The sequence below is a fragment of the Manacus candei genome, unplaced genomic scaffold (genome assembly GCF_025592945.1).
Source record: "Manacus candei isolate 608988 ecotype Guabito, Panama unplaced genomic scaffold, ASM2559294v1 h1tg000126l, whole genome shotgun sequence".
Taxonomy (NCBI): domain Eukaryota; kingdom Metazoa; phylum Chordata; class Aves; order Passeriformes; family Pipridae; genus Manacus; species Manacus candei.
In genome coordinates, this window is record NW_026138174.1 from 1948436 (window position 1) to 2020524 (window position 72089).

Here is a 72089-nt window from a genome sequence, read left to right on the forward strand (position 1 = left end):
ATATGTATATATATAAAGTTGTTGGTGATTGCAGTCCATTGGTGTTTGGATAAGGCCATGGATTGTGTTTTAAGTGATGTTTGAACATTATACTGATACTTGAAGCTGCCACATGCACCAGTGTACATCTTAATACCTGTGACTAAATCATAAAGGAAAATATAACAGTACAGAAGTCAACAATAAGTTACAAGACTGCTTTTATTAAGGCATGAAAATTCTTCTGAACAGGCTCAGTCACAACAGCAGTTTCTGCTGAGCATCCAAAGCATGGGGGACAAGCTATTGGTTTGCATTTTCTCTAAAGGTTAGTGCTCAGCCCTTGTAAATGGCATAGCTCCACCAAAATCAACAGGCAGATCTCTAGTCCTGTCACCTCCAAGGAGTCCAGGATTGTAAATACTAAAAACTAGAAAAATATTTGTAACAAAATAGCTTATTCTTTCACTGCGTGCAGAAGGCAAACACATTACATATTTGAGAGAAAACTGAGCAAAAGTTGAGAGACTCCTACATAACAAAAGCTAAGGGTTATTTTGAGAAGTTGTGGCCCCCCCCATCTCTGGAGGTTTTCAAGGCCAGGCTGGACAGGGCTCTGAGCAACCTGGTCTGGTCTTTAAGGCTTTAAGGTCCCTTCCAACCCAAACCATTCTATGATTCTACGTTCATCAGACTCTAAGACTGCAAAGATAATTTAGTTTCACCAATGACAACTAAATTTTACATATATATATATATATATATATATATATATATATAAAGATCTGGTATGGTAGCAAGGACAAGTCAAGTCAAAGTGTTTTAATCCTTACACAGTCACCTGAATCTGAAGCCCAATGCAAATGACTAACTCTGAAACGTGAAATGTATTTATATATTTAAAGGGTGTATATAAAACCTCTAAGATCCATTAGTATCACCTTTTGCAAAATGTGGAAGTCTTTTACCCCGTTAATCTTATTACCTAACAGAAATTGGAGTAGGGGGATAGAAAAGCAACTTTCCTATTCTGTTCTGTACCAAAAAATCAGCACCTAAGTGGTATGGCTACTAAAAGTGTTCATGCCTTCGAGTTAAGGACCAATTTCCACTAAGAATTGTTTATAATGTTGTCCATTGGTATTGAGGAGGAATTAGTTTGTTCACTATAAATTGATGTGACCCAGACAGAGCAGACTGTCACTGTGTGGGAGGAGCACACGCAGCAAACAGAATAAAGGGGAGGTGGGACAAATTACACCACCATTTCACTCTCCATCTTCCAACACACTCCCTGAAGTGGAGTTTTGGGGCAGCAGAGAAGAGCACTCCAGGAAAAAATCCTGCAGGAGATGCTTACTGTGTGGAAGTGGTTTTTGCTCCAGTTTAATCCATGTGAACAAACTGTTGTTGTACCCAATGGAGTGTGTAAACTGAGCCTTTGCTGCAGCAATAATGGTCTTGCAGCCAGGCAAAACTCAGCTCAAATATATAAACTACTCAGTTATAATTGGAGTGCTCTCACTTGTGGTTTGACTGTACAATCATTATGGTCTAATTAACAGAATATACAGGTACCAATTGACTTATCTGGGCTGCCAGCAGGAAAAATCGTTTTTTTTTTTTCTCTTCTCTTTTTCCACTGAGTCCTTGTCGATTACAAAATTTACAACCAAACCTCAAAATCAGAGTGCTGAAGAACACTCTGAGCAGGTTAAGCCCCAGATTCACAGTGCCTTCTTCTTGCTTGGTGGCAAATCCGATGCTTGTTCTCCAGGTTCTCAGTATACTTAAGGGGTTGCACAATTAGGTCTTCAACGTTGTTGCAGCTCCAGGTTTCCACCTCACCTTAAGTAAACAGTGAATTACAAAGCGAAAAAGAGATTTCTCTGCAGGTTTGATGATTCACTTCCTGGAATATTTATAAAAACATGCAGCTTGTCAATAGTAAGGGCACAAGTGATGCTGAGATGGGCACATTGTGATGTGGCAGAGTGGGAGAGCCAGATCTTGGAATTTTAGTAATGAGGTCTTTGGTTTTTTCCTTCTGTTTTATCCACGGAAAAAACTGCCAAAATTCACTCGAAGCTGGAGCTGTAGTCATTAATAGTTCTTAGGACACCAGGGAAGAGCCAGATTGCTAAGAAAAAAAGAGGAGGGGGGGGGAAACAGAGTGTTTAGAAGCCCTTTATGTAGGATAATAATTTGGAAGGGTCAGTGTTGCAACCCATCCAGTCCACTACTGAGAAGAGCAATGAAAGCCAAATGTTGAGTGAAGACAAGCTTCAGTTGTCCACGTGATGAGACATGATCCCACTAGGAAAAAGAATTAAAACAAATTAATCATGATTGAGAAATCAAAGAAAGTAACTTTCAAAGAAAGTTAATATATAGGAAAGAAGAGCTGAGTAGCTCCAGCTTCTAAAAGGAGCCATTAGCTGAGACTCCAACGTGGTGTGTAAGCATTATGAGCCTGACAATATCCTTTATGCTGCACTCTGTTTGCACAACTCCAGAATTCCCATTACTATCAGGTGTTGTAAACACCCATGACCACTCAGGAGAGCAGGGTGATGAATACAAGGCAAGCCATTCTTCTCTCTGTGGAGAGACTCAGAGGCTTCATATTCTGGTTTTATTTTAATGAACCTCAAAATGCCCTTTATGGCTCCATGGTGGGACTTGTGTCACTGATGGAACTGTACAGCTGCTGGAGTTAGTCCAAGGAGTCCTGGGTATCATCCCTTTGGAATCCCAACAGGTAGCCCTGCCCAGCCTTTGGGAAGCCATCAGAGCATCACCCTCACCTGCAGCCATCTCCTGGGAGCTGCCCACAGATGGGTGACTACAGAGTGTGATCAATGTGACTGTAAAACTGGCAGACAATGAGCTACTGGTGACTACTATTCAAGATTCCCAAGCTGATAGCCGGGGTACAGTGTTCCCTGCCCTTTCTCTGTGATTTATATCAAGCATTATTGGCCAGGGTGAATTGAACTAAATTATCTGCAAATACCATCATGATGAGTCCAGTAAAATCAGTGTAGTCACTGCCAGCTGCACTGTCATGCAGGAGCCCTCCCTCCAGGAAAGGGTTGCTGACTAACTCTGGTAACAATGTCAAACAAGCCTGTTTCCAGGAACAGAATCTGATCCACGGTAAACATCCTTGAGTTGTGAAGTAGTAATAATCATGGGCTGCCAGCAGCAAAAATTGTTTCTTTTTTCTCTTCTCTTTTTCCACTGAGCGAGGTGTTCTTTTTCAGCCTGCCAGCTTTCTCACCTCTCTCTCCTCCTCTTAAAGAGGCAAGCAAGCCAAATGGTGGTGAGCTGCTAGAACACACTAATTTTTACAGAAAAAGTGCTGAACCCTATGGTATTCTGGGAAAGTGTTAAATTCCCAAGTTGCAGAGACAGAATGTGTTACAGTGGTTAAGTCTCCTCAGAGCTATCTTTTCAGACTCTGTGCAGGCACTTGTGTGCAGTATTCATGCATCATCAACATTTCCAGCTCTTTATGTTTAACATCCCACTATTTTCTTGAAAAATATTTCTTAAAAACAAACAAACAAAAAAAATCCCACCAAAAATCCCCAAGCTATTGCAGAAAGGGAAAATTTCTGAAGCAAGTTTATAAAGAGAGTGCTAAAGTTCGTCTCCTTTATTATGCCAATCCATGGTCCAAAACCAAAAGTGATGTGCTTCTTTTAGGGAAATGGTTATTGGTGTTCTTTTCAAGTGGTGTGTCATTTACTCTGCCTGAGATGGAAGCCATGAAGGAAGATGAAGAACACAGTGCTGTCTTCCTCCTCTGTAGTCCTGCAGCATTGGAAAACAGGCAAGAACAGTTTCTTTCTTCCTTCTGTGGCCTTCACCCACAGCCAAAAGGAGAGCAGGTTCAAATACTCTCAAATAGAGGATGGTCACCTACAAGTATTTCACCATTCCAGGAAGGAGATAAATAGCTAAAAAAAAGCAACTGGTCATAATTCAGTACTTACACAAGGTAACCTGAGGATCTCTAATCGTAGAACACTTGGTAGCTGACGTTGTCAGACTTGATTCTGAAGTTGTATCTTCCCATCTTTCGCTGGTACTGGAAAATGAGAAGGCTCACAACTCCCAGCACAAACCCAACCACAGTAAGGGCAATGAGGATGATGTATCCAACTCCCATTCCAGCCTCCTTTTCTCTCTTCAAATCAGATGCTAAAAGAAAAAAAAAAAAAAGAAAAACCAAGAGGTGCAAGAAAAAAAGCTTTGAAATCCTTGAGTATTTTACTGGGGTAAAAAACAAGCCTTTCCTACAAATTAGCCAGCAGAATCTGCCAGCACAGAACTGTGATGCAGTAGTGTATCAGCCTCCTGGGGAGGGTGATTCTCATGGAAAGGTCATGAGGACAGTCCATGTTCTCCCTTTTGCACACAAGTGTAGAGTCCCTGCAGACATAAGTGTGATTTTCAGTAAAATAAGAATTAAAGAGTCAACACTGGAGACTTTTTGAAAGAAGAACCTTAAAGGCGAAGCATTCTCCCATCTCAATCCTGCCTCTGTTCATCTGTGATTCTTAAAACCCACTTGACTTGCTTTTATCACATATGTAACTCTTCTTCAACCACAAAGTATCTAGGAAAGGATTCTCCATGTGTACTGTGTCAAGGTTTGTGTTGCCAACTGTCTCCTGAGGCACCACCAACCATCAACAGAATGTGTTCTCCTGGTTTACGTTTAGACACTTCCATACATTTGTCCAAATCTGCCAAAAGATACCCCTCTCCCTTTAACGTTGTGCCTCTCTTCGTGTTTGTACATGTACTTATAATTCATTCTTGTAAAGGCTTGATGCACCTACAAAAAAACATCTATTTGTGTGCTTACATTTTCAGGACAGCACTTATTTAGCCAAGCACTTATGTGGTACCTGAGGTGCACAGAAGGCAAATACCACTGCATTCATTCCTGCAATTACAGGCAAGATTTTTGGCCAAAGGGCACTGTTGGCAGCCACAGAGGTGTGTAATAGCTGTGTCCAAGCCACATAACATCCAGGGCATCATTCCTACAGGTCAAAGCAGTGCTGTATAGCATATTCAGTATTATTTCTGAATTTCAACATGAAACAGAGGAACGAAGAAGAACATGCACAGTGGAAGTGGCAGCCTGTATCCAGATACAGACAGAACAGGCCTTCCTAAGAACATGTAGCAGTGGCCTTTGCTATGGAATGTGGCCAAGTGTAGGCAGAGCAGTGAGAGCTTTTTTTGTGTCTCTTTTGTTATTACCTGACATCGTAATTCATGTTTTCTCCTTCAACACAGAGATGCAGATCACTGTCTGGGTCTGTCCTCACACTTAAAATGAGTTGTGAGTGCCCAAACTGGAAATAGGAGACAACCTTTAGTGGTGCCACCTTTGCCTAGGACTCAGTGCAGTACAACCCAAATAAAACTCCCCTCACCAGAGGTCATTTGGAGGAAATGGCCATTTTTCGGTATTAGAAAAGCACTGGAGTCTCCTGTGAAAAGGATTGTGAGAGCTGCTTGTCATAAGAGTTGAAGAACAAAACAAGCTGCATTAATAGCTAAGTTTTTTTTAAAAAGAACTAGTTCAGAAATGAACACTGAAGGCCTATTTGAACAGACTGATATTTGCATGTAATGGAAGAAAAATACAATATGCTAAGTCAGAGTCCATTTCTAGGTCCAAAAGAACATTGTGAACTCTCTATTCACAGCAGCCACATGTTAAAACTCTGATGCTGGCGAGCCCAAATACTCTCAGAGAGTGTTTTAGATTAATAAGTTATGAATGCAAGTGACTGGAGGAGGCCTGATGACAGAAAACATCACAGATCACAGGTGCCCTTGAAAACACCACTCAGAATGCAGAAGGGGCAGGTGCATAACAAGTCAGACCTTGCTTGAACATAATGCTGGTGTTTGCTCTCTATTAACCTGTACTGCACCTCTCCTCCAACGTGCTGTGCATCAGCTGTGCTCTCTGCCACTTCCCCTCGTGGCAGTAAAGGAACCAGTGCCAGGGAGTCAAAGGAAACACAACAACAAAATCTCTTGCATCCTCAGACATTGGACTTCAGAGCTCAATACAATTGCAGACCAACAGCAGGGTAAACACTTGGAAAACCGATTGCAATCTGAAAGATTGGAGCTGCTTTCACACTTCACAATTGAAATTGCTGTTTGATTTTGTGGTTGCTGCACTTGCTGCCCTGTGCAAACAGCCACACAAAGCACTTTATCTTCCTTTCTACATTCCCTTGACAACCTGACAGTCACTTCACCCAGGAGGGCACAGGGTTCTCCACATTGCCACGTGGCTTCAGCAAGAACCCTTGATCCTCAGGAATATTTGCAGAGGGGCATGAAAACCTGGCATCACAGGTCTTCAGCTTCCTTTGCCAGTAAAAGATGATCCTGAAATGACTGTTATGTGGTGTCCCTTTTTTGCAAGCATCTGTTCAGAACTCACCAGCTGCTTTACACAGGGGTCCCCAGGATGTTCTGTGTGTAGCAATGACTTCTCCAGCCTTCAGGAACCGAACCATGGGGTGGCATCTCTGCAACAATCAATTCAAACTCCAACAAGTAATGTGGCTTACTTAATCAAAAATACAAAGCCTTCTGATGAGCATGTGAAAGCCCAGTGCTATTCTCACTCATTGGGGTTTTTGTTTCTTAATGCTGTGCTTTGTTCAACTGAAATTAGCACCAAAAGGAAGTTCAAAGGAAAAGGTATCAGTATGAAATCTGTAATTGGTCACGCTGGAAAACACTGCTGTGAACAGACATTTCACACAGACAATCCCTTTCTTTTTGTTAACTTTCTGTTTGTTTTAAAGAAGCCTTGTGGGAGAATAAACTTATCACTATTTCTACATGCCAGGGTTTTGCAAACATTTTTGTTAGGGTGTTTCTACTGCCCATGGCGGGCACGGCAGATGCTAAAACCAGCACCACCAAAAGCAGCAGCAGCTTTCAGTCCCTGCCAAGCCACGTGTCATTTTGGAGCTACACACAACTTCAGTGACATGTGAATTAATAATCTGGGAACTACTAGTTTGAAAGCCCTGCCCTGTGAAATGCTGGGGATCAGCTGCTTCAGCTCTGTGTGAGCAGCACTTTCAGAACATGCAGCACACTCATCCTCTGCACACTGCCTCGACAGCACTATTCACTTTGTTTGCCCTAAGGGTCTCTGATGGGAACTGCAGCCTACTGGAATTATTAAAAAAATACTGTGGCTCTCCTGGAAGTGCACATAAAACAGAGATACTGCAGCATGATACTTATAATCAGCAAAAGAAAGCAGGGAATTGCAAGGGTGTCCTACCAGTTTATATACACAAGAATATGTTACCACTGGTTACACCAAAAATTCTCTACAATCCAATGCCAGAAACAGTGTCTTTAGCTGGGTCAGTCCCCAGAAAAACACCCATGTGTCTATGACTTTGGCCTACCCTCAAATAGCTTTCCCAGCTGGGTGGATCCATTAGAGAATGTGCTCATATAGCTGCTCCCTGATGGCAATGATTTTGTGGTTCCACATAGCCACGGAGCAGCCACGTTCCACCAGACACCACTCCTCATTCAAAGTCATGTTTCTTACTCATTTCTTGCTACATGGCTCCCCAGCCTATTTCTTTTTACCCCAAACTCTAGAGCACCTTACTCTCTTCCACTGAGAAAACAAGGGGGAAAAAAAAGACAGAGTAAGAAGAGATAATACAACATGCAACTCTCAATTTTGGGGGTAAAGAGCTGAAGCAAACCTGACCTCAAGCAAGTCAACACTGCCTGAAGTAACAGATCAGAGGATCAGACCCCAGACCCTGGGCCCTTTCCCAGCCATCTTACACTATTTCCAAATATACCCTCTTGCTCCAGTTTTCCTTGATCTTTGCACCTTCTGCAGCTCCCACCACCTTCTGTGTAAAAGAAAAAGGTCATCCTTATGTAGAGGTGCCTAATGCTTGTCTTCTCCACATCACAGTTTGGTCTCAATGTAAGATAATGAATTCATTGACTTTTCATGGGGGTAAATTTTGCATAGGAAAAAGAAAAATTAAAAATGTACATATACATATGGATATATGTGTATAGATAGAGATATAGATATATTCCTCCTCAGCTGTGCAGGGCACAGTGAATTCAGGGAGGGCAGCACCTCCTGCAAAGAAAGGCATAGACTGGCAGTTGCTGAACCACTGATTTTTAACATGTATATTCATATTGAACTGCAAAAATGGGAGCCATGTTACCACTGTCAGTCTTGTTTCCTGTCCCTACTTTATTTCTTTATTATTTATTTATTTATTTATTTATTTATTTATTTACTAAATCTGGAGGAAGCTTTATACTTAGAGAAAGGAAACAGGTATCTTCTGGTAGCCACTTCTAATCTTTCAGGAAGAGATTGTTTGCTTTATAATGGGCTGAAACTGTGTTATTTAGAGCTAGAGGAAAGTGGTAAACAATGGAGGAACACCAAACTGGTAATGAAAACATCCTTGATAGAAAAAGAGCCAGGAAGGTTGGCAGAAGAAGAGAATTCCCAACTGTCTGCTATTAAAAAAAAAAATCAGCAAAACATATTTTTTCTTATTTCTATAGTAGCAACACATTTTTAGATAAAGTTATGTATCACTTACTTGGAAGTAAAAAGAAACAAAGAATTTTTTTGCAGCACAGACAATTAGAGACTGCAGTTCTGATAAGAACTGCTTTGTTTATTGCTTTAAAAAGCAATCAGGCTTTAAAAAGCCCTAATAAACTCTATTAGAGCCACAGACCTAGAAACTTAATGCCACTGAGCTTCCTGTCCTGGAACCTAAAGTATCAGCTGAAGCACCAAATCTCTAGAGGAAAAGAAAAAAAAAAAAAAAAAGACAGAAAAACATCCTGAACCAATTTAATCTGATTTTTCCTGCTGACACTGCAAGTATGGGTGCTCACTTTTTTGTGTCATGTCCATCTGAGCTGATATTTTTCTGAACAGTCTAATTTCCAGCCACCCCTATGCAGAAGAGGAAGGTCCAATTCTCAGGTTCCCCAGTTCTGTGAAAGCTCCATGATTTTGACTATGAGCATGAGGAACAAGAAGAAAGGCAGACACTTCCACATGGCTGTAGTCCTTCCCCACTCCCCTCTGCTCCTGGCAGAGAATGAAGGAAACTTCAAGAGCTATTTAAACCCAGTTTGGAAACATTACCCCTTCCATTCCACTGAAAGACAGCATAAGGCACTGAGAAAAATACATATTTTTGGGAAGAAAAATAGCAAAACACTTACTATCCTGCAGGTTCTTCCCGGTGTCTCCATACAGATACGAATTCTGCAGTGTAAGTAAACCACAGAATTGTTGACAAAGGAAAAAATTTTCATCTTAAACTGGGCTTTGCTTGAGTTCCCATTCTCTAGCAGTGTGGTGTACGTATTTGGGATGGGACAGCTGAAAAGGAAGAGAAAAACCAGACAGATAGGGCTAGAGAAGGCAAGCTGTGGCTATAGCACATAAATTGGGTTCTAAGGCCTTTCCTTCCTTTAGGAAGTCACAGCCAGACCCTTCATGAAGCAACTCTGGCAGTGCAGTGATGATAAGGGGGTGTTTGCTGCTTATTGTCACAGTAACCAAACAGAAGAAGAGATTTGAGAAGTGGTCAGAGGGTTGGAAAACAAGGGAGAGAGTAGCAGAAAGAAGGATTTAAACTTGGCTTCACCAAACAGAGGTTGAAAAACCATCACATTAAAAGGAATAGGTTTTGTTACTGAGCAAAAGGATTATTCTGTATTTTAAGGTGGCAGGTGAGCCCAAGGAGTATGACATTGGGGTGACATTAGTGACCCAGACAGGAACAAAGCTCCTCTTTTACCAGAGGCTGCATTAATATCATGTGTGAGGGATTAGCTAACCTATTTATTCATTGATGAGAGGCATATAAGCTCTTGGTAAAGCTGAAACCACAAGAGAAACCTCTGAACCACAGAGAAATAGATAAAGCACACATTTTTTCCAGTGCTCTCTCACTGCTGACTGCCAAAATCACCTTCAGGTAAAAAGTACAATGCCTTGACAAAACTGTAGGGAAGACAAGGAAGCTCAAACAATTATGACTTGGCCCTTTGAAAACCCTTTTCACACCTACTATTGTTGTTCAAAGGTGTGACCAGTCCAAATGGAAAGGGAACATGTACATGAATGACAAGAACACACATAAAAGGCATTTAAAATGTAACACATTAGCAGTCAGTGCCACTGGAAGATCTAAGGCATGGCAGATGCTATTTGTAAGTGGTATTGCTGTACCTGTTGCTGATAAAAACAAATGAGAGGGGATTCATTGAATTATTAGTTGGAGTTGCCCAGCAGTCAGTGAGAACCACCTTGAGCTTGCTGTCCCCTCTCTGGATCCCCACTTCGATCAGCACATCATCACTGGCAGAGACACTGAAGTTTTTTGGTACTGGGGAGTTCCCAATAAACAGCTGCATTTGTGTTCTGAAGTGTCCAGATCCATGCAAGTCCTCAAAGATGGTGTAAAGTCTGAAAAATCAATTAGCCTCCTTTAAAGATCACAGATTTTACTGTATGCTTCTGTAAGTCATAAATCAGTGGCTGTTTCTCCACCTCTTGAGCATATAAATAGTGAAGAGTTTTCTGCAGTCCAGGGTGTCAGGACACTGTTCAAAAGGAAAGGAGGAAAATGCATCCAGTTGGGAAGGCAGAGAGCATGGAAACACGAGTGGGAAAATCCAAAGGGTGGAATGTCTCTGCAATACAAGCAGGGCAGAGAGAGAGATTTGAGTGCAGCAGAAGGGGAACAAGACCACGAGGTCCCTGAAAGTTCAAAATAAGGACAGTAAAAGCTTAGTGCAGAAGAGAAGAGCCAAAAGAAATTATAATGGACAAATCTGAACTCAGTAATCAAAATCTGAATCCCAGAAAGTGAGGGGCATGAGAAAATTATAGAGCTCAGAGAGAAGGGGGCTGACAAAGATTTTGCAGGGGAACAGAAAGAAAAATGTGATGTCTGGACAGGGTTAGGAAGCAGAAGGTGGATTTGGTGCCAGTAGGTTAAGCATGGTCCTAGAGGAGGTGCATTTGTATGAAGGGAGGACATTCCCCATCAGATTAAAGCTTGTGCTGCCACAGTTTCTGTGAGCATGAGCTTGATTTTCTGTGAAGTGTAGATTTGATTGCATCTAACTTGAAGATGGGGCCTTCCATAAAAACCCCTGTGATTTGCATTATGTGTCTTCTCTTTTTCCAAGTTGACCAAATCAGGATTTGTGGGGGTTAATAATTGCCATTCTCAGAACCCACAGAGGAGTCTGCAGTCCCACATCAGGTAAAAAGATACATTATTCATATGTTCCAAAAGCAGGAAAATGCTGTTATTGCTACATGGGATTGCCCAGGAAGGCAAAGGAATTCTGAATTCCTGAGCCTGCACCAGTGGCTCCCAAAGGTTTATTTCCCTCTCAAGCTTGTTGGCTGCTGGATCTAATGGCACAATAGGTGGAGTGGGAGAGAAGCACATAGCAGGAATCTCCTGAGCACTGGACTCCCAGGATGGCAGACTATTCAGCATTGCAAGTACTTTCACTGGATACAGCTACAGCCCCTGGGGATCTTCCCAATGCAGCAGCACTCATCCACACAGGAGCATTTCAAAGCAGAGAGTTGTTACTTACCCTTCTGCAGCGTACCCAGAGGAAGCCAAGGCATCATTTTGAAACACACAGTGAATGGGACTGGCAACTTTTAAGTGGTGGATTATTCCCTGAGCAGGAACGTCGTTCCGAAGGATGGTTTTCACTACAGTATTAGTCATGTTCTGCAACGCAGAAGGAAAAAAGCACAGCTTGTGAACATCAGTGTTTATAGGGATACAGCAGAGCTACAGGCTTACCAGTGTCAAATGCTCAGGTATTCTCCATTCTTTTGGCTACAAAAATCACATTAAACCTCTAATATCTTTGTTGCTGTACAGTGAGACAATGAAAATCCTCGATTCTCCCTCACTTTCCTTCGTATCATGTCATAGAATCATAAAATCACAGAATTACTTGGGTTGGAAGGGACCTTAAAGATCATCCCATTCCAGCCCCCTGCCATGGGCAGGGACACCTCCACTAGCCCAGGTTGCTCAGAACCCGATCCAACTTCACCTTAAACACTTCCAGGGGTGGGACAATGATCCTTCCTTAGCAATGATCATTGCTCCAGAAGGGAATTTCTGTACTTTGGTCTGGTCTGAGCATAGCCTTTGGTTTGGGATCCAAGGAGATAGCCATCACTCTCTGTCCCCACTACTGGTACCAACTGAAGTATTTGTCAAAATGAGACGATGAAATTGCTTCTAAGAAAAGAGGAAGTTCTGACAGCTGCAAAGGGAACCCAGAGGGAAGTGACTCTCAGTTTGGAGAGACTCTTGGAGAGCATTTGAAGGAGGACAAGGACGATGGTGAAGGGCCTTGAGGGGAAGCCGTGTGAGGAGCGGGTGAGGGCACTTGGTGTGTTCAGCTGGAGGAGACTGAGGGGAGACCTCACTGCAGTTACAACTTCCTCAGGAGGGGCAGAGGAGGGGCAGGCACTGAGCTCTGCTCTGTGGAGACCAGAGACAGGACCCGAGGGAATGGCCTGGAGGTGTGTCAGGGGAGGTTTAACTTGGATATCAGGAAAAGGTTCTTTACCCAGGGGGTGGTTGGGCACTGAACAGGCTCCCCAGGGCAGTGGGCACAGCACCAAGGCTGCCAGAGCACAAGAAGTGGTTGGATGATATTCTCAGGCACATGGTGTGACCCTTGGGGATGGTCCTGTGCAGGGCCAGGGGTTGGACTCAGTGATCCTTGTGGTCCCTTCCAACTCAGTACATTCTGTGATTCTGTGAGTTTTGCTGCCTGACCTCAAAGACTCCCCTTCTCTTTTGTGCTTGGCCCCCATCCCAAACAGAGGTAACTTTCCATCACAGGAAGGAGGTTTCTATCTCCAAAGGAGTTTCAACAACTGATAGACTGTGCACCTAACTAAGGGTCTGCCATTGCCTCTCCCCTCACCACCCCCAGAGATAAAAGTGCTCCAGAGTTTCTTTGCACTCCCTGGCTCAGAGGACTTACAGTCTCCACCTCAGTGCCACAGTCTCTCCATCCTGCCTGCAGTACAACGTGGGTGCTGTTGCTCCTGCTCACGTTGCAGTGAGGCTCCCCCAGGTACAGGGAGGCTTCTGGGATGGACTCCTGCTGTAAAAACCTCTTCTGGATGGCCAGGACGATCTTCCCAATTTCACAGAACACGCTCACTGCGTCTTTAATGGAAGCCTCCTGGGCAGGTTTGGCAAGGGGGGCTGGAGATGCTTGAGGAGAAACATCAGGAGTTGACATGGGATCCTTGGTGAGAGGAGGCAGCACCGTGCTGGAGAATGTGGTGTCCTCCAGAGCTTTGTGCTCAGCAGCAGAGAAGTCCAGTGAAGCAGGGGAAGAAGTTGGCAAAGATGTCACAGATAAAACTGTGTTGTGCACGGGTTTCTTATCTGTCACTGTTGTCTTCTGGCTGATAGGAAGTGCTGAGGAGTGTCAAAAAAATAAAGGTACGGTTGTAATTTACAGGTTGATTTCATAAGTCAAAAGCAAGATCCAAGGAGGAAACTCACAGTTACTGGCAGGAAACTAGCTTCTTTTGTTTTTTTTTTAACCTGCTCCACTTGCTGCCAAAGCTGTGGCTTTTTTTAAGAGCCCCAGAGACACACACAGTGCCTGTCAGTAAAGCTCAAGTGCTTTATTTCCTGACAGCTGCAATAGTTAGTGTGTAAAACATGTATATACAGCTTTTGGAAGATCAGTGCCTGCGAGAGATCCCCACCTGCAAGTGGCTCAACAAGTGTTCATATGTTTTTGCTTAGTACTGCAGGAGACTCCACAGTTCTGGGTGAGGTTATAAACAGGAGCAGAGTTTGTTAAAAAAAAACTGGGCCCATTTGTGACCAGTTGCTACCCAAAAAAATATGACCTTGAGCACTTGGAAAACCCATTTTGGGGGAAGTGTGGGACAAACCTCATGTAGCAGACCCACATTGCACATTTGTGTCCTGAGAGAGAGTGGGGAGCTGAACAGATGTGTTGGTAGCAATCTCTAATGGTTTCAGGAAGAAAGCAAGTGGAGAAAAGGAAGGGAAAAAGAAGGACAGGTTGAGATCAGTGTGCCTGTTGAACACCAAACATCCAGCATAGGCTCTGGGGTTACCCTGTGGCTCTTTGCTGGTAGAACCATCCTAATTATTCATCCACCACTGACTTAGAGACCGTGAAGATAATAAACTCCATTTGCACTGAAACACAGAGGATGTGTCTCATTGCACAAAATTTCTCTTAAATACTTTTAGTGGCTTGAACATAAAAATAGCATCTATCTCCCAAGCAACATGTAAAATCTGCACACAAAAACAAACACACACAAAAACAAACACACACACACATATATCTCCTTCTGAAACTCCCCACCTTTCAGAAATGCCCCAAATGAAAAAGTTACTGATTTGAGTAACAGAGGAAGAAAAAATAAAAGCCTGAGCTCTTTCAGAGCTGGATTTCACAAAAGCTTAATATAACATTATTATCTTAGTTAAAGAAAACTGAACTGGTTGGTATCAGTTGACAAATCGATGTGACTTCAGTGAAAGAGTTCCTTATCAATGTGGTTACAAAAGCAAATATAAATTGTTGAAGAAGCCTAAGAGAAGGAGCTTAAAGACCCATCAGACACCAGCTAACAAATGACTTGGGGAAAGAGAGAGGCCAGATGAATCAATTCGTACCAAAAGGAAGTTTGTAATACCAACATTTCCTTCCTCCTGCCATACAGAGGTCAAGCCACCTATCTAGTACTTTCTGTTACCTTCTCTGTTATGTTTTCTGTCCCCTCCTTGCTTGTGCATTCATCATAATCTGTTGAGTGGTACATTTAAGCAGAAGACAATGCTGGAGAGCGTAAAAATGAAAATCTGATAGTTCTGAAACTGGAGAATAGTCAAATCACCGGGGTGTCACGATGAGATCACACCTCTTAGGTGTCATACCCTACTCTGTGTGTCAGGCAGCTGCTGGGTCTAGGAGAGGTGGGATACTGGAAGCACAGTCTAGAGGGAAAATTGCAAGGCACTGACAAACCCCTCCAAGAGCTGGGCTGCCAGTGATGCTCAGTTGATGTTTAAATATAGGCACATTGCTCCTGTCCTCCTAAACTGATCAGCAGCCCAAGGGGATGCTCCTAACCCAGAGGCTTCCTCGGTTATTCCCCCATTTCACACTCCTAAGGAGGTTGTTGGGAAATTCCCAGCATGAGTGAAGCAGAAGAGTTGTGTGATTGGTCCAAATCACCATCTGGTTGCTTTCTTAATTTTTACCTGGCCAAAATTTTCACTTTTGAAAGGCAAAATATGCTTCTACTTCCCTTTCTCTTCCCAAGAGAAAAATAAGACCAGGTAAGGACATACCAACTTAGGTGGGACTCAGAAAGCAGCACCTGCTCTATGGGGACCTGTCCCTGCAATAAACCATTTGTTTTAGCACAGGTTCAAGGGGGACAGGTACTCTACAAGCCCCACCATGAGATAGTTGTGATCCTACTAATTAACAGAACGTTCCAGATTTACAGCTGTGAGTGCAACAAGCAAAAAGGATGCACAGGGCGGAGCATAAACATGTTTCTGAAGTAATTTTGCCTTAGATTCTAATTGACAGTTTTAACAATATTCTTGGGACAAATGCACTACGTCAAGGATATTGTATTTGGTATTTTTTTCAGAGCTAACTTGTGAGCAGAATTCAGCAGCTGTTAGTCAAGAGACTAATATTTCTTGTTACTTATTTAAATTATATATAAAGGAAAAGAAGTTGTACAATCAGCCATTGTGTTGGTCTTGGCAACATGTGGGTTTTCACCAGAACTCCCAATCCACAGATGAGTGAGGAAAACATGTGCTCCCAGTGAAGAAGAATTCACATGTTCATTTCTTTCTTTCTCAGGGTTTCTATCACATGCAAAATTACCAGTGCAAAGCAGAGGGCAATGTGTTTTTCAATCCTTTTAGACAGAGCTAGTTATGGCTGTGTACAGGGACCCATTTCCACTGGTAGTTTATGGACCCTAAAATTTGTGACCAGTGTATCTAACATCCCCTTACATTCTTCTCTATAAAATTGTTTCTAGATATAGACAAAAAGACCAGTTGGTTTTGTCCTTTTGGATCAGTGGTACCTCATTTCCTATGTCATCTATTGATGTTATGTGAAAAAACTTCTTGGATGAATAAGCAGGAGCAATATAAGGAGAGAGAAAGGCTTTCCATCCATCTGTTTTACATACACTTTCACTTCAAAAGATACAGATTAATAATCATCTTTCTAGTTCTGAAGAACTCTTGGGATACAAGCTGCTCCTTACCCTTTATGGAGAGGCTGCTCTTGTCAATGGTGAAGTAGGAGCTGTGTTCCAAGGCATCCCGAAAAGTGGTGATGACACAGTGGATATCCACATCTTCTGCAACCACTAAATTGAAACCTACCACCGTGCTGCCATTGGTAATACCTGTTATCAGCACTTTAATCACACCAGCATCCACCTGCTGAAGAACATCGAGGGGCAGAGATTTATGTATCTGGAATAAAAACAAAAGGCATGTGGAGATGGATACATAGGGGCAATTAAATTTTAGGCTCCCAGAAGAGTATTATGCATTTCAACTGTGCTCCATACTCTAGAGGGAAGCAGCAGAAAAGTGACCTTTTGCTTTATAACGTTTTCATTCTACAGCAGCTGAAGGATGTGGTGTATATTTAACCACGAATATTAAACAAGCCAAGCAATTAAAATATCTCATCTGTCATTTGGCACTGGTCCTTGCCCCTGGTAACAGAAAGGGAGGGAGGAGGCTGCAGGGGAGTTGCCATGTTCTGCCTCTCAAAATGCCTCCAGGGAGAGGGGGAAATCCAAAATGAGGAAGAGCTGCCAATGGAAGTGGAGATGCTCTTGACACTCCACACTGCATATATCTCTCAGAGGGGTCCCACAGCCCAGGTATGTTACAACTTACAGCAGACCACCCTCAAGCCTCTCTTCACATCTGATTTCTCACCAGAGCCAAGCCAATAACACTTCTTTTTAAGTGGCCAGAAGCAGGGTAAAGAAAACAGAAGGGTGTTTCTTTTCATCTGCTCTGCCGAACAGTTCAACCTCCCAGTCTTCAATTTGATTTCAGAAATATTTCATTAAAGTCTTCTGTGAGGAGTGTCATATTTTTTTTGCAACTTCTGACTGTCATCAGGGCACACAGCCCCGACTCTTGATCCTCCTGGAGAGCCCAAGAGCTGGGCTAGGAAATGGCTCTGCACTATTTTAAATAGGAACAGTCAGCCTCAAAATATAGCAGCACCAAGTCACCACTGAATTTAGGTCAGTCTAGAGAAATCAATAAAATAGGTGCTTGCAGTGTGCACAGTCACCTTGGACTTCACTGGTGGCCCAGAAAAGAAAATGCCACCTTTTTCAAAGTGCAGTGAGCCTCAGTCATGACTTGTCTGGGCAGCTCCAAAAGCTGCCTCCTTCACCATGCTGGAGAGGAAGATGGAATGCTTTCTGTGGGATGGGAAAGCACAGCCCTGTGTGAGGGTTTGCATCAGCTTGGCTGCCCAGCCTTGCCACTGCCCAGCTCAGATGGAGCCACCAACCCCTCTCAAAGGCTGCAGCTTATGCTCAACCTCTCCCCTTCCCACCCTCCGAGGCTGGATACCTCTGGAGGGCAGCCAACCAAGGGAACATCTCATCCTCTTCACACAGGAGAGCACTCCATGGGATAGGGCAGCTGGCCTTATGCAGGAGCCCAAGGAGGATGTACAACAGCATTTGCACTTCCAGCATCATTCCCCTTCATCTCTAACCCCAGCACCAGCCACAGGAGAAGCAGACATAGGTCAGATGGCATCATCTCATGGGAGCAACACCAGACCAGACCAAGGCTAATAAATATTAATTCAGCTTTAAAGGACATTTTGAGAAAACATCATACACAGAAATACAGACTGTTTCTGAGAAACTCACTATGAAAAGAGACTGGTAAACATCCACACATTCTCACCCCAGTCTTTTTCCTTCAGTTGCCCCGAAAAGGGGCCTGATGAGACAGCACTGGACTTCCCAAAGGAAAGCAGGGAACACACACAGAGGTTTGCATGCCATCTAACCACAGGCAGAGCACATACCTGAAGACCAGGTGCCTGGGTAAGCCCAGACTGTGTGATACCATCCATCAATGTCCTGAATTTTTCCATTAGAACTGTATATTTTCTTCTCTCCCTCTCTCCAGAAGATGCTCACAGATCTGTGTTTCTTAATCTCCTTCACATGTGTCTAGGAAGTCTTTTTAGATTCTTTCACACTTACAGGTAGAAAGTGCAGCATAATTGGGACATAACTTTCGAGCCTGCATCAGGCAGGCAGGACAGGCTGTTCTGAGCTATGAGTATTAAAATTGCACTTAGAAACTGCCATCAAGAGTGCAAGGGGACACTGTCCACAGCAAGACAGCAGCTCCCAGTAGCACAGGAAAGACAAATCCTGTGCTGACCCCATCAACCCTCCCGAGCCTGGGGTACACACAGCAGCCACCAGCCTCAATGCAGGACACAGAGAGATGGAAACAGCCAAAGAAACACCTACATTTTTTGTGATTTCTCAGCATATTTGCTCTTTGCCTTCCCCCTCCAGTGGCTGTCAGGCTCCCAGGAGAGGAAGGCACAGAGCAGCAGGGCAACCTCATCATAAGGGCCAGACGAGCAGCACTTGGCCCAGGTGAGAGCTGTGCAGGAGAGTCACCTCTTCCCCACACCTCACTTCGCTTTAGACCCTCTCTTTAGGGTACATCACTCACTTCCCTTCCCGTGCTCAGATTTCCAGGGAATTAAGGGGCTGGGTGGGGGCTACACTGCAGACACCTCTTCTTCCTCCACTTAACTTCTGCAGGAAATATCTGGAGCAGGAAGGGTGGACTTCAGCCATGAGTTTAAGGCAGAGGTCGTGCCAGTGGTGTAATGATCAGAGCTGCCAGCAGTGACTCCTGCCTTGCCTCTTCTCAGGGCTTTCCCTGGCAGGAGTCAGTGCTGGGAGCCAGCAGGAGAAGCAGCCTTGTTTCTCTTGCACCCACACGCAGAGCTGGTGCATTTTCTTCTGGATTATCCCAGGTGATCACAGCTTTTGCACACCTGTGTGCCCTGCCTGTTGTGCATTACCCAGCCCTGACTTGCCCGTTATCCATTATCCAGCCCCAGGATTTGCAGGCACACTCATTTGCAGCCCTTCCCTGAGTCATCAGGGCTGTTGTGTGTTGCGTGTGCTGGGTGGCAAAGTAACATTGCACAGAACAAACCCCCTGCATGCACCTAGAAAGGGCTCCCATGTGCCTGCAAATCCCACGTAGCAAACCTTGCAGTGCCCCATGGGGATGGAAACAGCTCTTCCCTATAAAAGCCTGGGCAGACCGTAGGTTGTCCTTGTCAGACCCAAAATCTCCCATTTCACCAAGCTGGGGGCTTTGGGCCCCTTCTCCTCTCTCTTTCTGCTGTTTCACAAGCAGGTACTGAAAAGTTGGAGGTCAGCCCTAAGCTTTCATCTTTCACAGTTTTTGTCTGAACTTCTGGACATTGAATACAAACACCTGTGACATCCTCTTAGCCCACCCTGATTTCATCCTCTTTCCTTATCTATCCTGAAAAATGTATTTTTTCAATTCTTCCTTTTCACAGAATCACAGAATCATTTAGGTTGGAAAAGAGCTCCAAGATTGAGTCCAACCTCTGATCAATCCCCACCTTGTCAACTAGACCAGAGCACTGAGTGCCATGTCCAGTTTCTTGAACATCTCCAGGAACGGGGACTCCTCCTTCTCCCTGGGCAGCCCCTTCCAACGCTTAACAAGCCTTTCAGTGAACAAATTCTTCCTGATGTCCAACTTGAACCTCCCCTGGCACAGCCTGAGGTCATTTCCACTTGTCCTATCAGTGTTTCCTGGGAGCAGAGCCTCACTTCCACCAGGCTCCAACCTCTCTTCAGGGAGTTGTAGAGAGGGAGAAGATCCTCCCTGAGCTTCCTTTTCACCAGGCTAAACACCTCCAGCTGCCTCAGCCTCTCCTCATGTGACTGACTCTCTAGAGTTTGCTTTGTTTCTGTCCTTATTCGTATTTTTCCTCCCAAAGTAGATCTCGCAGCTTTAAGTGTCAGGGGACATTCACTGTACTTGTGTTTAGCCACTAGGTGACACTACAAAACCCTTTATGCAAAAGGCTTCAGGATTTCACAACAGGTACCACACCCCGGGTTATCAAAACAATGCTTGATGAAGGAGGGCTAGAAGAAAAGGGGAAAAAAGAGAACTTTTTGGAAAGAAATATTCAGTACCCTTGGGCATGCGGTTTTCTTATAAGACAAATTATCTTTGAGTCTGTCATTGTATTTACAATTTCTGTAGCACATAAAGGAAACCTGAGCAGAGTAGGAGAAATCAGAATGCCAGAGGAGTCACAGAAAAGGGAGAGAACATGAGCAAAATTAACACCAGCTCCCTTTCTCAGGCAAGAAGAACAGGAGGCAGGTAAAGTCCGTTTTCAGGGCCAGCTGGAAGCCACACTAAACTCAATTTAACAGGATGGAAAAGGCCAATTTTTATATTTTTTTTTTTAGGAAAAGGGAAGTGGCAAACCCAGGCAGCCAGGCTTACCCCAGGGATGGCTGTGGCATGTTTGGTGGGTTTTCTGGGAGCACCTATCCATGGGTCCAGGGGAAATGTCAGCAGCCACTGAGGAATTTAATGCACCTCAGTGAATGTATTTTCAATTCAAACCTTTTGTCTTTACTGATCCATTTTCTCGAGGACAAGCCCTAGTGTCATGATATTCTTCTTGGCTGTTTTCAAAGACAGGATAAGCACACCCCAAGAAGATTAAAACACTCCCTCACCCTCAGCTATGTTGTTTTTCAGTTGCATTGCAAGGAGAATGGTGAAACTACCCTGGACAATGACAGTGCAAGCTGTCCCATCAAGTTTTTACCTCCTTCTGATCTACACATTATTTAAAGGATGATATTTCCATTTGCTGTACTGCCAATTTAACCACATGGCACTTAAGTGCTGGGGCTAAAGAACATTATACGCATTAGGATTTATAAATCCTCTGAATTGTAGATAGTGATTCCAAAGAGGTTTTAAAACATGTCTCAGGCAAAGTGTATTTAACTGGAACCTGATAGTGCTTTTAAAACCCATAGAACTTTCCTAACTCACTTTAAAGGATCCATTTCTGGTCCTCATAACCTGAAAAGAAAATCTGCAGATCTTTCTGGTCTCCTAAACTTCATTTCCTTTGGCTTCTAAAAATGCAACATTTGTAATATTATTTTGCTGTAATATTATTTTGCTGTAATATTATTTTGCTATAGTATTTTTTGTCATATCCAGTAGCTATGCAACTACAGACTATATAGAGTGGCTTAGAGGTGGGAAGGAATCAGCACTAGCACATCTCACCAGCTGATCCACAAAGCTGGAGCGCTGGAAAAAGGAATTAGTTATTTACAATCACAAGTGGTCATTTTCTGCCTGAGTACTTGAGAACCAGGTAAAACTGACACAAAACTTACTTTTGTTCCTTTATGCCATCATTTTACAATTTTTCCAAGCATACTTGTAGCTGTGATTTTCTGGATTAAAATATCTGACTGAATGAAGAAAATATATTAATTTTAGTCCGTTTCAACACTATGCTGTTCTGAAATAGCCCCAGGGCAGAATGTGATGCTGAATGAGAGTGAGGTCAGTGGAGAATTGCTCCCTTTTCACTTTGCTAATCACGTCACTCTGCTTTTTTCACCGTTTTCCTGATGTGACAGCTCGGGGCCGGAGCAGCTCCATGAAAGCTGTGCTGGGCTAACACATCCAGAAAGGTGCAAACCAGCAGCGGCCACTGGGAAGCTGATTTGATATCCAAGAAGACAACATCATGCACAGATCAATGGACCACCCTTTTCCCTCCTTGCAGTTGTCTCTGACCCCACGCTGGCCTGACCTCTGCCCCAACACGCGCTGCCGTCGGGGCACCCGCTGGGTTCAGCTGGGTCTCAGTGCCAGGCTGTGACTCTGCACACACTGAGTTTAGGGAGGCCTCAGCAGGGTTTGAAATTCATACAATTATCAGCAGTGGATTTGTCACCGCAGTTATCAAGGCCTCTGGATAAACAGACAGTAAAGGGGAGATAAGGAAGACAATAAAGCACAACCGGAGGTTTTTTCAGGCGCGGGTGTGTCTGAGTGAGCACCAAAGGAGCAAAACAAATTCCCTACAAAATTAGAAGAGTTATACTGTCAAAGCCAATGCCTGAGAATTCTGAGAGTGTTAAATGTGCAGAGGATATCACTGTGTGCTTTGATATCCTGCACTCTAATCAGAACTGAGAGCAGAGGTGACATGACAAGAAACCTTTCCCTTTCCAGATACGGGGCTACAAAAACAAGGATGATTATAAGAACTGTCAGCCTTGAGGTACTATAACAAAGGATAATAGCAATCATACAGTTAATTAATCTAGTGCTGTGCAGGGCAAAGGTAGCAGAGCTCTTTGCAAGTTCCATTAACTTTTCACCACACCCCTGGAGGAAATCAATAATCCAGTACAACTGGGTGTGAAAAGCAGAGGATATGGAGGCACCAGAGAACCCCCAAACCCTTATCTTCCTCTAAAACACAGCTGTACACTCATCCTGCAGTCTCAGACAGTTGGGGGAACTCAGACTTTACAGAGCTGTGCCAAGGGACACACATGAGCCTTCATGGGAGAAAGACCATACACATGGTTTCTTTGAGGCAGGTAACAGGTCATATCCTTATAAACCACTTACTTCATCAACAAAGAGCTGTGCAAAGGTTTGATATTCCTCACTGCTGGTATTGCTAAAGCCTGGGGAGTATTTCACATTTGTTATCCGAACTGTGCCACTGAGCTTTTGGACAGCTGCAAAGTAAGAAAAAAAAAGACAGTTTAAATTCATGTTCTAGGGATTGTAGCCCATGGACAAGGGTGTGACAGTCTCCAGCATGCCTGGCCACCTGGATATCTGTATGCATCAACTCATAACAGCAGAAAGCTTGAATGGTATCCAAAAGTCATCCAGCACCTTAGTCTGCCCTGTCTGAGCCCCAGATGACTCTCAAGAGGGGCACTGACCTTCTGTAAATCTTATATCTGCCAGCTCTGTCTGGGTTGCTCAGTTAGCTGTCCCACCAGTCCCTCCAGAGGGCAAACCACTGCAGCACCAGAGGAAGGCTGGGCAGCTGCCTGAGGTTGGACATCTACACTTTAGACAGCTGTGGTGGGATAAGATGAATCCCAACAGGCTGTATTCTTTCCCCCTGAAGTCACATCACGTTAAGGCAGTCTCAAACATTTTAGCTTATTTCCTGATATTGCTGGTTTTCCCAGTTTCTCTGGGTTTGGTATTGTTACCACAGATACTGGAGGTGATCAGAGGTCAGATAAAAGGGCTCCTCAAGACATGGTTTGTACCCTTGGCATCCTTTTAGTGGCTTGCCTGGCAAGTTGACTGCCATCACTCAACACTGTGACCACTGCCAGCAACTCATCTTCCCTCTGCCTCCCAGCTGCTGACAGGTCATCACCCCTGGCATACCAAGACCTAATGTTACAATGGTTTATAAAAATATGGGATAGTCTTCACGAAAACCCTCAGGGATTCTGTTATCTGATTCAGTTTAAAGTTGTTTGTGAATCAAGTTACAAGTCTTTGCTCCCTGGTGCAGCAGCTTGCTTCGCTCCCTACACACTCCCATCTGCATTTCTACAGTGTGTAAGGCACCAGGTTACAGCTCTGAGACTGTCAGACTCCTGTTCTGAGTTTTAGTCTCCCATATTTCTGAAACCTTGCTTTACAAGAATTGTAAAGCAGGGTTCTGCATAAACTCTGTGGGCCACTTTACAGCAAAGTTGGTTCTAGTCACATTGGGATAATAATCATTTGAACTGGGACAGGATCTGGAAAAAAAGAAATAGTAATCAAGTAAAGCTTTGCAGGGGGAGAGGAGAAATGCCTGCTTGAAGCAAGTCACTGAAGGAGGCTTCCTTTATCCCAGCATACTTCTGATCCTGAAGGAAACCCCTCCACTACCAGTCCAATCCCAGATTTTGGGCTTGCTTTTTTGCTATGCCTTGTGTCCTGTCAGGTGAACATAGGGATCTGAGGGGTGAATCACATTCAGTTATCTCAGGTGAGAGGGGGAAATGTTCTGAACAATTCTCAAATGAAAAAAAACAACAACAATATTTAAAAGACATGACAGACTATGAAGAGTTGGCTGAGGTTGAGCCTCCAGGTCAGAGATGATGCCACAAGGAGGAGCTACATATTAAACTCCACCAAATATGGATTTTTGCCTTCTAAATTCCTGCCCCAGGCTAGTGAGATGCCACCATGGTGGTTCTTGCTCTTGTTCCTCAGGCATAATCCCTTCACAAGCTTCATTCCCAGCAAAGGCCCTTGGCTGAATATTTGATTCAGGGAAAAGAAAACAGTTTTTTTATAAACTGAACTTGTGTAGAATTCTTCAATTTTTTTTCCAGTTGAAAAAAAATTACCTCTATTTTTTGGTCGGTTAAAATTAGATATTTTGATATTAAAAAAAAAAATTGTTTTCATTAAAAACAAACAAAACCCCCCATTTTTTTACTCATCCCTACACTGAAAGGGGGCAGGGGAAGACAAAGCAAAGCTGTAAGTGAAGGTTTTCAGTTCAGCATAACAGGCTTTTCAGCCCAAAATTATCTGTTTCCTCTCTTTGACCACTGAGGTCCCAAATCAAGTATTTGTCCATCTCTCTTCCAGGTTTCATCCATGCCAAGCAAAGCCAAGGAAGAGAGAAGACAGAAGCTGAGCAGGGCATTGGCAGGGCTGCCCAGAGCGTGTCAGGGTGGCAGGAATGGTCACCCTGGCACTGGTGAGTAGGGCTGGGGGTAGGAGAGGCTGGAGGAGCAGCAGAACTGGCCTTACACGGCTGAAAAAATGATTTTCCAGGGAGAAAGGAATGAGGGAGAACTAGAAGCAGAGCTGGATAAGGGGAGACCACCATAAACAGGAGATCATAGGGGAGGGAGAGAGGAAAGAGCAGAGGTGAGTATGGTTTGGGATGAGAGAGATGAGGAGGGCACCGAGAGAGAATAAAGATAAGCAGAAAGAAATCTGAAATAACTACTGAATAGTAACACACTACAGAAGAAAATACATCTAGTGATAGGCAGAGACAGCAGCATTCCTATCCCAAAAAAAGCTGTAGTTTTAAAGACCAAGTCTGACTGTAACTTTGAAATATGATTCAGCCCCGACCAACAGAAAAATCCCCTAATTAGCTGCAACACATCTGCCCAAACCCAAACAGATTAAGCCCTCTCCGACAGCCTTGTTATTCTCAGTTACAGCTCTTGAAAAAACATCTCACAGGTTTCCAGGCAGCTCCTGCCTCACAGGGGATTTATGGGGGACTCTGACTCATCATCCTCTGGTGAGAGGAATAGGAAGGCAGGTCGTTTGCCTCCCTGGCTCTGTAAGTTAACTCTATAGGCAGCTGCTGCTGCAGTGCCCTGGTGCCAGAGGATGCAGGAGAAACCAAGATGTGTGGCAAAAGGACAAGCAGCAAATGCTGTGATGAGCCACGTTCAGTGCATCCTGAGTGCTTCCTCCTATTTGTGCTTCCTCCTCTATTATGGGTTTCCTCCTCTTTGAGACGAAGAAATGTAACACGGATAAAACCAACTGCCAAATTGCCAGGAAGAGAAATCATTTTGAGAAGCTGATTTAGAAAAAAAAGTGCCAGCTCCTGCAGGAAAACAATTTTGACACCGAAAAACTAGTTTCAGACACCTTCATCCCAGAGCTCTGATTCCAGCTGTGCATCTTTGCCGACTTTGAGAGAGGTTTTGCCTCTCACACAGCTGAATTACTGTGGGTGTGGATCCCCACCATACTCACTGTGATCCATAGCTGGGCCTGGCATCAGGCTGGGAGCTGGAGAGGCACCTGGAAAAGCTGGAGACCCCAGGGATCCAGTGTATTCCTGGGACCAAGAGCTGTTCTCTCTTGCCACCTCCACATCTGCTCCAAGAGTGGCGTTGAGGGTGGGAACAGCAGCATTCCCTGTGGCCAGCAGAGCTGTGCCAGGGCCACCTCGAGAGCTGGCCTGGGGCACACCAGGAATTCTGGTGGTAGCAGAGGCTGTTTGATTTGGAAATGCCAGCAATGGGGAGCTGAGTTGCTCCTGCCCAGCTGTGCCCATGGGAATGTCTGTGAGAGCAGCCTCTGGCCGTGGTGCTCCAGGGGAAGCCTTTTCCAGGGAGCTTTGCTGCCATGGACTTGTGTCTGCCCAACTCTCTGTGCTCACAGCCAGTGCCTTGCTGGCTGTGGTCCCCGTGGCTTTGGGGCTGTCAAAGCCCACCTGTGCTGCCAGACCTTTTTTCCAAGGGGCTGAAGGAGCACTGGTGGGACACACTTGTTTGTCACCCAGGGGCAGCGAAGAGGCCGCTGTCTCAGTGGCAGCAGGAGATGCAAGGCCTGCAGGGCTTCCTTCTTCAGGAGCAAACTCTGTGCTGTTTCTTGTTTCAGGAGCCATTGTTTCAGCCAGAGGATCCACAATCTCACCTACAACACAGGAAACACATTTAAATGGGACCTCAGGCTGGAAGAGAAAGCACCGGGGTCTGACCTGAAAATGATACCAAGGCCCCTCAACCACATGTTAGAACATTGCAGAAACAGCTCTTGGCTATTCATTAACACCCTGTAGCATATGTGGGTTTTATAGGGCTGAATCTTCTTTGTGACTACACAAAGAGGCAGATTTGATTCCTGGGTCTCCTCTTCTGCTTGCCAGGCCATGGACCTTTACAGTGGGAGGAAATTAGCCACAGACACACCAAAAGAGGAAAAATTACTCCTTGTTGCTCATCAGTCAGTTATTTCAGAGGGATTTCATCTGAAGAGGTATATATATATAAGGTTCAGAGACAGATCAGATACAATCTTTCAGCAAAGGTGTAATTACATGAACAGATGGCATAAAAGCAGAGGTAAAACCCCACAACTTATTCCAACATTTCATGGCAAAGAAAAACCACATGCCAGTCTTTTGCTCACCCTCACAGTTCCTTCCAGGTCTGGATGGATTGGTATCCATGGTTGTCTTGCATCTGCACATGTAGGAGCCCATCAAATTGATACACTCTGCAAACACAGAGCAGTCGTTCTCGGTGTGAGAAGCGCATTCATCCCAGTCTGCAGACCAAAACAAGAACATGGGTCAGAAAGCCTCCCTTCTGGCTGCATTAAGATGAAAATAATAATAAAGCAGTCATTTTTAAGTTTATTAATGTGGTCTTCTTTTTGCATCATTTATCTGTCAGCCAAGCTGAGTGATGGAACACACTATCTGCATGGTTATCCTCTCAGATATAAAAGTTTTGCTCTTGTACTCTGAAAAATATTTTCTCTGTGTAAAGGCTTCTTTAACAATTATTTTTAGAAGTAAAAACTTACTTGAAATGAAAAAAATACTGCGGGTTTGTGCTATAGCCATATCAAAAGCACACACTATACCAAGTTTTGTGTACAGTACCTCCAGATACATCAGGAAATTAATAGATCTGTTACCATTAGCTACTAGTAGCTAGTGAACATTAAATAGAGACTTAATCCAAATAATCTTCCACATCAAATAAAAAGTAAATGCAAGTAACTCCCACGGGAAGCACTCTTCCATTCTTAACAAAGGAAGGGCTAAGGGCAAAATCTCTTTTTACACAAGATTTCTTCTCAAATGTAATACTGTAAAACTGTGACCCTCTTTCTGGTAGTCTCAGAAAATAGCTTCTGGTTCATCAGTGCATGGATATGCTCTAAGGATGTCCCTTATGTCTGGTTTCAGCTGCTCTGAATCAGTTAGAGATGCTTCTTTCATGCAATTATAGACCTATTTTAATGCTGAGTCTCTTCGCTCTGGAGGGATTCATGTCTGATGTCTTGTATTGCTTTTCACACCCTGTTCCAGCAAACCTGCAAAGGCTGAGTTAGTGCTTTGGACATGAATAATGTCAGTGAATCCCACGTGAGCCCTCCCTGTGTGCACTCCCTCATGGATACACCTTCCCTGCCTCAGGGCTGTGAGAGAGGGAGAGCAGCAAACCAGACTGAAAACTGTGTCTTGGGACAAATAATTCTAATCAGAGGCAGAAAATTGTTTTGAACAACACATTAGCATAAATGCTTGTTCTGCAAACAGGCAGAGATTAATGACTATGATTATTTGTCCTAAACAAAGGAATGCCCCATTCTGTGTGCATGCACATACATGCACTCCTCTTTCTGCTTGCAGACAGCCTTCCCCTTTTACTTCCTTTCAGATAATACTTCAGTTCTTTTCCTTTCTTTGTCATTAGCTAATTGTTGTGTCCATGATAGCCTCCATCAGACAACTTCATGTGCCTGTGGCCAGCATCTGCTTATTATATTACAGCCTAAGCCACTTAGAGGGAATGCAGAAAAGTGCAGGATTGACTAAACACCAGCAATGAAAGTGCTCTCATTAATTCCTTACTGTGCTGTGAAGTAATTGCGACTCCTGATGGCTTCACACACCATCGGAGAGATGCTCCCGTGCTAATTGCCAAATAACTTACATTCACTGGCTCCATTGTCTCTGAGGGTTTCCTTTCTCCTCACTTAGCACGGCTTTTTAAGCAAATTCCTTCACCTCTGATGGCCACACTCAATCATGCATCACCCCAAAACACTTTCGTTCCCATCTCAGTGCTCACTGGCACCAGTACATCACTCGGGCATGTACGTACACACACACACAAACACACAGCTCTTTTTACCTCTATAACCATCACATCTCAGCCAAGGTGTGCTCTGTGCTCTCTTTCTGCTCTCTTGGCATCTCTCTGGCCTTTCACATTTGGCACTTCCCTACACACACACCCCTCAACCAACAGTCCTGCTCTGAAAATTATAAAAACCCCCACCTTTGTGTTCGCTGTGATTACCCATTATACTTGTAAGGGACACACACAATGGGTAAAAATCTGTGACATTCCTTGCCTAATGATGTTGCAGGTGCTAAAAGCCTGAGTGATTTCACAGGAAACACACTGGAGAAGAAACCCAAAGGAATCATTTTGGATTCAGGGAGTCCTGGAGCTGAAAACAGTTGGTGGGTCAGAGAGTAGTGGTGAGAGGCATCACCTTCACTTGCTGTACTCTTACAGTTCTCCAGGAATTGGCTCCTGGCTGCTACTGAGGATGTGATATTGGGCCTGACTCACCACACATCCCTTTCTCTTTTCTTACCATGCCTCACACAACAGATTTTATTGTCTCTATTCATCATGGCAATAAACTTAATAATTTATGCATCTTCAAAGAGAGATGCAATTCCTCCACTCCCTTCAGTTGTTCTCTCCCTTCTGACTTCTCATCCCTGCTTTTCACGGTTGAACTCACTGTCACTAAACCAAGCACAAAGCCTTGTGGTGGCCAGGCTCCACAGAGGATCCCATGTGGGATTACTGGGTTTACTGCCAAAGGTCACATCCTGGGGCTCTCAAGGGTCAGGAAGCAAAAAATACCCCATTATACAAATCTTTCCTTCGTGTTCTTCACTCCTTATTTTCCACATTTGACTTAGGAAACTCATGTCAAACAAATGTTCCTTTGGGCAGAGCTAAGAAATAACCCGTTTTCTCTGCCCCTAAGGAGGAGTGGAGGAGTTGGCCATGCTCCTGGATGAGAGTGGTGCTACTGGAAGCCACCTGCTTTTCTGCAATCCAAGTGACAGTCCAGAGCTATTACCTTCCTCCTCCACACTCTCCGTCCCAGGATCAATAACAATTGTAAAGTATTTTGGCACACATCAGCATCTTGCAATTCAGTATCTGCTGCCACTGGGATATCTGTGGCCTTTGGATGCAATTTGTCTCTTCTGTTTTTTTCCTGTCCTGTTCTCCTTAACCTCCACATGCTCTGCACCTTCAAGACTCCAGAAGGAGTTTTCCCTGCTCACAGTAAATAAGCTTTTAAGGGCTCAACACACTGGGAGAGAAGAATAACCTATTCTGTTGGCTTTGGCAACTTTCTGAACTCTGGCTGTCTCTGCCAGCTGGGAAACCTGAAGCCAGAACTTAGTCCTTTGAAGATAAAAATGGTGATTGCTGAAGATCAAACAAAGGCCTCGTTTAACATAAATTCCATGTGTGTTTCTTTAGTCCTATTTACAGGAAGGACATTTGGGAATTTCTCTGGCCGGGTTTCCAGAGTGAAGATGTTAGATTTCTTTTCTTAAACCCTGGCCCAAACACAGCCCCACAGTCTTGAAGCACAAAACTGTCTGGAGGGAGTGTGTATCCAAAGGCTGCAAATATTCCACAGTAATCCTATCTGCAATTCAGCATGAGAAAGATATGGCAAATGTCCAACTGGGGACAGAGAGGAGAGGGAGGAAAATAAATAGGGAAACTAAGGGCTCAACTCCTTAAAAACACTGGAGGGAAGCAGTGCCTGCAGGTACCTGGGGACAGCCAATACTCCTTTGCCTGACCCTTCCAGGCTTATGGATAAAGCTCATGGAGGAGCTGTCACATCATGGTTTTCCCTCCAACAAACCACATATTTTTTCTCCCTATAAAGCACATTTTGTGAAGAATACTGGTGAGTGTGATCAAAGCAAAAACCCTGTTTTCTTCTTTAGAAAAATAATAATAATAAAAATTACCTCCTACTGCAGTGTTTTGCTGATCCACCAAAATCATGGAACTGTTGTGCAGGTAGGAAAGCACTGGGGCAAATGTGGAGGCATTGACTGGAAGCTCAGGATCCTGCACAGTGATTCTGAGCCTCACAATGACACTTCCAGCCTGCAGGGATTCAATCTGCAATTTCAGCTTCCCAGATTTGTATAAAGCAGAAATGTCAGGTGGAAATGAATTTTCAAGCTGAGCAAAGGGAGAGAAGCATCGACAATTAGGAAGCCAACAGGAAAACCTCCTTTAAAACTCAATTAGGATGCTACATTTTTAAATATTTATGTATGCACAACATAGAAAATGTTGTAAAACAAGTGCCAAAGCATTTCAGAAATCTTTACTTTTCAGAGATTATTGAGGCCCAAAGTAATGTGAGTCTCCTTGGTGCACCCTTTGAAAATGGTATCCATCTGACCACTGATCTTACAAACCAAACTTCATTTTGGCTCAAGAGAGAAGGTTCCCTCCTGGTCCTGTTTGCCTGGGCCAGAGCAGAACTGGCCCAGCTCATGTTAGCTCTGTATGTCATGCAAGTGTTTTGTCCCAAGCCTCCTGTATACTCACCTCTGCACTCCCAGAATCTGGAATTGGATCATCTCCCCTGTGCTTTGACCAGCATCTGGCTTGATTTTGACTACTACCAGCTAGGAGTCCCCCAGGGAGGGTTTGCCTTTTGCCACAACCCTGGGTCCAGCCCCAACAGGCAATCCCAGTGTGACCACTGTGTTTTGGGAGACCCAATTGCATGGATGCAGGCTAGTTTGTGCCAGTTAGGGTTAGTGCCAGAGAACGGCTCAGGAAATATTTCATTTACCACTGTAGGCATAGGTATAGTTCCTAAGGAGTATTTGGAACTCACCAGTTCAAGTTCATCCTGCAGCTGAGTCCAATAATAAAGAAATCTCAGGGTGAGAGACAAGAAAAATGGCGGTGGATAACTTCAATAAAATGTGTTTGAGACAGCCCAGCCTCAAGGCAACATCACAATTACACCATGGTTAATTACCAGCCTGGTGAGCAGTCACGTCAGCTGAACAAATGGCATTGCTCTGAACAACAAGGCTGGCACACTGCTGTCAATATTTGAGCTGTGCAAGAATTGGAAGTTCTTCCTTACTCCTCTAGAAGGCAGCTCCTTGCTTGAGCCTTTGTTCCTTCATACACCTCAAAGCATGCCTTTGAGCACGCATTGCAGAGCCATAAATCAGCACAGCTTCGTTCCCATTCAGTCAGAGTTTGCTCCAAAAAATTCCTACAAACAAGCTGTTTGACTGGTCTAAGCTCACATCAGGGTGGGGAGGCAAGAAAAGGAGGAGAGAGGAAGTGAGAGGGGGATGTTATGCTCCCAAACACCCAGGGAGGCAGAGACAGCACAGATGGGAAATGCTCCTTTTCCTTCACAACCCCATGATGTCAATTAGATCTGCATTAGTCTCAGAGAAGATTCACTCACCAAAATCCTCCTACACAACAAAAGTGAACAATTTGCAACCGTGGGAAATGAAACCGTGTCAGGAGGTTCAGCTTGCAGTTTCTCATAGGCAAATCCTCTCCCCTGCTGCCTTTGAAAGTAAAGCTCCATTATTGGTGTTGGGTTTTTTTCCCAGATTTAAATTTACTTATATTTATGAGTCACCCTTTGTTTTGGGAAAGTCTCATTTTGGATGGAGATCCCAATTCCTCTGTATGGGCCCTGTTCTCTGCAGCAAAACTGTAGGAGATTGCTCCATCTGAAACTCCCCCCACCTTTTTTGGGAAGCCGAGAGCTGGTAATGGGCTTCATGACTCAAGTTTTGTTCGTGGTTGGTTACACCTGAGCATGGACAGTGGCTACAATTGTGCAGGCAGTGAACGTGGCTGGAGGAGAAAGCCTGATCCAGCCACTTTTCCTAAAAGAAGAAAGAGCTTTGAGAGCAGTCAGACATTTATTGAGACGACAGCGCTGAAATGAATGCCAGGAATGTCATTTCAATAACCCATTAAAAAGCCTCAAGTCAATTTAGTGTGAGTTTATTGCCAAACTAAAGATCCAAGATCCTGTTGCATGCCTGCATTTATAATTCCTTTACTCTTCTGTGGGGGAAAATTCTCATTGGCTCCATTGCTAACAAGGCCAGGGGCTTGATATGTCTAGTCAGTTGAATTTTGTTTTAATTATAAAGAAAGGTCACAGGAAGCAGCATGATAATTTTCAAGGGATATTTCAGCCAGGCATAAAGTCCTCTAGTAGACTAAATGAATCTTAAATGGAAAAAAAATGTATTGCCCACAGATATTTTAATGTTACCTCTGTAAGAAACAGCCTTGAAAATTCTTCATATGCTGAGCTGCTGGAATTATGTAAATCATCAGTGAAGTTGTAGTTGAGAATCCTTAGAGTAACATCAAATATCTGGGCCTCTGTAGGACACAACATTAAAACACACACTGAGAAAGGAGGAGAGGAAAGGATTCAGTCAAAACTGATGTACCCAGACCAAAATCTCAGATGATGGAAGGAGAAGGGAGGATGAAACTGAGAGAGTTTGATATTAAATAAAGAAAATACAGCCAAAAGGCTGCTACGAGTGTCCTGCACATTGAGAAGATGCACTTACCTCAGGCCCAAACAGACATTGAGGTGCCTGATTGCTACTACATGAGAACTGGGTATACACATACCTTTATATGTGGGTATACTCATATCTGGACCTGACCCTACATAACTCCTGACTTGAAATTACATCCAGGGTTGAACTGCCAGTAAGTTCATCTTTGGCCCACCAATCAAAATGTTTTTGTCTATTTTCCTCATCTTGGTAGTATGGATAATAAATATATTCCTAAAGTGAAAATATAACAAAAAGCAGTGCATGGCACTTCTCTGGTGAGCCCTGACAGATAACATAAGGAGCACAGGAGCCAAAACCAAGAGCCAAGGAATCTATAACTGCTGTAGCCTGTATAAACAGTCTGAGGCTGTTACTCTTTGGACTGATCTTTGGAAAACTTTTCTTTTTCTCAAGGGCTCCAGCTTCACATTCTGAAGTTCAGCCCTCTGTTTTCATAACCACTAGACCTCCTACTTTCCCTCTACAAAGGGAGTAATTTCCTTCTGACCCAAACTGGAGTCATCCTTCATCTGATCAAAGGGAAGGCTCTTATGGATAAACATGAACAGCAGCAGTCTCACTGTGGTCAGTAATAAATACTTCACTGCCTGCTCTTCAAAAAAAATGGGGAGAGATTTATTTCTTTATTTGCATGAAGGCCTAGGAAATAATTTAAGGCCAAAGGAAAAGGAAAATTATGTTTGATCAACACACAGGAAGCCACCATCACTGGTTACTTGAACCAAACTGGGTAGGTAGTCTGTAAGCTTTCTTACTCAGCTCTTGTTATTCCCTTTAATCCTTTATTCAGCTGAATCTGCCCTTCCTCCTGGCACTTTTGTTAGCTCAGCTGAGCCCTTGACAAACCAGTTGACTGGATTTCTTGCTAGCCACAGGCATCAGCCAGGAAAAATGGGGCCTGATGGGAGACGAGTGGCAGCAGAATGCAGTGCCAGGCACCAAAGAAATGCAAACCAGAAGAATTCTAGATTAGCCTGATATCTGTAATAGTTTAAGTCAGCTCCAGCACTGCTTTATCAACTAGTGCTTGATAGTCTGGCTTGGACAAATGCTGGGAAAAAAAGTGATGAAATGTGAAGATGATGGGAAATGCTGTTCAGCGAGGACCAAATGGATCATTGCTGAACTGCAGGTGAATGGAGAGCAGCTTCAGGGTGAGAGAAGGAAGGAGAGAGGGAATATATTTTAAGTTGTATATCTATTTCAATATATCTTAAAATGCATGTATATTTGAAGGTGTCTCTTTTACCTGTTTTAACACTTTGACGGGAGATGATGGTTTTTCCACATGTTTCATAGCGGACCTCGACTGAATACATCACACCTGCTTCCAGAAGAGACACATCCATTTTCATTTCCTCTGTCTTCAGGTCTTGGACAGTCTCCTGGCCCTTGAACACTTGGACTTGGAAAGTGTTGTTCAGAGGAGAAGTGACATGCCAGGACATTTCAAAACTGTTGCTGGTAACGCTGAAGATTCGGTGGTTTGTCACTGCAGAAGGATCTACTGACGTCCCAGGAAGAGTTAGCACAGAAAAAGCAGCGTTTCACCTCTAAAGCACTGTGCTATTCTAGCTCCACTATAGACAAACATTTTGACAATCAACAGGGTAAAGGTCCTCTTTAGGTCAGGACAGAATCTGCCCCCCTCACACTGCCAGGTCCCCTCACCCATGAACCATCCCACTGGAGTGGTTAATTTGGTGCTTACTCTTTTCATTTCCCTTTGCTATATGTATTTGTGTTGACTCATAGAACTCTAGAATGGTTTGGGCTGGAAGGGACCTTAAAGGTCATCCAGTTCCAAACCCCCTGCCATGGGCAGGGACACCTTCCACTATCCAAGGTTGCTCCAAGCCCCGTCCAACCTGGCCTTGGACACTTCCAGGGATGGGGCAGCCACGATTTCTCCCGGCAAACTAATCTCCACTGAATGTCTAGGAACAATAATAACCGGGCAGTGAGCTACAGGTGCAAGCAACAGGAATAGTTTGGAAGAGTGAATCTGTGTACTCTTACATGTGTTGACACCTGCTTTGCCTCTTGTCACTTTAATCACCAAAATGCACCTCTTCAGGCAAAGGTTGTCTGGATTTATGCCCGGAAAACCCCCACAGACCCCAGCTTGCAGAGGCTGGGGGCAGAGTGGTGTGCAGCACTGCACCTGTTATTCCTCTCTAGTCCAGTGAAATCGTTGTCATGCCAATGGGAAAAGACAAGACCCTTCAGAGATGATTCCTCCTCGAAGGAGGAGGTGTCCAAACTGGGTAGGATGAATTGCCCTCCAGCAGAGCCAGTCTGTCTCCACTAACTAGAGAGAGATCCCAGACTAGACACCTCTCCTGCAGAAGCTGGGGTCAGGTGAGATGAGCATCACATCCCATGCTAACACGGAGACCATGTCATTCTGCTACCACAACTTCAATTCTTTCATGCTGATGGTTAGACTAAGAAAAAACGTTTGTTTTTGTAAGTTGCTTCAATAATAAAAAATTGTTTCCAGGACTCTGAGCCAGGTGGTTGCCAAACACCCCTGAAGCCATCCCCCCCTGCACTAGAGGTGCCTCAGTTTAATTCCTCTAGCTTCAGCTTGGATCAGAAGATGTGGATGAAGATCAAGAATATCCAACCTGTCTCTCTGAACTCAGCAAAGAACTACTGAAAGCTATTTCCTCTCACAAGAAGGACGGGGTGTTTTTAAAAGGGCTGTGATAACTCTTATCTGAAAGGAATCTAGGAGTGACTGAATTAAAATCAAGACAATATTCATTAAAATCCAAGATAACTTACAGCATCCAGCATCTGCAGATTGGTTAGTTATGGACAAAAGACTTGAATTCATTACAGAAGGAGAGCTATTGCTGGTACTAATGGCATCTACTGCTGAACTTGGAGTAGATGCTGCAAAGCCTAAGGGGAAATAGTGTTATCAAAGAGTTAGAGTATTCCTAACAAAGCAAATCCCAAATAATACCATTCATGTTTTCCACAGCTGGAAAGCAGCAATAGAAGTAACATAAATAGAAAATAAGTACATTATCATATCACAAAAGCATAAAATAATACATTATCTTAATTTTTGAGATTAAAGGATTGTAGAATTGTTCTCTAGCTAAAGTATCGAATCTGTAAGCAGTTACTCATCTCATTAACTTAAAGCCTATTATCAGGCCCATTGATGCCTGTGGGCTTTAAGTACATGCCTCTATATTTTGCTGGGCTGGTACCACAAGGTATTATTTCATCCAGTGCCAAACTCCAGCTCTCTGCAGTAAAGGACTAGGGAACAGTGGAGCAGCTCAGGGTGGGATCATACAACCACTGAGTCTGGGCTGCATTCATGCAGTCAAAATGGAGAAAAAAACTAAACATTTTTATAAATAACATCATTAATTGTTTCCCAGGAGGCTGGGGAGATGCACTGGTGGTGAATGATGTTCTGAGAAGCAGTCAGGGTCTGAAGTTAGAGGTTTTGGCAGATGAGTAAGGACAGTTGAGGGTGAGATAGGAGAAACAGCAAGGGACTGTGAAATAAATACACTGCATTTCAATCAGAAGCAGGTAACAGCTGGCTTATGTGGCATCTCCTCCCAGCAGGAGGAGAAGGGGCACTGAGTCCTCCAGAAATCCTTGCTCTGCAGGTGACTCCTGTGACAGACAGCAAATTCCCACAGAAACTTCCTCTATGTTTCCCCAAGGTGAGATCTATGTTTCTTACCTTCCTTCCTTTGGCTCAGCTGGTGAGGGATGACATGGGCATGAGGGTCACAGCTGTAATAACCCTCCAGGTTTACACAGGTGCTTTTCTGGGGGCAGGCATTGAGTTCAGTGTAGGAACATTCATTGACATCTAGGGAGAGGAACACACCTTGCACAGACACTGATATCAGCATTGAGACTGATCTGCAGTGTGTGTAAACCAGGCTCTGGATATGATAAATTCAGTGCAAATCTGCAGTAACTCTTAAAATAATTCTGGATGTACATGGGTGCAAAGAAATTGGAATCCTGCCCTTCCCCAAAGCAGTTACAACCCTCTCACTTTTTACTCCATTTCTTTGGAATTAGAGGACAGTTAGGGGGCAGCTCCTGCTTACAGCTGCAGGATGTCATCCAAACCTAAGAGATGTCAGCAGAAGAGGAAGGAGACCTGCTGAAAGTGATTCCACTGACAGTTGGACTGAGTAAACACAGAATAAAAAGCATGGAAAGTGGGGCTTATGGATTAACTTCAGGAGTACAAATGTTCAGACAGCTACACAGCAACGAGTAGATTCACAAAACTTAAAACTAAAATACTGAAATGTTTACCTAACAGTTAAAAAGTAGGTAGTAATACGTTATAAGGATTAACAGACTATCAATGTGACTTGTTTCATGCAAGCTACTGATAGCAACACATCTATAGCAATAGAGTATATCTGCTTCCCAAGAAAACACTTTTCTTAAGGGCCTGTTGAATATAACTAATGTGGACAATATGATAAATATGGACACCTTTGCTTTTTCTTTTGAAAATGGGCTATACTATTGGGAGAAAATATATTTAATTGAGCATTCAGGAGCATTCCCTTCTAAACTATTAAATCTAAAATTATTATTATTATTATTATTATTAACTACAGCCCTCTCCATCCTTTAACGGAAATGTCAGGGCCATATTTGCAAATATTACAAGATCCACTACACAATCTTTGAAAGCAAATTAATAGTCATATAAATGAAAATGCAAGTGAAGGGGGATGAAACCTCCTAAAAAAAGCTTCTCCCCTCCCCCCTCATGACAGGATTGTAATCAATGACCTTGCACTTGCGTGTCAATCACTTCATACACGCGTTTCACCACGTCACCCAGGGAAGAAGAGACCTCAGCCAGCAGAGCCGGCTGGTGCAGCCCAAGGAGAACCTGGGAGGTCACTGTCCCGGCGTGTATCCCTGCAGGATTGCTCTGGATGTGGTGCACAGAGCCATTCAAGGGCTGCAACGCGCCAGTGATCTGGAAAACAGGGGAACAAACACTCGAGCACCTCGTTCATTTCTCAGCGCAGCTGAGGCGTAAATTATGCCACGATTATTATCATAATCTGAGTGGAGAAAGCAGCAAATCAGAAAACGTGGCAAAGTGGTAACATTTAGGCCTGTCTTTATGCGTTCTTATTATCACATTTCACAACTAATTTATATTATAGTAGTGCCAAGCTAAGGGAGGTGTGGAGCTGATCTCAAAACACTTAGGCAGAAGGATGTAATCCAGGAATATACGGGAAAAGTCCTGCTTTGCAAAGTCCCAATAGACATACATTACACATGCTGCTACAATTCATCTGTAAAAAAGCTGTCCAACACTTCTGACTTTCAACAGCTAAAAGGACTGCTGGCAAAGGGATAGGAAAGAAAAAGAAGAAAAGCAATAGACTGAGGATGAAAAGTGGGATTGAGGGCCACAGAGAGACCCCAGAGAGAGACCAAGCCACCCCAACTGAGTGTCAGGAATGAGAGAAGGGATGTGGTGGTGGGCCTGGAAGAAATTCCTCTGAATAGCAGCTTGTTAATAGTCCCTATTTCTCTAGTGTTTTACTTTGACATAGCTTGTTTTAGACCAAGATATAAAAGTCTTTTTAGATCCTTGCCCTCTATTCCTTACCACACAGTGACAGGACCAAGATTTTTTTTTTTACAAGGATATGAGAAGGGGTAATTCAGGTGGAGGAAGAGTTACATCCATGCTGCTGCTATCATTTCTATTCTCCTGCCCATCAGTGATGGCAGATTATGGCAGGTGGGTTTCCTTTGCTACTTGCCCACTCCCGGCTGGAAACTGGGGAAGACTAGAAATAAAAATGTAGGGAATTAGGGACCTGCCCTCTTGGGTGCCTTTCAAAGGCCATATCCAAGCCTGATTTTCTCCATGGGAAATGCTTGGGTTTGTGGCCTGGAGGGTCTTGTCCTAGTTTATCAATCCATTTCCTAAGTACCCCTGAGAGGACAGAAAGACCCTCTCTGCCTGAGCAAGGCTTTAGTTTGTGGCCTGGTCCCTCCTGCAGACCCTCCTTTCGGGAAGTGTGCCTCACACCTCTTCCAGGGCTGTGTTTTCCTTGGTTACCTGCGACTCTTCCTCCTTGACACGTTGGGGACAGGGACAGATTTACTGCTGCTAACCCATTCCCAAGGCAGAGCCTTTGGTCCTACAGCAAAAATATGACACTCTGCTGTCTGCCCCAGCCCTGATTCTGGTGGAAAGATTGACGATGCAACACCCTTGTCCCAACACAGTCCCCTGTCCTAATCCTGTTTTTTCACAGCGAAACTTCTGGCACTGCTGAGCCCACGTGCCTTGTACGTCCCGGTGCCAGGGATCGGGTTTGTCTCTTGAAAGGTTTGACTCAAAACTCCTTATCACACTTTGGAGGTCTTGAAATCTGGTCCCAGTCAGTCATAGGTCCAAAGCTTAACTCAATCAGTGCTGGAGCAATCACCATTTAAGCAGGAAAACCCCTATATTTCAGAATGTCTTTAAATTGCCCTTGGAAGAGACGTTAAAAATTTACTAGAGGAGCTGATAAATCAACATCACTTGAATTGCTTAAGGACGCAGCTGACATTCAGTAATCAGAAATACATTAGGGCCAAAACCAAAAATTAATCTGGCAGAAATGAGGGGGAGCAAGGGGTGGCCCCTGAGTAACAGAAACGAGGACACAACAAGCAGCACACGGGATTGTTCATGTTTGTACATACCATGGAGTGCAAAAGGCGGGAATGATTCAGAAGGTGGGAATCCACTCTGATTAATTCATTAAAATCCATTTTCACAAGCACTGTCACGTTGTACCAGAATGTTCTTCCTGAAGTGTACGAAATAGAACAGCCAAGTCATCTGAGGCCTGATGCTATAGAAAGCAACAGAGCTATAGGAAAGCTCTGAGAGAACAAAGCAGGATTTAACTTGGCAAATACGAAGGGCCCAGGTACAGCCCGTCACCTACTGCCTCCTTTGCCATATGCCACCTCTTTTGCAGGTGCCAGCAAAGGAGAACAAGCCAAGGAAGGTCCACGGGACCTGCAGCACCCACACACTGCTCAGTGCTCCCGGGTGCAAGCACTGAAGCTGAATATCATGGAACTGATCCAAGGCAGATTCCCGTATTTGTTTTATGAAGAGCTATGGTAACAGTTTTCCTGCCCAATCCCACCCTCAGAAGGAAAAATTAAGCATATTTCTGTTAGAAGCAGTCCTGAATTTATCAGTAACATACCCTCTGGCATTGGGTCCACACAGCCTGCTCCTTTGGATGAGTTGCAGCATTTTTTGAGCCCTGGACACTCAGTATCGAACGTGCAAGGATAATCAGAGGTTTCCATGTTCTCCATTGGACAAATACCAGGTCTTGAGGCAAACACACTGGATCTGTTGAGTGCTAAGTAACAAAAACATTTCTGAGAACAAAAATATAGAAAATTGTTTCCACAAAATTGTGCTATTTAATTTATAGCAAACACCTCCTCCTCACTTTAGAAGAGCATCTGTTCTGAGGTTTTCACGGGGAGAAAACAACAGCCTAAAAATACCCTTATTTAATTCCAAGGGCATAAATGCTCTCAGATCTTTCTCTCTCTCGTGACATTTCTGCTACAGAAATTTTGGATTTGTAAATTTCCATTGATAATTATTCTAACTTCCCTGGCACAAGGCTGACCTTTAGTTACAGTAATTGTGGGTGTTCCATGAGAGCGGAGACACGATGTAGTTCTCTGGTACAGGTGAGTGGGTTACACAGGAGGACAGGAGAGCAGAACTGAGCCCGTGGCTGCAGCCTGGCAGCACCTGCTCTGTACCAGCTGGCCACTCCAGGAGGTTGGTAGCCCATGCCAGAGAGCCCTGCAGAGAGGGCAGCTAGGGCAGAAGGTTGCTGCTTCCAAGTCAAGGGCAGTCAGTGGTCCTGACTCAATTCCAGGACATATTTCTCTCCAGAGGAAAAGAGAAAACATTTCTAAGCCTTACAATCACTACTTTTACCCACGGTCTCAAACGCAGCTCCATGCTCGGCTCTGGTCTTTCTAATCAACCTGAAAGATTTCTCTTTTCCATTCATCCTGCACCTACAGATTTTCGATCCATTACTGGGCAATTAAAGTCAGCCAGGAGGAAAATTAACCTGATTCTTGCAATGGAAATAGTTGTGGTGCAGAAAAACCACATTTGACATAATAAAGCCCATAGAAAGTGAAAAGTCCACAACAAATTATAAATCTATCATGAATCATCAGTTCTGTGGGTTTACAGTTTCTGTTATCCCAAGACTCTGGATGACAGTAAATGTGAGGTTTCTGAGAAGCAGAAGGGGATACTGATACTGATTTCTGGCCTCACTGAAGTAACCTTCTTAAACAGGGAAATTAATTAATCAAGATTTAAACTAAATCTATGTAACTTGCTGCCACATGCACATTCCAAGTTCCCCCCTCTGCCAGTCTGTGGGAGACTGGAGGTTACTGCAAGCAGAAAGCCTCAGCTTTTTGGCACACTCCATAACAGTTCTCATTTTTAGCACTCCAAATCCCCAGCTCAATCTACAGTTGAGGGATTGAGCTCAAACTATGGCCTGCAAAACTCAACATGTGCAATTTTCAACCATTTACGCAAGTGGACATACAGAGATATTTGCTCAAAGAATTAGGCTATTAAAGCAGTGGTTTGTGTCCTTCTAAGGGCCCACAGTATCCCTGTCAAGGGCTCTGAAAGGTAACTGTGAAAAGTAGGCATAATTTAATGATGGGAGTTACCTCCACTGAAAAACCTTCCCAAATCCAGATGCTGGGGAACAGGGAAGACACTGAGTTGAGATGTCTCAGTAGGATGCAGGTTATTTGCACGCATATTTTTAAAGATCTGCATGTAGAGCACATGGGATGGCATTTCCCACACTGTTTTGTGTTGTATTTCATCTGCTGTGTGCATGTATTTTGTGTGCACACATCCAATGAGCAAAAGCTTTAACAAGGCTTTGAGCATCTTTCACAGATGCTCTTGGTGTGAGACCCACAAGAGCTCTGGGCAGCAAATTAGGAAACTCTGTCCCTGTTCCCAAACCCAATGAATGTCTGGCTGCCCCACAGGGAGCAGGATTTGTCCTGCTACCTAATGCAGCCTGTTATAGGCCTTTTCATGCCTGTAAACCAAAGTAACTCACTCTCTTTAGTCTCTCACAGGACCAACTCTGCCTCCAAAGTTCACTCTGAGTCATAGGCCTCATAGGATAAGAAAAAAAAAAATCGACCCTGTGCAATCTTACTCAACTTACTTTGGGTCCAGCAAGCCCCAGGAATCCTATTCTGCTTCTCAGTATAGACCAGGAACCTCTGCTTCTGGCTCTGGGGCTGGCACTATGGGTTGTCCCTCCAAACAGGTCTTACTTCTGGAAATATTCTTCCTGATTTTCAGTCTAAAATCACAATAAGGTGTGATATGGCTTCGGATGCCCTTAGAGGAGCCTCCCAGACATTCCCAGTCTCATGTGATTGCTCCATCCCAGCCTCCTGTGCAGGGAGCTAAGCAGCCTCTCACACCAGAGCACCAAGGGATTTCCCTGTATTAGTATATTCCCTGTTCATCAGTGCTCCTTACTATTCAGAACCAGGTGGATCTTGGTAAGCTGGACCCAAGCATGTGAATTCCTCCAGCTCTCAGATTCAGGTGCAGTTCAAGCAGGTTTGAGGCTCAAAGCAGAATTTTTTCCACCTGGGTCTCTCTCTCTTTTTTTTTTTTTTTTTTTTTGCTTGTTTAACTGCAGTGTAAATGGCTTAATGAGTCACATGCAGTCTCAGAAAACACTATTGAATCCTGGCCCAGTGCCTCCCTGGCCATTTATCTGAAATCAAAAGGTCATCGTTTTTGGATCAGCGGAAACAGGGATGGATTCACTTCACATTTCTGCCTAATTGTACCAGATGCACTTTGAAAATTCAGTTTATGCTCTCCACTTCAATAACGTTGGGGACAGTCACCTACCAAGCAACGCTGCCAGCACTGGGAGCAAGCCAGCCAACTCCTCTGTCAGTTGGACAAAGTACAGGCTTTTCTCCTCTGTTATTTACATAAATGTATGGAAACAGAGCTGCAGCACCCAGTGCTTAGCAACCAAAGGTCAACTACCAGCCTGCCCACTGGAGAGCCACTGGATCTGCTGTGGCTGCAGGAGGGAGGGATCTCCCTGGAGACTGATGCTGAAGGACACCATTATCTCAGCCATGATACCCTCCCTCTGCCTCCTTCCACCTGGAGGGGACAGGGTTCATCCAGAGGGACCAGCACCCTTCATTCATCTCAGGTATCAGAAGGTGGAGACAAATCCATGAAATTATAGAAAGAGTCCCTGGCAAAGTCTGTTCCAAAGGCAGACTGGAAGATTTCATCATATGTTTTGTGGGACTTTGAGCATTGGTAGACTTTACCTGCTCACGTGGATGTTTTCCATCCTAATTCCTTCTCCAAGGGTTAATTGGGTTGTGTGTTGGTCCAGTAGCTGACTAATATTTAACACCCTTCCCTGTGGAAAGCTCTGTCATCCACTAGAACATATTCAGAAGCCATGGGCTGAAATTTGGCAAGGATGCAGCTGTGGGACAAGGGGGGACCACGGCCTTCAAAGAAAGACTTGTAAGAAAAGACTACTAAAAAGACAAGGACTTTTGTCTTGAAGAAGAGGAGCCTGAGGGGGATGTGACCAAGGTTTACAAAAGCCCAAAGGCAGAGGGCAAGGTGAAAGCAGAGCTGGTTTTCACCAGAGCCCACAGTAATAAAATGAGTAAAAGCACACATTTCTTTACCTAAATGGATTGTGGAGGCAGACAGCTTCAGCGGGCTCAAAAAGGGACAAGACAGTTCCCAGACAGGATTCCCATAAGCAGACACTACAAGGAACAGGCAGGGACAGACCCTCTGATGCCTATAATCCCATTTCTGCAGCTGCTGAGAGCACACAAGGGACCCAAACTGCAGGGCAGGGAGAGACACCTGCTCCTGGGTGAAGTTCCATAGGGCATTTTGGCACCTTCCCACCCCAGGCAGATGCTGTAACGCTGCCCATATGTGACACCACCATCCCATGGCTTTCTGGTGACAGCCCAAGCATAGAGGACAGCTGTGCCACAGCTCCTCACTGCTCCAGCTGGAGTCAGCATGGGAACATCTACACACTGGCCCTAAAATGTCCCAGTCCTGCTGAGGAGCTTCCTGGGCTCCAAAAATGAACATTTTTTACTTTACAGTGGTTTTTCTGAAAACCTTAGGAAGTTATGCAAACAAAGAGCACTCTGATTAAAAGTGTGACCTTAACATTGCAAATCAAACACTCTCAAGTTAAGAAACTCCAGGACTAAAGTTGTCTGGGCCTTCTTATTTCAGGGTGTTTTTCATGGAGGTAACAGATCAACAGTGTGCTTAAGGAACTTGAACTAAAACAGTGTTTTAGAGATTTGTGTGCTTAAAAACCAGGGTTCATTGCATGCTGATGCACTTTTTCCCTCCCTAGCTGGGGATCAAGCAGGGTTAGGTGACAGATAAGGAGCTCTCTGGTTTCATCTTGTGCTGGAAAGTGGGCAGGCAGCCAGTCACCAGCAGAGTAACTATACCATCCATTCAAGCAGCTGGAAATTAGCCTGGAGAATTACATCCTGTCTCTACCTGCAAGATTCTGGGAAAGCTTTGTAAGGTGAAACAACCTTTCAGAGCCGTGGGTTTTGCAGGTCCATGAGCCTGACCTGCAGCCCTGGACCTGCCAAGCAGTTGAGGGACTGCTCAAAGTCACCACTGAGGATGTGAATCTCTGTGGCCCAACCACACAAGTTGTTAAAGGCAGCTCTAAGCACTCTGAAAAGCAAAATAAATTTAAAAAAAAAATTAAAACTGCCCCCAAGGTGTCTGAGAGTGGGCACACAGTGGATTGATCTCAGTATCCCTGCAGCTCAGTTGCCCATCTGTGAAAGACAGAGAACCCCTCTCGCTTCCTGCAGTCTGTGTGAAGACAAATTGCTGCGTGTAAATCCCCCAGGATTCACCTGAAGAGGTGATAAATAATTCTCTCTTCATTGAGAGGCTCAGCAGAGCACTGCACCATGCACTGAATGTGGAGGTCAAGACGGAGTGTTGCTGGGGAGCTCCTTAGAGGGGCTCCATCATCCCTGGGCACCACATGGAAATGTGGTCCTTGGGGCATGGCAGAGCTGGATTAGGTAATTAAAAAGAGTTTATTAATCTTCACAGGCCCAAAGAGAGAAAACAAAGGTTGTTTCATTTAATCCCACCTTTGGAATTAATTCTAGCACTTCCTAACTTTTAGATAATTCACTTTTGTGTTGTTATTTAAAAATGTTGAAGTCATTTGTGTAATGCTGTCCCAATGGATAGATGGGCAACTAGTGAGAACTACAAAGTCATTTAATAATGTAGGTACTTTTTCCCATCATTAAAGAAGTAAGAAAACAGGGCCTGCCATATCCCAGGCAGGGGCAAATGTTTCCTTCTAGGAAGAAAAGGTGAGGAGTGGCCAGGAGCAGGTTGCTGGGAAAGGTCACGGAGACCTTTCCACTCCTAGCAGGATGAAGAGCATGACAGCATGGATAACGTCAAGGAAAAAACAACAGTAGTTCAGCAGCATGCTGTGCAGTAATTTCAGCAGTTCCAGTTTCTCTTCTCATCATTTATTTAAGACTGTGTCTAGACAGTGCATTACCATTCACAGAAATTATGACTAATGCCCCGAAAAGCAAAGATACCGGAATAATGCAAACACGGAAATCACCTAGAAGCCATTCAAATCCTTCTACTGCTTAAAATATTCACAGATTAACTTTGACAGGAAAAAGAGTCAAGGTGACCACAGTATTTCATGGACAAGCCTGCCCAGAGTGCCCATCAGCAACGTGGTAAGGGCGGAGTGGAAATTCTGCGAGTTTTACAGGAGATGTACAGATTTGTTCCTTTTAGATGAAACAAACCCATCAACAGCTCTCAAGTCCAAAATATCCTTAGAGATGCCTCTAAAATACATAGGATTTTTCTAGGAAAAAAGATATTTAAGGTGTTTCCAGGATGCTTTTTTTTTTTCCCAGACAAGAAGATGGTCTTGATTTTCAGAGTTTCAAAACACCTGAGTTTCTTGTGCAAACTGTGATATCCACAACTAGCAAGTGACTCTTCCACATTTAGCTGGCACAGCTCTCTCCTTGCACTACAGAATTGAGGCCGTTTTCTCTGATTGCCTCTCAGACTTGTCATTTGACTCATGCATGCACACACGAATGCACACGTGTGTATAACAAAAAACCTTACTAAAGTAATTTTTCAACAATAATTAGACATACTGGAGATTTTCTCCAGTGCAGAACTGATATTTGGAAAATGCAGATGATTAACAATGGGTCCTTTGCCAGTCTGACAGGACTGCCTGGACACACAGTAACCTGCAGGCCAAATTTTGCTGTGGCTGACACTCCACAACAGCCACAGAGCCAACCAACAGGAGGATACACTAAATTAAGAATCATGTCTCTCTAATTATGCTTTAATTTCTCTTCTATAGCAAATAATTTTAGGAACAAGTAAAACACAACAACTGTGTTCCCATCTTTCTTTTAAAAGCACTTTCCTGCTAGACAAGATATTCTACTACTGTTGAGAAAACACCTGGAAAAAAATTGCTGGGAGGCTCTTTTTCCAAAGCTCTGAAGCAGCTTAAAAGTAGGATGAACACATTGTTCTTGACAGATCCCATGACAGGATATATGGCTCATACCCTCTCATGCCACGTTATATGATCTGGTGCAGGAGCAGGTTTGGGGACATTCCCACAGATCTGAGTCACCCAAGTCTCATGACCCAAAACAAGGGTCAGAGCTGCAATAGGACCTTTCCTTTGCAATCTGCTGTTGCAGTGTGTGACTGTGTAAATGCCCAGGTCCATACTGAAAAGGGAACACGGAGAAAATGTGATGTCACACTGAAAACAGGAGATTAAATTACGTCCTGCAGAACTTTTCTGCATGACAGAACAGTTCAGTGCTGGCCTAGCTAATCCAAGATGCCTATTCAGCTCAAAAGCATGTAACTTTATCCATTAAAAAAAAAAAGTTCCTGTTCCCCAAGGAATCTCTTCCATCTACGTCTCAAGTTCTAATAAAACTGGGAATTTCTTGTTGACAACTGGTAGCCCTGATGTGAGAAGGGGAACAAGCTTCCATCTTGAGACAAAGATGGTTAAGTCTTCCTGAGTAGAGCCTTGTTAAATCTCAGAAGTTAGATTAGATCCACTAAAACGTTCACCACTTTTCATACCTCCTCCAGAGTCGTAGGTAACCAAGGAGAAAATGGGCCCTGGTGTAGTTTTGATTGGAAAGCAGTTGGTACTGACTTGCCCTGAGGTCTCAGGTTGTTTTAAATTTAAACCAAAATTGGGTTTGCATTCTGGGAACAGACCCTGCTTCAAATCAAAGGAGATGTCATCCTAAGTGCATCCTGGATTACTTCTGACAAGAAAGCTCCCCGTGTAAATGGAAACAGGCTCAGAACAGACACTGCACCAGGCACAGGGGAGTTATTGCACTTGGCCAGGGACATTGGCCTTAACCAGGACAGGTAAGGAGCCCCTGGGGGGATAGCAAGGGGGCCCCTTCTTCAAGATCCCCTGGAATTTTAGTGAATTTGTGGCAAAGAGCAAGAATCAGGAGCTTTAGTCTTTCATGTCTACTCCTTACCTTGTTGGACAAAGTTTACTCTACATTTTTGCAGACTCACTGGTTCCAGTGAACAGGAACCTATGTCCCAGAATGGGATGAATGCTCTTCCACAAGAAGCATTTATTTCAACTCTTAATCTGACCAAAACTTACCTAGAGAGCAGTAGAGTCCAACTTGTTCATATCCCTCACAGCAATCTGTGAGAGTGATGGTTTCAGGGACTTCAATGCTACGATACTGGGGTTTATAGTATGTCTGGGGACACACCATCCACGGTATCCATCCTCCACAGGACGTGTTTCTCTCGTAGGACTTCTGGTAGGCAACCATTTTAACCACATTTTTGGTCAGGGTGTAGTTGCACAGATGGTACCCTAGCAAAGAGAGGCCTTTTTCTGGAGAAGAAAAATAAAAACAGGGAAGAAAGGGATCAGCATTAACTTGTCACTCCAGAGCATCAGTTCCCTGCGAGTATCTAGTTGAAAACAGTGTTGTGAGAAAGCAGTGACAGAACCAATAGAGATGAATGATTTCCAGGAAAGCTGATGTTAGGAAGAACATCACTTCAAAAAACAGACAGAAGAAAGAATTAGTAGTGACTGCTTGTCATAGGCATCGCTTTGGTCATCAGAGGATGCAGATTGCCAGAAAAGTCAAAGCCTTCAGGAACAAAGCATAAAAAGGACAATTTAACTCAAGAAAATGGAAAGGAAATTAGTATATGTTAATGGAAAATAGTAGAACAAAATAGGCACTTCCAGGTCAGAGTCATCCAAGCACTTCACATGTCCACTCTGGCCTAATGATGCCAAAGTGTTCATTGCTCTCCTCTGGCTATAAAGGGAATGAAGGGAACTCATGGGCAGATGAGTCACAGTAGATGTCTGGAATAAGACATCCTTCAGACATCACTCCAGGCTAAAACTGGGTCCTCATACATCATTGGGAAGGACTTTCAGGTATCTGACACAGAAGGTATTCCTGGAGCTCCTGTGCTGCCTCTCTGCATTTGTAGCAGACCTTGTTAGATCAGGCCTTGAGACCTGAAGTGGTTCATTGACTGCAGGATAAACAAAGCCAGTGATAAGGTCGTTAACTACATCATTTCACACAGGTCTGGGAACGGGACTCCAGAGTTTTCCAGAGTTCTGAAACCATTCGTGATGAGGAGTGAACTTGTTACATGTTTTACTTAAAACTGAAATACTTGAACAGGAACGGGGATTAAAAAAAAACAACACCAAACAACGGAGAGAAACATCAATGACAGCAACAGATCCAGATGGAGTTTAAGAATTAGCAGTAAGCAACCTACAGTCATGTCACAGACATCAGGCTGGCTCCTAATGAGATATTATGGAAGCCAGAGGGGCTGAGTCACTCTGTGTCCCATTTGGGAAACCGATCGGATAGAATTAAAATGCCTGCATCATCCTTCAGACAAAGCAAAAGAAACTTTAACAAGGATAAACATGAATTAGCTGCAGAGATTCAAATATAGCAGGGTTGTTTTCTTTTCTGAGAGCTCTGAGGGCACCAGGGTCAGCCAACAGACAGACTGAAGCTAACACAGTATACACAAAAGACATACAATTAAAATATTTGCAGCTTCTCTTATTTGTACACTACTGCCTGAAAAGATGAAACAAATAAAAACAATTCAGGAATTGTCAGGCTCTTGGGAATCTGTGCTTCTATCACATTTAGCTTTCCAGCTAAACAAAAGATATGTGCACAATTTGAGCAGGACTGATAAAAGAGTTTTGGACGGGATGACCACAGGGGCAGTCCAGAAGAAAACATGGAATAGATATGGTACCTAAATATGGCCCCAGGGAGCCCAACCCTGCTCTGCCCAACCCCTCTGTGCCTTTCTTCTACAGGAAAAGGCAGAGTTTGACTCCGGGTTGTGCTACAGGGAGCACGTGTGGGAGCAAGAGAATTCCTGGCAGGCTCCAGGCAATCTGTGCTGCTGCTTAGAGCAGGTTAGCAGGAAAATATTGACAGTAAGGGCATAGCTGGAAATCCCACTCCCTGCTTCTTCCTCCTCCCCAGCCTCAAGCAGGGCATTTCTGGGTCCAGTCCCTGAAGCAAGATCCAGAGGCAGAGCCTGGAAGTTCTTCACATCCCTAAAAAGCACCAGGGCTTGTCCTTAAGAAGAGATTGAAAGGAAACAGTCACGAGGGGTAGGAAGACACTCAGACTGTCCCCAGCTGTGAGGCTGAAACCCACACCCAGCCTGAGCCAGGAGAGGACCCCAGTGGCCGGGATGGAGGTCTGACCAGGACTGGGAAAGCCCATTCCCAACTGTGGTTGGGCAGGAGGGAATGGAGGGGGAAGTGAGTCAGGAAAAGTGAAGTGGCCTCCCTCCCCGGATAACTTTAGGATATCCATCTGGGAGAAATGAGAAAAGAAAACAAATGTGGGTTCTGGGGCAGAAATCAGAATGATTTTTATGCTGCTTTTTATCCAATGCATTTGATGGATTAACACTTCACATGAGGCACAAGTGCCTGATAAGAAACAGGGAGCTGTGACTGCATTTTAGAAAACATTCCCTTGCCATGTGTTAAGAGTGCTCCAAGAATACCTATCCCTGCAAATGCTTCTAGGCTTGTAGGTGGGGGGGGGGGAAATAAATCTTGTTTCAGCTTTTTTGCCTTTTTTTTTTTCTTCATTAGTTTGGGACCTGAAAGGCTAAATAACCAGAGGAGAATAGAGAGAACACTTAAATCACTGTGGTTATAACCTTTCTCTAGAAAAAGGGCATAAGCATCTGTTGGTGACCAGGGAAAGCAGAAGGAACGGGACAAATTTTATTCTATGAAAACGAGAGGAAAAAGAAAACACCTCACGTATTAGGGAACCAGACTGTTATTATGTTAGAGGAGAGTAGGAAGAAGACTTCAGCCTTGTTCCTCATCCCTGTGATCCCTCCATTTCCACAGAGCACAGGTATAGCATGGTTGGAGCAAAGCAGGGCCTGGAAGGGAACAGCTGAGGAAGGAGAGCACAGAGGATTCCTGTTGTCCATGCAGAGCAGAGGCTGCAGCGAGGACATAGCACTGGAAAGCTAAAAATTCCAGTGTCAGCTGAGCTGGCTTAGTCTCTACAGCAATGTGCAACATAAACACAGGTATGAAACTGAGAATAAAATGGTGTAGAATTAGACACAGTTTATAATTAGAAGCCACAGCTGTCAGAGCAGATATGAAATCATATTTCATACTTAAACATTGATACTAAGTGTATATATATATGTGTGTGTGTGTGTGTATGTATATATACACTAGATATAGAATGAGGCTGCCAAAGCCAAAAGAGAAGGTTTGAGATATGGCTCTGGTGGTACAAAAAGATGCCCTTACTGGAAGAGTTTGGGCTGAAGGTGGCAGGGAAAGTTGCAGCACGACCAACTTTGGCATCATCCATCACTTCCATACAGTTTAAAACAAGCTTTGACACTCAGAGAGTTCAATTATTAGCTGACAGCAGTTTGCTGCTGAGCAATGTGGCTTGGATCAATCTGGGCTCTTTAGCAAATTGGCTTTCTGCTCTCATTGCTCCCATCTATGGGATTATGGCACAATCAAATGGAATTAAAATGCACTCGCTGGTGTTTCCAGAGACTCAGAGCTGAAGTCAATCCCAAAGCAGGAGAAGGTAGGCACCTGATGTCAGTAGGGCTGTGTTACAATTATCATCTCTGGCCTTCAGTTTTGTGTCTCAGAAACCACCAGCTTTCAGAACTGTCAGGAAGAGCATTAATTTTTTTACGTTAAGCAAGAGCAGAAACAATTAAAGCAAATATTTTATTAATAGAAGAAATAAAGCCTGGAAGAAAAGGCTGCGTAGGAGCAGGCTGCTTATAACTCAAGGTCAAACCCAGATCAGAACTGAAACCAGGGTCAAAAAACAGCAATAAAGAATGCTTGATAGCATTTATGACACAGATACAGCTGCAGTTCTTGAAACTTCACTGTTCAAGTGCCAGAAAAGCCACTGTGAGCTGGGATCTGCAAAATTTTTTCTTGCTGGAGAACAGCAAGAGCCAAAAACAAGCCCTTTTCTTATCTTGATGTAACCTCAGAAGTCATCTGTCAGAAAAGGTTCCCAGAGGGCAGATTCAAGCTCAGCTTTAAAAGGCAAGGGCTCCAAAACAAGAAGAAAAATGAATTAAGAGCTTGATTTTTCTGTGTATTCCAAATTCTTTTTAAAGTCAACACAATTTAAATTGTATTAGAATGGGGGTTCTGCTGACCCCTAACCTGTAAAAGCCTTTTTTTCAGCTGTGACTTGGACGGAATAACAGAAAAGTCTGCAGGGTTCTAAGAAATATGGTTTATATTTAACTGAGACTCACTAAACCACTTAAGCAAAAATATGCAACAAAAAGCAGCCAAAAGTCACGATCTTTTCTCATCTAAATAAATCAAACCAGAAACGAAGAGCAAATTAGGAGTTCATTTAGCAGTTACAACCTAACAACTGGGTTAGGTTTTTCCAAATTACATCCCATACCACAGATGAAAGTTAAGCATGTCTTCTATTTAATTTTATAATTTGCTTCATTTTATGCGCCTCTAGGAGTTTGCCAGGTACATTACTACCTCATTTCCTCTGAAAGTTTATTTTAAAGACAACTTTCATAAAAATTTGCACATTATTGAAGACAAAGCAGGAATTCTACTCATTCATTTCTGGCACAAAGGGAAGAAGGATTTTGCCTGGGGATGAAGAGTAGGGGACAAAGGTTGTATTTTCGCTGGGTTAGATTTTCTTTGTTTAATTATCAATCAGGGATTCTTAAATGGTCACTGAGACATTGCCAGCTCTTCATTGGCTGGTTTATTTCAAATAAAGAGCCATCTCACCTCCAAACTAAACTGTCTGTGTAACAGCCGTGGTCCTCTGACCAGTTTTTGCATCACTCACCTGTAATCTCATCCCCACTTCCCTGCTGTGTGGCTGCCCAGAGGACGAGAACAGAAATAAGAGTGATCCCAGCCATTGCAGTGCCCATCCTGCATAAATCCTTCTTATGGCTTTGTTTCCAAGGTGGTAGAGCCTGACAGTCCTTACATGTAAGGCTTTTAGATTAGGGAAAAAGGTGCTCTGTTCTCTTCCCTTTTGCAGGTGGGTGATAACTCCTGGCAACAGAAACAAAGAGCATCCAGGGGGAATTTTGCCAGTTCTTTCTCCTTCACACTCTCCCCAGGGAACCTGCCTCTTCTGCCTGTTCAGCTGGGCTCCCCCTCAGCCTGGCTTTGAGAAAAAGGCATTTCAAAACTGCTGTTTTAGTCCATGTTTATCCTTCAGAGCACTTATTCCCTCTCACACCTTGGACACCCAACAGTACTGACATACCTCAAACGTCAGATATATGTACCTGGAATTTAGCTTCTGTCCACGCATCAGGTGATTCTACTTTGAAGGTCTTTGATTCTGTACCTTGAAAACAAACTAAGAGTGAAATCAAACGTCTGTGTCAATGTTTATTCCTGAATTTAAGCTGTTTCACCAGTTGCTCTCATTGTGCTCCTCATTTCACTGCAATTTTAGCATCTGACAAACCAGAGCAGTGCCAGGCAATCAAGAGCCTTATTAAGCAGGGCATGAATCAGATTTCAGAAACCAAAATCCTTTTCTTTTTGTTGTGTAAATCCTGAAGGCACATTCCCAAGAGAGATGTGCCTCCAGCTTTACAACACACGACAGTAACTTCAGTGCAGTGTCACTTGGCTGACGCAAAGAAAAGGAGTAAACACTGGGTGATATTTTTGGAGGAGCCGACACTGAAGTATGGAAAAATCACAGGTACAAATCTTGGAGCTGAGGCAATGTGTGAAGAGCAGCACTTAAATACATATCCCAGTATTGCAGACAATTTTTTTAGGATGAAAGAGCCAGTTGTGAGGGGTCTGGAATCACAAATTCCCATTTGTGTACGTTCAGAATATCAGTAATATCACTTTTGTAAAACACTGCTGGGCCATCACTGTGTTGACACTCAAGAGGTAGGAGAGCTGGGGCCCTGCAGAGCATGTGGTGCCAACACAGGAGTCTCAGGATGGTTCCAATCATCTGTCAGAGGGCACAGCCAGAGCTCTGTGTAGCATTGAGGCACTTGTGAGCTGTTCTTCTGGCCTGGAAAATCAAATATCAAGCTCATCAGGGGGTTAAAAAGAAAAAAAGGAAGAAGAAAAATAAAGGACAATTAACCTTTCACAGAAATATTCTTTAAAAACTTGGAAAGTGGCTACTGGAAAAAAAAAAAAACCAAACAAAACAAAATAAAAACCTCCAAAAATAAAACAAAACAGAAGAAAATAAACAAAACAAAATAAATAAAACAAAACACAACAACCAAGCAAACAAACTAATCCCCAAAAAGCCAAAAAAGAAACCCCAAAAAACCAAACCAACCAACCAAAAAAAACCAAACCAAAACAAAAACAATTAAAAAAAAACTAAACAAAACCCCAAACCAAACAAACCAAAAACAAACAAAAAAACCCCCAAATATATATTTTGGTTTGGAAACATTTCTGCTCTGTCAAAGGAGAATGTGCACCTTAGCTCTCCTTTTCCTGCACACACCAGGATGTCTTGCCAGGTTTTATTCCAACATGCACCTCCTGTCTGCACAGGGAAGACTCTGACTGTAGGCTGTGCAGAGGATGCCATCTGACTTAAAAACTCCACTAAGAGATAAATAATTATAAAAATGAGGACTCGAGTCAGTGAAATTCAGTGTTCAAATAGAAATAATTCTCTTCATGATCTAGTGGGTTTTTTTCAACAATCTAAATTTTTCTGGAAAAAAAATCTTGATTTAAATTTTTCAGCTAGCACTCACAAAAAAAAAAAAAAAAAAAAAGGTCTTTAGTCCTTAGAAATTACTTGGCACCTTCTGTAAGAAGTGTGTGTCCTGGCCAATTTCAGATAGAGGTAATGCCAGACTGGCATCTGAGTTGGATTGCATCTGGAGTCTCCCACTCACAGTCCTAAATTGCTGGATAGGGTTGCCATATGTCTTAAGCAGTTGCTGCTTTCCAGAGTTAGTTCTAAAACAAATTTTATCACATTCATCACCGAGGATTCCTGTGACTGAAGTGTGACCTTCTAAATTGCAGTAAAGGATGAACATCCCCGTTCTGAAAGACTCAAGTTTGCCTGTTCATCCTTAGGACTCTGAAAAAACACGGACAGAACTTTGCATATTCACAGCTCTGTCTTGTGGCTGAGCAGCCAGTTCAGGGCAAGGCAACCAACAGGGAGTTGCAACTTCATTGCAATAGTGAATGAAACAGTTCCTGAACACAGAACATGCAGAACCCCCTTTTCAAACAAAAATTTCATTAAAAGTCAGTGGGTGTTTAATCCAAGCGAGAAATGGATACAGAAGTCACGTGAATTTCTTCACATAAAGGGTTGTTAAACATTGGAAGGGGCTGCCCAGGGAGGTTTGGAGACCCCACCCCTGGAAGTGTCCAGGGAAGGGCTGGATGTGGCACTCAGTGCTCTGGTCTGGGGGACAAGGTGGGCATCAAACACAGGGTGGACTCGACGATCTTGGAGGTCTTTTCCAAAATAAATGATTCTGTGAAATTTTTCTCAGTCCTGCTTTGGTGGTGAGGAAGGACAACGGAGGGAGGAATGGAGAAGATGTTCAGAGGAAAAAAAAGCCCTGGCTGTGTGGTGCTGGAAGTGAGCTGGACTCCACTCTGGAAGGAGCTCATCACAGTCCTCCTGGCACCGTCATCCTGAGATGATCAGTTCTCCTGGCTCTGTTGCCTTTTTACTTGCTGCAGTTAGATTTGTAATGTCTGGATTGATCCAAATTTTGCAATTTATACAAGGAAGGTCTGTGCCAATAAAAGCCACATCAAAATCCATTTGTGGATAACATTACAGGATCAAGAAGAAGATTTTTAGCAATAGGATTTGACTCTCCTGGAGTGTACTATCAGTAATTGAAATATTGTGGCTGACAGCTTTCTCATCATACTTTTTAGGCATTTATTTCTTTAGACAGATTCACTTTTGATTTAATTAGTCACTTAGAAGATCTGGATCTTCTTTAGACAAGGGTTTGACACAGAAAGGTCAGTTGTTGGAACATTTCTTTCTTGCTTTGTATTATTTTGCCTATAAAGTAATCACTATTTCAGATGCAGAAAATGATCATGACATTTCAGGGCAGACTGATCTGCATGAGGGAAACAGGACTATGGATTTGAGCTAATTGGGAATATAACAAAAACTCTTCTGTGCTTCAGAAGCCAGCTTGCCTTCCCATAGGTGTACAGGACCTAAAGCTTGAGAACCATTAAATCAATTAACATAGAATCAGAGGATCATGGAATCATAGAATGGTTTGGGTTGGAAGGGACCTTAAAGATCACCCAGTTACAACCCCCCTGCCATGGGCAGAGACAGCTTCCACTAGCCCAGGTTGCTCAGAGCCCCATCCAACCTGGCCTTGGACACTTCCAGGGATGGGGCAGCCACAGCTTCTCTGGGCAACCTGGGCCAGGGCCTCACCACCCCCACAGTAAAGAATTTCTTTCTAATATCTAACCTAAACCTGCCCTTCTTCAGTTTAAAAACATTGCCCCTTGTCCTGTCACTATTTGGTCATATAAAAAGTCCCTCTCCCTGCTTTTTACAAACCCCCTTCAGACACTGGAAAGGGCTTTCAGGTCTCCCCAAACCCTTCTCTTCTCAAGGCTGAACAGCCCCACTTTTCTCAACCTGTCTTCATAGGAGGGGTGTTCCATCCCCCTGATCATCTTCGTGGCCAACTTTGGACCTGCTCCAACAGCTCCACATTTTGCTTATGTTGTGGACTCCAGAGCTGGAGGCAGCAGTGCAGGTGAGGTCTCACAAAGGCAGAGGGCAGAATCACCTCCCTCGACCTGCAGGTCACTCAAAAACCCCTCAAAACCAGCTGTCAGTAAGTTTCTTCCAGATACCTCACCCAGGCTCCCACAATTTCAGCCTGATTACGGCCTGTCAACCTGACAAAGCCCAGGCTGTGGCCACAGCAGACTGTGGGAATAGATGGAGGTGCCACCAATCCTGAGGATCTGACCATGGAAATGAACCAATCCAGGTCAGGAAGGCAAAGGCAAAACCCTGCTGCCAATGAAGGTGACAGGGAATTCATATGAGACTTGGTTTCCATCTGGTTTCTGCCTCCTGACTGCATTCTCTGATGCCTGTGGCTCCCAGTGAATTTTGTCTCAGGCAGTCTTTAAAACCACTCCTGCTGTGACATTTCAGATGTTTAGCAAGGGCTGAGCTCACGTCAGTCTTTTCCTTAGTGGGGCAGTGCTAAGGTTTCTTTCCTCTTCTACATTCCTGATCTTTGTGAATCCTACAGAAACTTGATTGTCTGAGCCTTCAGCTGATCTGTCAAAACTGGCTTAAATCAGTCAGCAGGGCCAAAAGGTGTTAGAAGAGAGAAATAGGCTGACTCAGCCTGAAGTGACCTTTTTGCAGCCAAATACAAAACAAAATAAATCATTCCTGCCATCAGGATACAAACTTATTCCCAATTCTGAAAATGAATCTATGCTGATTCTATGATTCTGTGATTCTAATGGACACCTCAATGTCTACTCCCTGCAGAGAATGGAACTTCTCAGAAACCTTAACTATTCAGTTCTCAGAGTTAAAATGCCAGTCCATGATTCCAGGGACCTGAGTTCCCTGGCGCTGCCACAGACCTCTTGTGCAGCCACAGGTGAGTTACACGGGTGGAATTTGGCTCTGCAATGAAGCCATGGGGATGGGAGGGGGCAGAAATCTCAGTGTTTCAGACCTTGTAAGAGTCACAGCTACAATACTAATAAATATGCTTTTGCTTATGTTACTTCAGAAAAAAGAGAGAAGAGAAAAAGCACTGATTTGCCACTGTATCCTAGACCGATGTTAGGATGGACAACAACTAAACTGGCAATTTTTTGAAGGGGTCCTTTTTTCCCTGAGCTTCAGACACATATCCAAAAAGTGGAATAGTAGCACTTGTGTTTTTCACTGATGCACTTCAGAGAAAAAGGCATTAAAACGAAGGGGCACACACAAATGACAGCAAAAAATCCACTTACAGCCCTAGGAGCTCATTAGCTGAGCTGTGCGAGCAGAACAGTCCCTGACAGTATCCAGTGATTTGTTCTGTCTCACCAACAAACCGTTCCTCAGGAAAATCTTCGGGTTTTGTTCTTTCCCTGAACACTCACAAACTGTTTTAAAGTGACTCATGAGGAAAAAGTTCTTATTCGTAACGGGAGGGAAAAATATGAGTCAGGCGGAGGTCATGCTGAACCTCTGCTGGCCCTGCTGCTCCGATGGGGAGCTGGTTGTGCAATCCCAGCACAGAGAAGCTCTTGTTTGCTCCAGGGCTTTGACAGCAGGGTCCCATTCCCAACACAGGAGCTGGGTACCAGATGAGACTCGATCACACCTCATCCATGATTTAGCGGCGCCGCAGGGGAGTAAATCCCATCTGGGACATTTCGCAGCGTTCTTCCCGGTTTTAACTCTAAACCCGGGCAGTTTTGAAGGAAAGCAGCCTGGGCAAACCTTTGCTATGGAGGTTTACCTGGGAGAAAAGTCAGAGGGTCTCCTGCTTAGCATCCCCCCCTGGGTTACACCGACCTCACACTTCCTTGCTGACCCAATGTCACAAGGCTCAAGAACAGCAACATCTTGCAAACACCAGCCCACAGATTTGGCCCTGCTTCACTGGCTTGTGCTGGTGTTGCTGCCTGTAACCCATTTTTGGCTGAAGGCACTTGCTGCTCCTTTTGGAAAAAGGATGACTTCACATTTTTTATTTCTCCTAAACCCATCCAACATACAGCTGAGATATAGATGGGAAGGACAAAAGACTGTGCAGGCAACTGGCACTTCCCTTTGTGAATCCATCTCTTGCACACGGATGCAAAACCCACCTCTAGTAACCAGATTTGAAGCACAAAATAAACCAACCAAAACACACAATCCTCTTTTCACTGTTAGTCAACATAAGATTTAGCCCTCACTTCCAGCTAAGAGTTACAGAGATACACACACAGACCTGAGTACATGGTTCTGGTAAGATATTTGCCTACATTGTTGCAGAAACAAATCTACAGTCCAAACCCCAGAAACGTATTTCACAGTTTGCGTAAGATCTTTTATCAATGCATTAAATTTAAATGATTACAGGAAGCTTCTCACTTTAAAGGACCTAAAGGCACCTTGTTTCTGCAGGCTCCTGAGCCAGCTCAAATGAATACAGAGCAGCTCATGAAGGAGGAGGAGCCTTTCAAAGCAGAAACACTGGACTAAGGGAACATTCAATATGGAAAAAGTATGGGAAGGCACCTCTCTCCCACTGTGTAAATACTGAGTGAGGAATCAGTAAAGGTTTGCAAAAACCCAGCACATCTTAACCTGGTTAGAGGGTACAAACACTTCAGTAAGTTTGTTTAGAAGGAACAAAGTTGTTCTGGGGAGGTGTTTTGTTTCTTTTTTCATCCCCATTAATACCTTTAATTGTGATTGACCCAGAACAAACACTGGATTGCTAAGTACAAAGGAGGCAAGGAGCTTTTTAAGTGGGTAGAAAAACAACAGATGACTAAAGCAACAAATGATTAAAGACAATATGAAACGGCAGTTTGGGGTACAGGGAAGCTTGTGCTGCAAGAAAAAGAATAAGAGTTTTAATCTTTCTGCCAGAATGGTAATGACTAGACAAGTTATGAGCTCAAATCTCAGAGGAGTTCTGCACAAACAGAAAATTCACTGGTGATCTCACTGTGTACAGTGAGGAAATGCTCTCTTTTTTTCTTCTCTTTTTTTTTTTTTTTGAAGAAAACCCTGGCCTGCTGTGCATCATAAATGCTGTTTCAAAATTATTTCTGCTTTGAGATTGATTATGAATCATCTGTGTGGTTAAAATCAAGGGATCTCTGGGTTTTCCACGCCTTTGCTCATACCTTTCCCCCAGATAAAGATTGCAAACTACTTGTAAGAACCCCTGCACCAGGTGTCTGTCAGAAACAAGCCAAGTCTGAACAAACATCCAGCCTTGCCCAGAAGGCACTGCCAGGCTAATCCACCCCCAGAATTACTCAGCAGCAGGAGGCTACTCCAATCCTGCTCTGACTCTGCATTTTGACACGTACAAATTCGCCACGGCTTCGCCCACCGAGTGACTTCTGTCATCCGAAGCATCTGTTGAGTTGAAGCTTTTGCTTAAACAGAGGAGGGCAGAGCTCCAGCTTGCACAGTGTTTTCCAGCACACCAGCAGGACTTATTCCACCAGTACCTGTGAATTAAGCAGTGGGAGAGGAGAAGTCTAATATTAGCCCCCAGGTGTCCCGCAAGGGGGGCACCTCACTGGACCGTGCAGGCAGAAGGAATCCTCCAGCCTCAGAACATGATTTTTTCGTTATGCTGGAGAAGAACCAGGCTCTGTCTCTGAGGAATTCCTCAGCACTGATATTTCCACTTCTGATGCCAGGAAAAGTGCTGCTCTTTCTACACCCTCTCCTACGTGCAGCCCCTGCCTCAGTGAGACAGCACGGTCGGAATCTCCAGGTACTCAGGAAAAGAGAATCACTCCCAGCTCCCAACAGCATCAACTGCTGACACAAACACTGGCAGTTTCTTTCTGATGCCACAGTGCTGAAAGGAGAAGTTGAAACGCAAATGCTTTGGAATAAAGATTATATATTGCATCACTGGCTTGGTAATCCATAAAAGAAATGATCGATCACCTTCTTTGCAAACCTAATGAGGAAAAAGGAGGGAGAGCCTGGCAGGGAGGTTCAATGTTTGGATTGCAAAGAGATTTCACACCAGGTTTTGGCATTCTCAGGTGAAGAGAAATACGTGGCCATGCACTGTAAAAAGGAGGAAAACCATTTTCTTGATTTTTTCCTCTCCTTCCAGTCTTCAGACCACAAAAACCCCAACTAAAATTATCTCACTCTATTTAACTAAAAAACCCACCACAACAAAACATATTTTGCCAGATATTGAGAGCTGATATTTAAAGCTCAAAAGGAGACGCTTTTCAAAATGTTTATTGGCTTGTGAAAACAGTGGGTTATTTACTGAATCTGTTCTGCACCCTTAATTAGCACAAATGCCAGTAGGGAAACTTCCTGCGTGCTTTCTCCCATGCTGACCCTCTGCATGAGAAAAAATCCCCAGTGAAAATAGATTTTAATTCCCTCCTTGAAATCAAACATCTGGCTTTGGTTAAGGAGGCACGTAACCCTGTCCTTTGTGATATTTGGACTGCAAAAGCTCTGAGACAGGAAGGGTTTTCTTTGTTATTTGCAGCTGAAAAAGATAGGAATTTCAGTTTATGGATAGAATAATGGTAATGCTATCACTGCAGGATGATGAGAACATGGGTTTTGTAATGATTAACATTCACTTGTTGCTAAAATGCCAAGTATAAATATCAGCACACATATTCCATCTCTCTCCATCCTTGCAATTAATTTCTATCATATTCTAAAAACTACTCAATATTATCCTACATGAGAAATGGAGCTCACAAACCAATCTAATGCTTCAAATTCCCATGGAAGGGTGGGAGCCCAGGGTGCATCAGCCTTCCCCAAAAGGCAGCACTGCTGATGCAATTATGTGCATCAGTAAAATCAGTTTAATGAGAGATAAGAGAGTGTGTGTGCATGATGCAAAAACTGGGAGGCAAATGAAATAAGGTAGTATCTAACACATTTTTGCTTGGTTCACTGTTCATTTCTTCTCAGAGATCTCATGGGATGGATGGACTGGGCCCCACTGGCAAAGTCATAGAAGGGTTTAGGACACTCTACAAAACTTCCATGCCTTAGCTGCAATTTATTTCTTCAATGAGAAAGCTAAAGCTCAGCTGATGACAAGAGCAGATGAATGCTTTGCCTATATGCCCCTGTTTCTAAGCAGGAGGAAAAACACTGTAGGGCAACATCACTCCCTGCTTGCAAAAGGTCTGGTTTTGATAGACCTTGTCCTTCCAGAAGCAAGAGGGACAAGAACACTTAACGCAACTTTAGGCACTGGAAAAGTCCACATGATGAGCCCCAAGGGCTTATAAACAGCAGCAGATGGGTAGAACCTTAATCATCAGTCTGAGAAAATCACCCTGATGTCAGTGCTGGAATTTGAGGCTTCCTCAGGATGTGGTGAGTACGTTTCCCTACCGGCAAGGTGGGAATCTCATGCTGTGGAAGGACACAGAAAAGTATCCTCATGGTAACAGACGTATCTCTATGGATAAAAAGGGTCCAGCAAGAAAGGATTTACCGTATGATCCGCAACTAAAGCAGCATTTCCACTTCAAAAATGGCATGGCTGAGGCAGCCAAACACTCAGCAAATTACCTGGAGTTTAATTTGGAACAAAGGGTGATGCACACCTGGAAAAATGGGCTCTGAGTAATTCTCCGATCCCTGAGGCAGAGAAAAGAAGGATTAGTCAGAACAGTTTTGCTTGTAAGATGCTGCCGAAACAACGAGACAAAGGTGGCAAAGGCAAATTCCACCAGTACTGGTGTTCCCTTTCCTTTTGCTGAGCCAAGTACAAAAATGGGAAGTTCAACCTCTTTTTTTAAAAGCGAACATCTAAATTTTGAAGAGTCATGTGCCTACACTATGCAACTACTTAGTCCCTAACAAAACAGGCTGATTTTCAGCCTAGGGTTGTCTAAAAATAGATTTGAGAGGGCTGTTTTCCCAAAAGGGTAAGGGTTATGCACATAGCTCAGTGTCCACTTCAAAAATCTCTTCCACATTCCTACAAAGAGCACTAAAGATTATCTAAACAGAAAGGTCTTTTTCATCTAATTTACTTTTAGGTCTTCTTCTGTCTTTCCCCTTTTACATTTCTGTCAGTCTGAATACTGAATGCAGATGAATCTTTTGCTTGGGTTTGTTCCTTAACATGTCTCTGCCACTATACACATTTATGTTTATATACATACTTGTCTATATTCATACACAAACATGTGCTTTGTATATTTAAACAAATACATTCAGGTACAAAAAAAGCATATATAAGTATATAAACATACTCGTGCTCATGCAAAGATACAACTATTGCAAGTGGAATTGTATTTGATTCAACACTGTTAATATTTAAATTAAAAGTGATGGAACTGTATCAACCTGCTGAGACTTGATCTTGAAAAACCCATTTTTCAAGCATGATTATTTCACTCTTTAAGCATCACAATTTAGACAGAAACCAAATGTGACAAGGAAGGAACAGTTCTGGTACAGGTAGATGAGACAAAAGATTAAAAAAAAAAAAGAAAGAAAGAAATAGAAGTAGTTTGCAACTGTGTGCAATCAGTGAGGAGAGAAACGCTCCCTACACATTGGGTGCTTGAGCTCGATGTTGTAAACACCCTCCAGAAGCTTTTATCCATCAGTTTAGTTTAAGCCTCTACCCTTAACAAGTCTTTACATGTGCACCGTAGAGGCAAGTCCCACAGCACCTTATTAACTTGTTTATTCCTTCCAGCCCTCTGCATTCAAGCTAAATCACATTATGCAGTTAGCTGCTATGAAAACAAAAGAAACTTATTTTGTTTCTCTGTGTTCAAAGATCAGTTCAAAATCTATTTCCTTCAAAAAGCGTTTGATAGCCTGAGTTAGGATCAGTTTGATGTCTGATTTACTTTTCCTGTGCTATGAAAAGAAGCTGCTGCTGAGATTATGCTTAAAACCATCAAGATGCTGCAAAGAAAATATGTGACTCAAACAGTGAATTTTGAGGATTTGGACAACTTCGTCACCTTTCCTAGAGGAACAAAAGAATTCAGTATTTTTAGGAGGTAGGAGTGACAGGGTGCTCTTGACATGCCACAGAGTTCAACTGGCAGCATATTAATACTCGTTTGCATTGAAAAGTCAAGTGGCTCAATTATTAGAAACTTCTCCTGGCAAATAAAGGGCAGCACATCTCGGCTGTGCTAAATGACATCCATTTGTACAGGAAAAGGAAAGAGACAGTTACCATGTAAACAAAAGAAAAACAAGAACAAAATCTCACTCGCTCTGTTGAGCTCATCACCCAGCTAAGCCTAATTTTGATTAGCTCTCCTTTCATCAGCAGGATCCTCTCTGATAGAATTGACCAAAAAAGGAGATTTGGGGATTTACAGTTTTCAGAGGGATTGACCAAATGTTAAAATAGCAATGGAGAGAAGAAACCCAAAGTATTTGAAACTGGTGATTTTAGCGTGGATTTGCTTTCTAAAAGTGCAATAGATCCACTGTGGTTGTCACTGAAACGGTTCTGCATGATTTATTTCATTACTTTCTTCATGGAGTCAGTTCATACAAGCCTATTTCCAGTGTTAATGTATTGCCCCAAAAATGCAGACTGAAGGCACACACTGGGTCTGTGTTCCCAGGTCACAGGAAAAACTTATCCCAGCCCACGAAACCATGAAGGTTCCTGTCCTGCTCTTGGCAGTATATTCCAGGAGAACAAAATCACTCAACTTGTCCTTTTTTATTGCTGGGGCTGAATTCAGTCACAAAAATATCCTAGTCCTACAAGTGATAGTAAATACTGTTGTTCAGGAGTGGATGCAGCAGCTTATTTGCCTGAAGGATACTATGAAATGTTGGTCTTCACATTCCCCTATCAAGCACAGCACATCGTGCATGTATAAGGCTTCCTTTAAACCATACCAAGCAAACTGTATGGGTAATAAAATGTCATCTAGAAATGCATTAGAAAGTTCCTTAGTCCTCCTTGAAGAAACGTAAAAATATTTTTGCATGCCATGTGAAGGCAGGATTATTTAAAAAGAAGTACTTAAAAACAAACTAAAATTTAAATTATGCTATAATAAGCTGTTTAGAGTAAGTTCAAGCTAATTCCCACTGAAAATAAGTGGGATGAATTCAAGAAAAGACAAGTCTGTCAGTAAATATTTATGGAAATACATAAAGAGGAACAGAAACTTGGTCATAAATTTGCCAAGATGAATAGAAGGTGTCATTAATGTTTGCTCTTGCTGTATGAGCCACGGGTTCTTCCTCTTGGGGGAATCACAGTGGAAAACTGTAAACAAATTTTTCTGCACAGCATCATAAAATAAACTCCCAGTTCTGTGTTCAGTGCCGGAGACATTGCCAGGCAACAGGAAATTATTGCTATATCTTGAGAGACTTTATTATTTTTAGGTCACCCGTTAGTGACAAAACGCAAAGTTTTGCCTGGGTTTTATTCCAGTGAGCCCATAATTTAAGCTAAACAGATGTCCAGAAATTTCAGCAGTTCGAAAAACTCAGATCTCTGTAGTCCACTAAACTCTGCAGCTATTGAGTGACAACAATCAGGATGCAGCTCAGAAGGAATTAAGAGTTTGGCTGTGCACACTCAGCGTTATCCTCCAGGCTGCCGCATTTGGAGCTTCAAGAAGATCTGGGGGGGAAAATTCCCTGCTGAAATGTTCCCCCAGGCTCTGGACACAGCATCATTTCTGGGGGAACACGCTGGACACATATACCAGCTGTGGCACAACCTCCAGACAGGGACCCAGCCTCGATGACAGGGAAGCCACCAGGACCCTCAGCAAATTTTTCAAGTGCTTAATAATCCTTGCTGTTAAAATAACCTTCTTTTTCCGTCTTTCTTGAAGCTACAGCTCCCAAGCTGGAAACTTTAATTACCTCTTTTTTGCTTAAAAATATTTTGAGAGCAAATGCTCATTGGTTTCCTAAGTTTTCATAGGAGAGGAGATGATTTTGAAAGGTTCAGGTCTTTCAAGTGAGCAGAAAAGGCAAAGCTCTACTAAAATCTACAAATTCAGTGCAGGCTTAATGAAGGGCTTTGTGTATTGTTTAATTGCAGAGACGTATTACATGATTATAATTAATAGTCCTCTTTAATTTCAGGATTTTAAAATCCCAAACAGAAAGTTTCCATGTAAGTAATAATGACAAACTGCTTCCTTTTCAAACGCTTCCTTCTCAAACGCTTCCTTCTCAAACGCTTCCTTCAAACTGTAAATGCACACACCACCTTTGAACACAAATCTAGGAACAATAAGGCATCATAGATGGCACTTTTAAGTATTAAACACTTTGATGTTCACCATTCTTAGTAGTATTTTATTTTGTTCACCACTGGCTAAACTCCAGCCAGATTTTTCAGTTTTAGGTGGCCAGTGGTACTCTGTTAAACCTTGGTGGGATGTGCTGGTTTAAAAGTTAACCAGCAGGGGGAATGAACTCAACTCAAAGGAGAGATTATAAGTCAGAATAACAATTTATTAAAATAATACAGTAAGTACAATAATACCAACAAACAATTGGTCTCAACCCTCAAAAACCCAAATGTATAACCCAGTACCCTGGGACCTGAACAAAGTGGTGTTCCTTGGGGCCCGTTTGAGTCCAAAGTAAAGGGAGAGGGGAAGAACCTGCTGGTGGGAGAGCTGCTGCAGTCTGGCCAGAAGTGGTGATCGCAGTCCAGTGGTGGTCTAAGTCTGGTTGAGAGCGATGAGATGCAGCCGTCCTCTGGATCCCACGAGTGGGTTCAAAAATGTTCCAAAACTCCAAGATTATATATCCTCCAGTTCAGGCAGGAATGATCAGTGCTCCCCTCAGAGTGGGGAGTTCCACAAAGGGTGTGAGGACAGAAACATCCTCCTATCTCACAGGCCTCTTAACACCTAGTTTATAGCCTGAGGAGTCAGGCTCTATGGGCAGAGGGTGCGAATAGTCTATTGACAACAATAGTCTAGTTTCTGGGAAATGACATGGAAGGCTATAGAATACACAGTTTTGGGTTACACCCACCATGATGAACTGATCTCAGCTGTCCTAACTAGGACATGGGAAAAGCTCATAATGGGATGAAAAGCAACCTCCGAGCACTGGGTCATCCTGCAAAAATGAGTATTAATAACTGCTGATGTAGTATCTGAAATTCTCAATAAATGTGCTGGTCCAGGACATCTCCAGACATCCTTTGCCTGCAAGGGTTTTTTGTAGATACCTGGCTGTACCTTAAAACAGCACGAAAAGTCATGAGGACTTTCCTCTGAGCTAAATCATGGCTTAAGAAAGCAAGTCACCTTTTAGCAGGAGACTGAGAGAAACCCTCCAGCTCACTCTCCAAAAAGCTGTGGTGCAGTAAAGACAGGAAGAAAGAAACCACCTGTGACTGAGGGAGGTCAGGAGAGGGAATCAGGGAAAGCAGAGAAGAGAGATGAAGGAGGAAGAGAGGGATGACAGAACCACAGAATGGTTTGGGTTGGAAGGGACCTTAAAGATCTTATAGTTCCAACCCTCCCTGGCATGGAAGGGAGGAATGAAGAGAAGTAGGGAGATAACAAATCTGTATGTTGTTAGAAATAGCATTGACAATTCTATATAGACTATGATAACTCCAAAAGACCCAATTAAGGCAATGGAAATGCAGAAACAGTAATGCAGAGATGAATCATCTGACCTAAAATAGAGGGAACGATGAAACATAGAAGGGAAGAAAGTGTGTCATTTTAGCTTTTACAGCAAAATAATTCCAGGCATAATCTTTCAAAAATGTTTGGCCAACAGAAACCATAAGACAGTGTTGGTTGCTACAGCTTTATGCAGGTACAGTGGAGGATTTATCTATTACAAGCTAAAATGGACAGGTCTGCCCTTCTGCAGGTCTCAGCCACAAAAGCCAGGGCACACCCAAAGTACCACACGTGCCAGCCCACCTCCAAGGGTAACACTGCCAGTTAAGGATATAAAATAAATTAAAAATCAATTTATCGGCTTTTTAAAATAAGATGTCAAATACGTAATGAATTACAGAGTCCCCTCTCATTTTCTCTCTTCCAGGTCAGTGTTGTCCTAATGAATAAAATGAGAACAGATCAGGTCTCAGAGCAGTACAGGTCTGCAGCAGTTGGGAAGCAGTGGGGAATCATTTTCCAATGCAGAGAGAGCCTTCACATATTCACAGCACATTTACAGCCCTAATTTAAATGAAAAAATGTCCTGCTTAAAGGGGGGAAACCCCATATCCAGGCAACTGAGTGGCCTGCTGGAGAGGAGAGAATTCCTGTTCCACATCACAGGTTTCTGCAGATTCCTGGGAACAAATATGTCCCTTCAGTAAGTCCAGAGTCCACTGACAAGACTGCAGGGGTCGGATTTCTCAAATACTCCAGTAGCAGCCTGGAAAATGCTGATGTCTCCTGTGTGTCAGGTTCCAGCAGCAATTCCCTGATATGCCATCCTGGCATATGACACCTTCTGCCTTTTCCCAATTCAGCTACCTCCATCACCCACATACAAAGAGAAATTTGTATTTTCGTTGTGTTCTCTCCAACTTCCCTTTTGTATTTAAAGATAACTTTAATACAACTTTGTGCTACTTTGGAAATAGGAGGAGACTTTAAGAAACAACAGTCACATACACTGAAGTGCAACAGCTGGGTCCTTCTGTGCCACTGTGAGACTCTCAGTATTTTCAGTGCTTTAATTAGCCATTAATTGGCCAGGTAAGTGCCATAATCTTTTAATTCAGCATCAAAATATACTTGCATAACCTTGCAGGCAATTTCACCTCAAGGTCCAATGTCAGCTTAAGACTTCTCTAGTTCTGAGCCATCAGCTATCACAGCTAGTGCAATGTCTTCTCATATGTGCAGTGCAGGCAATAATGCTTCACACAAACAAACATCACAAAGTACAAAAAATAAAAAAGCTTAAAGCCAGATTTGCCCATTTATTTTTATCCTTTTTGTAGCTATTCTGATTAGCTCTGTAATTTGCACAGAGAAACATCAGATCACAGTGTCCTGTGGCAACACACCACATGGAGCATAATGCTGAGGCTTCGCTGCAGTCTGCCCAAAAATCTACATTTAATGTGAGGTGGAAGCCCACAGCTGCAGCAAACTGATGCTTAGATATGGTGCACTGAGACAGGTGCAGCACCTACACCATCACACAGCCCTAGTTCAGGCTGGAGAACTGCAGAGCTCTGAGGTCCTCCTTTCTGTCATTTCCATCTCATGACCCTGGCTCTTTCCAACCCTGATGTGAAGTGAGGATTCCTGGTAAGAGACTTCAAACTCTGACTAAAACTCCGGGCAGCTCTATCCATTAGACCTTTTCTATTTTTGTTTTTCAGGTAGTGGTTTTTTTTCCCCCCAAGAAGGTCCATAACAACACCGAGGGAGATGCTGTTAAGAAGTCATCAGACCATGAGGAGTCTGGTAAACGAAACAGTGCAGCTCATGCGTGTGATTTTACCATCAGGGTTGTTTTCAAACAGAAACACTTGTCCTGGGGCTCTCCAGGACATACTCTAGCTGTACTGGTCACATGTGATCTAGAACTATGACCTCTGTGAACATAACTAAGAGAATCACATTGGAGAGACTAACGTTTGCGTAATCCAGAGAGGGGAAGCCGACTGCTTAAGGGCACGGCCAAATTCTGCCTCCTCACATTCAGCATTCAAATCCCTGGAATATAACACACTGAAGCCGCTCCCAGCTCCCAGCAGGACGCTGGTGCTGGAGAGGCAATCGGCCTCTCTCTTGTCCATGTGTCATTGGCTCCATTATAATGAACTGCCACAGGGAACTGGGGGGGGAAGAGCGTTAAATTGACAGAAAAGCAGGTCAGGCGAAAAGGCCTCTTCCAGTGCTCTGTTTCTGTCCTTCAGAACTGTAGAGCAACACTTACTAAATAAATCCCTGTTTTGTTTTGGGTCTGAACTCGTCATGCAAAGGATGTGATTTCACAGTACAGAATTGACAATAAATTCAGTCAGTAGGCTGAACATAAAGACATCACTAATTTGGTATCTTGGTTATTTTTGGTTCGCCACTTGAGCTTTCCACTCAGTAATGAATAAATCAGTGCAGATGTGACATCTGTAAGACTGCACAGGCCACAGAGGGACAAAGCTGACCCTCAGTTGTCACAGGGCAGAACTTCTGTGCTCACTGCCTGAAAGCACGTTGTGGTCATGTCTTTACGAGTGCACAGAAAGGCACGAGAATAAGTTTAAAGTTGTTATAAATTGCAACCTCTCCTGGGCATGCACATTTTGTGGCCTCAGAACCAGCATGTTAACATCATATATGAAATGACCTGGTGACACAACAGCACCCTCGGGTATAGTACATGCACAAACAAAAAAATACCATCTAAAACCAAACACTTCTGGCACTATTTGGTGAAACAAAGAAATGCAGACACCATTTTTTGTCAGCAAGGCAACAGATTTCCTTCCTAGATTTTGTACTTTTTACTTGATGAGAACTTAAAACAAATCACCTCTAATGTTTGGATATAATTACTGAAAAGAAAAATAATCTACTCAACGTACACCGCATTTCTCCAGCATCTTAGCAATGCACAAGCACAAATGGTCTTGTCATAACTCTGTAAACTGTTGTCCATCTCTGTGTAATCTCCAACCCCAGAAGATTGTTTTCTGAGGCCAAACTCCCTGACTGACACTGAGGAATTAAAACATCAAGCTCACTTTTAAAATATACCATAGCACTAATAGCTCTTTGGTGCTCTCCCTGATTTACTTACGTAAAATTCTAGAGAACTGAGGCTGCAGCCCTGCTTTCTATTGAGAAACTTGATCCTTCAAGCCACATTTACAGGAAAACAGGACAATAAACAGAATTATTGTACTAATGCAAAATTTCGCAGTATCATTCCGTTTATACTTCCTGAAAATAAACTTTGCTGAACATGAACAAGAGCATAAGCTTCCCTTTATTTCATAACAAGCACCAGACTTCAGTTTTCTTTGCTTTTCCTTGCTTAGACCTATTTTCTGGACAGAATTATTGAAAATGCTTCCCATATCATCCATCTCTCCGTTTGCTTCATCCTGAATTTCTTCACGTACTATTTGTCTAAAATAATGAGCTGGGATGAACACACTTGTAACTAGGAAACCAAAGCCACTTTTTAATATTCTTACACACTTCCACTGTAATCAGAATACTCGGGATTTTAATTTTAGAAGGCACAGACACCAAACTCCAGCTGAAGTTACGCAGAGCTGTGAAAACTGCTAACATGGAATTTAACCCTGTCTGCTGCACTGGGACAGATTTTCTATTTTGGTTGATCCTGCAGCTTTTTATCAACGTTGCTTTTTAGAAGTATCGTATCCACGAATTTGAAACCCTTCACTATTTGCAAATGAAGATATATTATTTTTTTAAAATAAAAAACATAGTAATCATGGCCATCCAAACCACTTAGAGAACATATGCCTTAGTACCTGCAGTATTTTTCTCTGAGTCACTGCCTGACCTGTGGAACAATCACCTTTTTAAGTAGGTATGTGTTTACTAATACTTAACATTTTGCTGGATTAATATTACCACGCAGCTTGTCTCTGTCTTGCAGCATTTATCTGAAACTGTTTGAGCTGTTGCATGTGGAGTCCAAGTGGAAAATATTAACTAGATTGTGCTATTTGCAGAAGAATGAGGGTGACAGCTAAAAAAGCACAAGACTTGGCACTCAGAAACTGCAATACCAGGAATGAAGACAGTTTTACATTTGACTGTTTTATAGTTATTTCCCTGGTAAGAAATGTAAATCTTCAGGAAGAGTCTTGTCTGTCTACCTTGCACCACACCAGTAATGGAAACACTGTTACTTTTGTAATATTCTCAATGTTTATCTTACTGCCTGGTATTAAAAAAATACTGAGAAGTGCCCATACTTTTGTGACAAGTGAGACTTTTAAACTAGAAAAAGTAAAATTCCTTTTTACCCGCTAGAATTTGTTACGGGAGGTGTCATATGAATATATT

The 72089-nt window shown here is 43.4% G+C and overlaps 1 protein-coding gene across 1 annotated transcript; it reads right to left on the reverse strand.

Moving 5' to 3' along the window:
- Positions 1-1922: 1922 nt before the first annotated feature.
- On the reverse strand, positions 1923-53269 carry UMODL1 (uromodulin like 1). The gene is made up of 21 exons (XM_051770866.1): positions 53182-53269; positions 48399-48641; positions 40770-40931; positions 40252-40358; positions 38317-38509; positions 37232-37363; positions 36304-36423; positions 34763-35017; positions 33189-33301; positions 30871-31090; positions 27240-27377; positions 26079-26744; positions 22941-23053; positions 16442-16655; positions 13120-13565; positions 11695-11837; positions 10307-10543; positions 9292-9451; positions 6470-6557; positions 3981-4188; positions 1923-2295 (listed from the first exon to the last, which is right to left on the reverse strand). Exons 1-20 carry the CDS (start codon positions 53267-53269, stop codon positions 4001-4003), a joined length of 4026 nt encoding a protein of 1341 aa, XP_051626826.1. The 3' UTR covers positions 1923-2295; positions 3981-4000.
- Between the last annotated feature and the right edge of the window lie 18820 nt (positions 53270-72089).

Excerpts from the sequence above, each read along its gene's own strand:
- UMODL1 (XM_051770866.1), bottom strand. The coding sequence starts at position 53,269 with ATGGGCACTGCAATGGCTGGGATCACTCTTATTTCTGTTCTCGTCCTC. Across the intron at positions 40,359-40,769 it reads TGTGGACCCAATGCCAGAGG|GAAGAACATTCTGGTACAAC; the intron begins GTATGTTACTGA and ends CGTACACTTCAG. Across the intron at positions 33,302-34,762 it reads CCGTCAAAGTGTTAAAACAG|AGGCCCAGATATTTGATGTT; the intron begins GTAAAAGAGACA and ends TGTGTCCTACAG.